A 72,089-nucleotide genomic window follows, 5' to 3' on the forward strand; every position below is an offset into this window, starting at 1 on the left:
AGCTTTTACTCAACAAGGGCAATTCAACTCGTGACCCAGCTTGGACTTGGTCATGACTCGACAATGACTCGACGAGTCAGGGTATACTAATTAAATGTAAAAGAAATTTTATTTGTTTCTACTTTTGTATTCAAGAGGGTCATATCCATTAAAATTGAGTTGTCCAAGGTTAGACCAAAGAAAAAAAGTCCACCAGTTAAAATTAGTGGATGCAAAATTGCATATATTGGTAACCTTCCTTGAGTTGTTAAGGAAGATGATATCAGACAATTCTTCAAGGACTCTATAATAGAGTCAGTAAGTTTAGCATCATATAAAATAGGGCTGTAACACCAAGGAACCAAAACATGACTATATGTTCAAGGAAACAAAAAAGACCACGTTGACTATATGTTCAAGGAACCAAAAGATGACTACAATGAGACTATTACAAGCGAAAAAAATTTAGTCTCATTAAAGAGAATTGGGATGTGTGTTTGAAGACTTAACAAATTTTTCCTAATTTCTTTGAAATCAAAACCTCTTGCAGTGCTCTTAATCATAAATGCCATACGACTTTAACTCGCTGTTAGTTTCATAGTCACTATTACTGAGACCCTCATTTTTATATTGATATAGCAGTCCAAGAACATATTCACCCTTGGTACATTAATTTTCTTAGCACATTTTTTACTGTCTCAATTCCTTTTTTAGTAATGAAATTCCCATAGATAAAAAGCCAACTGGAATCAGGCTTTTCTACAATAGCCTCTATAGCAGCCTTAGCCCCAATTCTAGAGATAGTAGTAGTACTCAAATCAAGCACTCTAAGTTGCTCATGACGTTTTGTAATTTCTTTGCATATCATGATTGTTCCATAGTCCTTGAGTTTGTTTTGTGCTACAATAAACTTTGTCAACAAGCTTTTTTCAGCAAGTCATATAGCCAAAGCTGGAGCCACTTTTAGAGTGATACCATTTCCAGCAATTGTAAGAACTCTTAAAGATGGAGCAGCATCCTTGAGGCTATCCACAATGGCAATTTTTCCTTCATCCTGAAGATTCATATAGTTTAAATGAACTTTTGTGAGACCTATTTGTCCATGGATGACTTGGCTCAGAGAAACACCACCGACTATCCCAAACATGTTATCTAATAAATTGAGTGTTTTCAACCTACTGCCTTGGCTCAAAGCTCCTACTAAAGCTTTAACACCTTAGATATCTATACAACTTCCTGAGAATTCAAAATCCTCTAGAGCAATGCATTTTTTTACAAGCACTGAAAGGGCCTCTACCACATCATCTTCTGAGTAGTTGTGACAAAAATGCAAACCCTTAATCCTTTCAAGAGATGGAAGAATCTCACAAATGAATCTAGCAGCTTCTTCAAAAATGTGGGTATCTACGAATTTCAGATTCTTGAGCATCTTCTGAGATTTCAAGAGTGCTCCAAAAGCTTTAACTCCCTTCTCTCTCAATTCATATAGATCAAAAGTCAAGGATCTGAGCATGCACCTTTCTAAAGTAGATGACAATATTGTAATGACCTCAAGTGCTTTAGACTCAGACCTTTCGATGACAAAATTTAAAAGTTCCACCCCTGTTAAAGTTTTCTAAATACCCATCAAGACTCTGTTTACGACATGGGTTGCCTTTGCTCCAAAATCTATGTTACCAAGGCATAACTTGGTACAAGATTTCTCAAGTTCTTCCAATGACCTAAAGAAGTCTATAGGAGAATGTTCATCAAGAAATCTTTGATCCCCAATTGACATCTCAAATATAGTTTCTTTCACTTCAACTAATTCAGATAATGATTCCATGATCTGCAACAAAACAACCCCAAAAAGGATTTTGAAAACAAACAAATTTGGAAACAAACATATTACAATTAAATTTATAAAATATTAGGAGTCGTAGGCTAACGATGACGAAATGCAGCTGAAGGGTTTATCTTGCAGTGCACATACCTGGGGTTTACAAAATTGGACTAGTATGAATTGGAAATGTTCCAAGAAGCAATCTACGTAGTTTGGCTTGCCCGAAAGGTTTTGGACATGTATTCTCTTCTGATGATGAATCCCTGGAAAATGCCATGAAAAAATATAATGTGAAATTATATGATAGGCCAATCAGGGTTGCTTATCTAGTCAAGAAGTATACTAAACCAAGCAAAGAGAAAAAGAAGGTTCAAGATGTTTAAAAGGTGGGCAGGAGTTCAAAACTATATTTAGATGAGTAGCACTCTTGTGCATTGTGAGGGCTAATAATGATATTAGACAAAGAAATTGGTGCATGATTGCTAGCATCAACCAAGTGTTTGGCAATATCAGGAATTGAAAACATTTGTACAGAATTAAAAGTTTTTTATTGGGGCTGCAAGTCTTTATGGGTGCAAGGGTTTCAAAATAATTTTACCTGAATGATTAGGCTCATGGTACCTGAATGATTTTATTTCCTTATTTATATTGAATAATAACTAGATTCATGTAATGTGTTAAATGGTGGATGTAGTAAGCTTTTTGTGTTGCTTAGGAAATTCCTTTGTGTTGTGAGAGAGGAATTGAAGGAAATGTGACATTTAGTTTCTGTCGCAAGTTTTTTATATTCTGATTTTGGCCATTTAAATCCTTGAAAAGCCCAAACATTTTTCAACTTGAATAGATCTTGTGTCCTTTTGAAATCAAAAGGGAAGTTGTTTCCTTCAACTAACACTTGTTTATTGGTACCAAGAAATAGTATATTATAACTCTTGAAGTGGCAACAATTTATAGCTGTCTAAACTTGCAGGTGCACAAACTAAATAGTTGTATGCAACAAGTTTTGCTACACATGCTTTTAAGGTGCATGTAAATGGAAACATCTAAGGAGAAAACTAAAATGCATTCCTTATGAAGGGGAAACTCATGCAAAGGGAAACGTCCAAACAAAAAACTGGAACACATGCCTTACCAAGGGGTCATTTTGTATTTTTTAAAGGTTGTCTTTAGATGAGGTTCAATAGTATATCTTTATACAAGGTTGAGGTTTAGTTTGTTGCATAGTCACAGGCCATGTGGATGGGATATATTCTTTTGATTAGTACCTTTAAGCTGAGTTCATATAGGGCACTTTCTATTGACTTGTACATTTATGTTGTAGGCAAAGGGTATCTATTCATTTGGGTATAGAAACCAAGACTCTTAGGAACTTCTAATAAAATAAGTTTAAGCTGATCAAATTAAATTCTTTCTTGTAAAAGTATTATCACTGGCCAAAGTTTAGAAGACCATCTAGATGCAACTAAACAAAATTTGGATGTGGGCTGCAGTTATTCCAGATGAGATGGCAAAAAATCTTTTATGTATTTACGAGTCTAACAATAGGTTCTATAGGTGAAGAATTGTTGTAATAATTGTTGTATGTGTTTCAAGCACTTTATGAAAGTATATATAATTTAATGACCAACCATAAGAGAGCACAAGAAGCCAAATACTGTTATTGCATGAGGTGCTGTGGTCTCAACATGGCATATCAGACCAACAAGAAAGTTACATTGTGTGTTTTCTAGGGACAAGACAATACAATGCTATTTCTTGGTCTTTTGAAGTACTTGGAACTGTAATTATGTTTGTCTGAAGGCTTTGAATTAAAATCCTTATAGGTGTTTTTAGGAGTTACAGTTGAGACATTTGGCATATGTAAAATGCTTTACCTATATTTCCAGATCTGCAAATCTCTTTGCACTAGCTTCAATCTAAACTATTTAAGTACAATTCATTCATTATTGGAGACAATGTGAAGATTGCACTAAGAGAGGTTATTCTTTGTATAACCCTGTTACCCAAACTAGAATTGGTATGTCCAATGAAAGTTAGCATTTAAAATGATTACAATGTTTCAACATAATAACTTACAAAGGACATTCTAGTATTTTAGAGTTTTCACTCATTTCAAAAATAATTTTACCAAATTCATCTCAGAACTATAACAATGGATTCCAAATGAAAATCATAAATAGAAAATGTAACTTACGAAGTTGTATTGACAAGATGCATCATGAGCTGCTTGTAAGTATGACATTGTCCAACGAGATCTATAATCGCTCCCTGCTTTAGACCCTGCATATTGTAGCTATTCCAATTACAAATGTAAGCCTTTTAAAATAGCTTGAATACTACTAATGCATGTATGAGCATATTCAATTTTTTAATGTCATTGAAAATCATTATGTTGATATTTAATCATTATAAAACTTGATTGAATACTTTGATTTTTTATAAAATTTGACTAAACTCTATTAAACAAAATCAGATTTCACACAGCTATTAAATATTAAGAACTTTCAGTGATGAAAAACTATTTGAAGAAGGTTACATGTATCAATTTATATATGGTCATTGGAAGATGCACGACTATCACTATAGCGACCCCTTCTTAAGCCTACATTTCTAGTCGAGCAATAGAAGTTAGGGTACAATCTGGGTATGTCAATGCAAGACATAGATTATATATATATATATATATATATATATATATATATATATATATATATATATATGAGGCCTAAAACTTCTATATCCATAAAAAGCTAGAACCATATTAATCTTTTTAAACTATATTAATAAAATACTATGTCATTATTCATATTAAAATCATAATGTAACCTTAAAACAAAATTTAGTGCCATGAATCCTAAGGTTGCATGCAGATGGTAGAATAAAGAGTTTAGCTTGAAGCTTTGAGATGGATATATTGACCAAATATATGGCATATATATAATATACACTCAGGGTCCTTAGTCTTGTCATATTAGGGCCTACACTTGACATACTGGGGATAGGGTCTTTGGTATTAATGAAGCCCTCTAATTCAATAGATTTGCAGAATATTCACAAAAAAATCACAATTTGATCTACTTTGTATTATTCTATAACTTATTGACCTAAATATTACCATAAATTCTTAAACTTTGATAAAGCTATTATCATATTCTGAATAAATACTATTGTTGATGTCAACAGCAATTCAAACACAAGAAGTTCATGATCAACACATTTAACAAATGAGTTAAAACAAACTCTCTACATTGCATCCACAATAGTTTAACATTTTCAACTAGTTATCCAAAATATAACAAAGGGAAACAATCTCACGAGTATGACAATTCTAATCAAAGATTTTAAACAAACCTGGCCTATAAACACAATTCACCTCAACAACTGAGCTAACATTAAAAGGAAAAACAAGAGACATATAGCTATAGAACCTAGCTCACTCACAAGCAAGCATGTGCCCTCGTCAGCAATCCTGTCAACATTCTTCCCCAAAGATGGAGATGAATCTTTGATCAACCATTTCTATTAGAATGATATTGTAGTATTTACCCATAATGGTCATTTAAGTCACCTAATGCATAGTTCAGATTATCATTATTGACAACTATTGCTGAGGGGAAAAAAATGGGTAAATATATAAAGGGAAAAAAAGATCAAATATCAAACATTGTAGGTAGCCACACATAAATCCCATATCACATTTGCATTGTATGTTATGGGCAGCAGTAGTTGTGGATCATTTTCGACCTACGACATGCAAAGTGTCCATTTTATGTTAGTTTGAGCTTCACTTGGTTTCAAGAATACTATAATATTCTCTACTTAACAAGGCCAACCACATGAAGGTGGAAGCTCATCTGGCCTCATCCCCCTCCCCCTAACATCAGTCTAAAGTACCCATTATCATCTAATTACATACTTCATTCATTCATTCATCCATTTATGAACTATAACTTTCAATCAATACAATCACATAACATTCATTAATATGATATAAAATTCATTAATACACAATACTAATCAAGACTTCATTAACACATAACAATATTCATTAACATAAAATAAAAACCTATATTAATATGTATCATTCATACATAATTACTTAAAACAAAGTACTTTCATTATCCAACAAGGTTTATCAAAGAAGATTTTTAAAACATCATTTTAAATTTTTTTTTTTCTGAGCTCTGTTAAGAAAAGTGCTCATAGGAGCATCCATATCTGCATCATTCTCCTCCTCTTCTAGCACGTGTAATGTCAAATTATGATGGCTCCTTCTCTTTGGAGGAGTAGGAGGTTGCTGCACTAAAGGGGGCTCTGTTGCAAGAACAAGTGAATGGGATAAATTGGCATACTCTTTTTCTTTTTCTAACTGTTAAAAGTTTGTAATTAAGTACGAGTACAACATAAAATGCATTTTTCTTACCTAACAATGCCACATCATGTACATTAAAATTTTGATCTGCCACTATGTCAACATGTTGAACACTTGGAACATGGTCCACCCCTTCAACATGATGTTCAACATGCTCTGAAATATTCAAAAAAAGGTTACATGTCAAATTCTAATTGAAGATGTTAAATTGTATTCATAATTGCATAATTAATTTCCAATAGAAAATTAATACCTCCACCACTATAATGCACATCATGACCTTCGTTATGAACAGGTTCTGTGGTAGGATATGAAGGCTGCAGTAAAATGTTATGCACATTGTTATGTAGTCAATTTATGTTTAAAACTAATACCAAAAAAGAATGTTCTCAACTATTTAATTTCATTTACTTTTCATCTGACCAATTTACCTGTCAGATATCATTTGGTGCACTGGATTCTTGGGCAAGGCTTACAAATTCTTCACGTAGACATGCAACCACAATTTTATAGCCTTACTTCAAGGAAATTAATCTATCTTCATCTATGACCTCCACATTGAAATTTGTGCCCTATGTTTTTTTCTTGATAACGTCAATTTTCCATGTATGGTTTCATTAAACAAAACTATTTCCAACATTATATTAAAAATAAATAAATAAATTCATTACTCTACTTACAAGTCGAGACTGCAGATTCATATAGCCACTAGAGCCTAGTTTGTGTTGGCCGACCTTTTCTACTCTCGCTTTTGTAACCATAAATGCATCCTGCAATCTATGAACAATTTCAAACATCTTAGATTATATATTTACAAATATCAATACTTAGTGCATGATTACAATGTACTTAATACTATAATGACATACCTCTTTTTACCCTGTGCTGCTTCATTATCTCTATCTTCACATAACCTTTTCTCCTTTGCATCTTCTATTATTTCATTCCACTCCATCGGCGGAATCATAGGAGGACAGTCGTACTTTGGGTTATCCTTAAGAGCCCTTCTATATTGATCCCTCATAGTCTTTATATGCTTTCTTGCTCTTTTTAGAAGTAGACTAGTGTCAAAAATGTTTTTCCCAAATTTCTCCTCAATAGATGCAATTAGCTGACTTTTTGATTCCACATTTTGTAAATTCCACCTTTTTAAAAACAAATAGATTGTTAGATCAATAACTTTAATATATTACAATAAATAGAAGAAAAGAAAAATTATGCAGTGATGATATGAAACTACATACCTTTTACGTATGGTGGGTCCAAATAGTCTCAATGTCATATGAAAAAGATGTTCAAAGAAAGCATTATTACCTACAAAAAGATAAAGGATTTATTAGTCAAAAATGAGTAATGTAAAAGTAAACTAAATTTACACTTTAAATAATATCAATTTTAAAGCACCTGGAAGCTTTCATTCTTTTAATGGAAACATAGTTTTCTTATTCAGCAACAATGTCCCTTCATACGAACCAGTACTAATCACATGAGTTGCTCTAGGAAATGGATCAGCTTCAGTAGTACTACTCTCTATTGCTCTACCTCCCTACCTATGTCCATGTCTCTCTATGTGTGGGTATATATGTATGTATGTATGTATGTATGTATGTGTGGTGTGTGTATGCATGTGTTTGTGTGTATACAGGATTCTGTAGACATCATTTAAGTACTAATATGCTACTTCATTGTTCATCAACTTGTAGAAAGACATTACAAAATATAGCACATTACGAAATTTAGCAAAACAAGGTTTTACCAGTTCTAGTGGGCATATATGATGATGTTTGCATGGTCCTTATTGCCAACAATGCAGCAGACAATAGTGGACCTCCAATTGAAGGAGGAGTCCACACTTCATCATGAGCTAAAGAATAGAATATTGTTAGCAAAGACATTTGCAATGGATAAAGATCAAATGGGATACTAGTGAGAAACGTCCACAAAAAAAAAGGTAAGTGTTATAACGTTGATCAAAACAAAGTGTTACTTACACGAAGGTACTGCGCAACAACCCTAACCATGTTCACCATGTGATGTCGCAACTGGCACATATGTCTATACAAGAACACATAAAATTAGAGATCATAATTCATAAGATACTATAAAATATTAATATCTATTGAACTTCTATTATTGCTTTAGTCGAATTACTATTTACCTTCAAAGATTGGATTCTACGGTTCAATTCTATTCTCAGTGCCTCTTTCTCCTCACTTCTGTCACCCTTGATGATAATGTTAATAATTTCATCAGTGTATCTTTGCATAATTTTTTGGGTGATGAATATAGGATCAGTACTAAGGCCAATGTCATGTAGATATGATGCCCATATTTCAGATTGCATTTGATCAGCGATCATTGTAGCTTTTTCCTATCATTTGTGACATCAAATGTTCATATACATTCATCAAAATAACTCCAAAGCCATAAAGAAAAGAACATAATAATATGAAATTTGTTTCTATATTAACATTAAAATTTACAATAACTAATGTTTACCTCTATTGAAGGTGTCTGAGATGGTGCATCCATATCGCCCTAGGAAAAAAATTAGTAAGTCTTAGAAATCAACAGCAAAATTAAAGTAATAGACTTACCAAAAAAATATTAATAATAAGGTAGATTGTATATGTAAATCATTTGTCTTAAGTTAAAAATTTAGCATAACTAATGTTTATATCTAAAAAAATATTTGACATGTTCTACTTATTTTTTATATGTGCACATATGGTTTGGAAAGAAATATTTGGTCATACAAGACCCCATCATAGTTGACATTGATCCTACTTGGACATTTCATTGATCATCATGATCTTCATCCATGTCATCATCATCATCATCATTGTCACCACCACCATCTTCATCACCATCATCATCCTCTTGATCACTATCATCACCATGACCATCATCGCAATGATCATCACGATCTTCATCACCACGATCATGATCGTCATTAGCATCATCATCATCATTATCACCATTATCATTAGCATGACCAAAATCATCACTGGGTAACTGTCGTTCCTGATAATCATTTAATTCCTCCTGTGCTTCTTTGATCACATTATACTTTACTGGCCTTCCTCTTAGGTCATGTCTAACAACAAATGACCAACTTGGTTTGTGTGGAACACCAAAGTAAAATACTTGCTCATATTGGCTTGGAAGAACATAGGACTCATCTCTGACTGGCTCAAATGACCTTGTATTAATCATAGTAAATCCATTATCGTGTTCAATAATAGTCCTATCAGGATCATTTTGATTCAGTCGTAACCTAAACCATTTGGTGAAAAATAGAACTATTTTGAATGAATTAAAGTTGCACTCAAGTATATCATCCAAAATGCCATAGTATCAATTTTCAAATTTTTGAGGATGTATGTTAGTTCTAGATGAAATATTGGTGATCGCGAAGACAACACTTATCCCAGAATGACATGTTTTCTTCATTTCATCTAACTTTTTTGTGCAGAATTTATAGCCATGGTAGTACATAGCTTTGTGGTGTTTGACCTACAATTATTCAAACATGTCAAGAATCTTCTCATTGATCTGTGAGTTGATATTAAACTTATGTCTCATGATTAGTAATCTTATGCATACCTTTGTATCTCTTAAGCCATTTATTAGATCAAGTACCATTGGCGTAACATTGTGATCTCAATTATGATGAGATTTTTTAACCAACAAGGCAACACCATCCCATGTTAATGAGCAACCATTTTCTTGAGACTATTCAATCCATACTGTCATTCAATCAAGATTGTTTGCAATAAACAAGTGTAGTGCATCCCACTCATGAACAACTATAAAGAAGACAATTACACCAATTAGAAACAACTTATATATATTGATGATGGATAAGAATTGTTAAATTACAAAAAAAAACTTATAATTACCTCTCACCCTCCTCAATCTACCTTTCCCCATTAGGTACTCCCCTTTGAATTTGTCATTACAGTTGGGATCCCAAATGCGATCTACATGGATACCTACTACAAACTTTGGAAGATATTCAGTGATATACACCATGTTCTGGTATATCATATATCCCTCTATCATAGAACCCTCAGGATGTGTTCTTTGTTGAACCAAGCCCTTCATTAATTTCAAGTGCCTCTCAACCATCCACATTGATCTAGCTTGTATAGGTCAACACAATTCAATCTCCTCAACTTGATGTATGAGTTAGTGTTCTTGAGCATTGAAAAACATTGGAGGTAAACACTTTTTCATTTCACACATAAGCTGTGAAATTTTTCTCTTCCAGTAATTTATATCTTTTTTATCAATTTCTTTAGGTGATAACCACCTAAAAGAGGTTCAACACACAAAAACACATAAAGGAGATTTCAAATAAAATTATACAATAGATTTTAGATAAAAAGCTACAAATCTAAGAAAAAATACTCTTCTAACTTCATGTATTTTACAAGATCATATATAACTTGTTTAATACTATTTTCAAACTATTGTGGAAGGCATAGATGTAGGACAAACTGCAATCATTAAAAAATGATCATTTTAATATATTATTAAATAATGCAATTGGTACTACATTCAATCTTACAAATATACTGTAAATAGAAAACATGACTTACCTTGAAGAAGGTATGCCAATCATGTTTTCAACCTTGGCCCAGAATCACCTTTCTTTGATAGAAGAGTGCTTATATTTGTAGCAAATCTTGATGGTGGTAACAAAAACTCACTAATCAACCTACAACAAAAAATATGCATTGTTAATATAAGGAATAGTAATTGTATGGTAACATTGAAGATGACAAAATTGACATACCTTAGCATACATGACATTGCTACATTGGATATACTATTCATAACTTTTAAGTTCACCAACAACACTATAGCCAATAGTAGAGTTGTTTGGGAGCCTTTGTATAAGGGCTTGTGTGCCTTCTCAAGTAAAGGTATATCAAGACCACCTTCATCATTATTATCAGATTCGCTAGTACCATCATTGTGAGCCTCTTCATCACCTTCCCTAATACCATCTTCTTCAATCATGTCCTCTGGTACATTATCATCTTCTTTCATGGGAGTGTTATCCTAATCTTGGATATTCACACCTCCATGTTCCTCCAGTAGCACATTATAATTTCTAGAAGGCCTAGATGTTTGCAAAATGTGAATTTATAGACAATGTATCTTAGTTATTTGCAAAATGCCTCAAAGAGATGTCACAAGCTGAACGTTACTTAGGTGCTAATAGCAACATGCCATGACTAATCTGATTAATGCATTGACTAATGAAGATGACTAAAAGATTGAAACATATTAATGCAATCTTCAATCAAGAACATGTGAGCTCAAAAGATGGGTAAATCTCAAAAAATCATGAGCCTAAGATCATTACAATTTCAGCCATGAAATAATTGCAAGTGATTTTTTTTCAAAAATAGGCCTAAGTGGGTTAGCCTAAGGGTCAAAAGAAGAATTTAGATTTCACTTAATTACAAATCAATCTAACCTAGTACATTCTAGGACTCCCTTTTCCCATGAAATTTTACTAAATTACATAAATGACCCTTGTCCTTTCATCTTGATGCCAAGAATGGCTAATAACTTGAACTTTAATCATTACAAACATATCAAAAAGGACCTTCACAGGGTCTTATTACATCAAATGTTCTAACATGGTCATGTTGATTATCTTGAGACCTTAATATCTTCTCATGCCTTCAACCTTGACCTTGATGCTCCTACATCATTCTCCCAAGGATCAAAGCAATCCAAGTCCCTTTGGATTGGTAGTCTTCTTCCTTTTCTTCCAGTCTTTAAGTACTCCAATAGCAAACCCTGCAACTAGATTGTACCTTTTGCTCTTTGTCCTCATGTACCTACAAATAAATATATTAGATTTATTCCATGTGTTCCATCCTTCAACTATTATCATGATATGCCCATGGTCTGCACCATCATCACCCACAAAATAACCTTGCAATTCTACAATAAGGCACATAACTTGTTGAAGGTTTTGCAAATGGCATGGCAAGCTAAGAAGGCTTAATCTTGGGGAAAATTTTATGGTCAAGGAAAGTTGGATCATCACAGAATTGAGTAGGCAGACCTTCTAGGAAGTTGCAATACTTCAACCTTGTAAGTGTCACTTCAATGTAATGGGTACTAAACAAACATTTTAAGTTGATGAGAAATGGTTGTTATGAACTCAAATTGTAAGCGTCACCTCAATGCATTGGGTATTAAAAAAAAAATTCAAGCTGATGAGTATGGGTTTTTATGAACCAAAACTCATGAAATATGCATTAAGTCCATACCTGCTGTTTATAGTGACTATGGTTTTTTTTTAAGAACATACTTACTGTTTACAGTCAGTAAGTTTCTATATCCTCTAAGAAATTTGAAGCAATGAGCCAAAGTCACATGGTTGAAGATGATCAAAGTCCCCTCAAAGCACCATCATTTGATAAATTGTTGCATTGAAATATGATCTAGAAAGGGCCTTTCCACATAGTATGTTGGCACTATTTGGAAATCATTGATCATGTGGTTATTGCAAAAAGGCTAAGGACAAAACATGGACTCATGGAGATAGTGCACAGATGTACAATGAAAATGCAAGAAACATCAAAGAGATTGTTGACCGTTCAATGGCCTTAGTAAAGACAAAACTTGGCACTTGAAATGCATAGTGCAATGGGATTAGTAAGATATCAATTTTTTTGATAGAATGCCCAAAATAGAGCTTAGAATGCTGATTGATGGACATGCATATGGGAAAGCATGATACACAATTTTTTATGTCAAAAATGGCTTTGACTCTATCGGCTCAGTGCATGTGATACACCTGCAACTTCTCTACACAATCAACTTGCTATGAAATGTTTTAATCCAGATGGTCAAAACATGTACAAAGAACATGAATTGTTTGATTGAAGGAATTCATGACATTGGTGTCAATGGATCTCTATGAAAGGAAAAGAAAGGATACTAATTCATTTAACAAAGTCCCAAATATCATACTTCCATCACAATTCAATTATGAAATATAACATGCAACACCATGTCTGATTAGATTGCTTCAAGGAGATATTTGATCAAGGATGAAATGAATGATCGCACCTAGTGTGCACATTACAAAATAGAGATAGTCTTGTGAAATATAAAACTAAAAATAAAATATGAAAATCCACTTGGCTTAAATTGGAACTATCAACTTACAACTCCAAAACACATCTTCAAAACATTAAATGAAGATTAGAACTATAGGCTATGGTTGGGTAACTTTTACTACATTGCCAAGTCACAAATAACAAAAAAATACTATTACTTTTGGGCTTTTTGAAAAAGGGGTGGGGTATGAAAGTAAGGGTGCTTAAATTGTCTCATAGAGCATGAATAGGTAAATTTCAGTTGTGGAGACATCAATTCTAAACTGTTTTCTTTATTTTTGACTTAAATATCTAGATTGCTAAAACTCAAAGCTCCTAACCCATTATAAACAGTTACCCATTCCTAAATTAGAGCTTGTAACTCAAAGTTCATCCATACATTCTAATTCTACCAAATGATGTTAAGACACTAATAAGGCCAAATACATTATAGAAAAATTAAGCACTAATTTTTTCTGTGTGAGAAAATACCTAGGATGGATCATGGAAGTAGTTGGACAACCACTGACCCAATACTCATCAAACATAAAGATCCACAAGGTAAGCTGAATTTAAAAACTAGGATGATAGGAAAACCTACCGATCAAGAGAGAGGTAATGATATTAGTTTTTTGCATCAATGATTTACATGTAAGTTTTAGGAAAAGCTTCAGTGAAGCAGATTAGACATTCATAAATTATATTTTGAAGGATGTTTCTTGAATAATTACTATACACAGGAAAGTTAAATTGCTATCAACATAAAAAATGGGTTGTAGATGCTTGATTGATTTCAAATTGTAGGATTCAAATTATAGCCAAGGATAATCATCAATGCATCTCCTATCACTATCACGAATATACACCATTGACTATATTTTACATTCAAGCTTTTCCTTGTGTGAGAAAGCCAATCTACAATATGGATCTACCAATAAAATGTAATAGTAAGAGTTCTAAAGTAACTAACACAATCCCGACCAAACATAAAAATTTTGTTATAGTTGCCATTAATGTTGTTCGGTAACATCAAAATCATTCTACTTCCTTCTAAAGATACATACAGCTATCTGAATTTAAAAATAGCCATAATTAAAAACCTACTAATTAAAACTAACTCGATAAATTTAAGACTCAACTTTTCAACTTATCTACAGTTCATATGAATATCAGGATTTAACTGTGTAATTTTAGATGTAGTCAAAAAGTCCCTAGATCTAGAATCTTTAGAGCCAAGGGAAAAATTCAGTTTTGGAGCACCCCGTTTGAATCAATACAATGTTAATTTTAAAAAGAAGTGTAGAATCTAATGCTATAATAAAAGGGTATGTGAATTTCACTATTGAATTGAGAAGTAAGTCTATTGTGCTTCAATTTTTAGGAGTTATGGGAACCCAGTTATTAAAGCCATATTATATTGAGGCTTCCTATGATGATGAGGCTGAGACAGAAGAGGTAAAGCTCATAAAGAAGAATAGGAACCTAAAATAGTGAGAGGAGGAACTAACTATAGCATCTTGGTTGTACTTTGAAGACCACCCAAGGGACAAGTTCCATACTCTCTTAAAGTTTGTGGAGTCTTGCTGGGATAGGGCATCACTATTCTTATAGACAATGGGGCCACACATAGCTTTCTTTATTAAGGATTGGTGTCTAAGAGGGGCCTTGCATACTTTGTCAGCCCACAATAATTATGTTTCAATACTAAGCTTTTTTCAGAATATGGTGGTAGCTGTCAGTTTTTACATATATGAAATGTGTAACTTTGATTTTACAGATATTACTATTTGAGGGCATCAGGTTGGGGATGTCCTAATCATTTTACAAGCTAGGTACAATGGGAAGGGGAATTTTCATTCTCATCCCCATTATTAAAATAATATTGCAATTTTAGTTATAAATCTATAATGGTCAACTAAGCTATTCCAATAGACTTTAGGAATATTCTTTATGCTTTTAGTTGTAATATTTTCTTAGTTTTCAATCTTATCCTTATTGGAGAACACAGAGTTGATAGAAATGCTTTTATTACAATTTCCTTCCACAAGCATTTTCTAGTAATTTTTAAATTTTCAAATCCTCCATACAATATACTACTGTAGTTATGCATCTCTTGCTTGTGTATTTCTCTATGGAGAGAGATTTAATTTTGAGTGACCATGAATAGTAAAGTGATAACACTTTTACAGAAAATAGAAATAATATCCAAGCCACTTACCTTGGGATTGTACTCAACATTCCTAGCCTGAAGAGCTATAGCCTTGAGATCCAATTTGCAATCCAAATTTATAGTTGACACAATGTTTTTGTGTATTTTTCCATTGAAGGCACGTGCATCCAGCAAGAAAGATACAATTAAAGTTTGAAAGAAACACAAGGAAGGGTATCTTTGAAATTAGAGCATTCCATTGGTTAATGCAGACAACAATATGACCTTATTAAATTAAAAAACATTATCCTCTACATATGTACATAAAATTTTATAATGTAAATTAACATAACATTATCCTCTAAGTGATAGTTATCAAGTTATTAGTTAAGGCATTCATAGTGGCATCAGAGTTGTGATCCCATCAACTAGTGAATAATGCAAAAAAGTTTAAGACGTTTGACAAAACAAAATAGGGTGGATCTTTTTTAGAAGCTGATTGAAATACCAAGGGGCCAACATAAAATGATCAAACTATTTAAAATAATGTTGCAGCTTTAGAGTAATGCAAAATTCAAATCTAGTTAGAACATGATAGAAAGAGGGAAGCTCATCTTCAAACAAAAAACAAATTGTTAGTCCCACGCCAAAACCTAGCAAACCCAGGTTCTCAAAAAAGGATGAAGAAAAAGCCTAAGACAACCATTAGCACGTGAGTTTGTGTATGCAACTTGCAAATTACAACAAGGGTAGGTAAATTTCTAGCATTGCTACAGATTAAATATGCTTCCTGCTTCTCGATAACCCTTTTGATATTCTTTTGTATTTCTACCTACAACAACTAGGTATACACTTATGATATTCTTTTGTATTGCTGCCTACAACAACTAGGTATACAGTAGTAGAGGCAAATAGTAGTGGGTTGGAGAAATCTCAGAATCTACAACAATGGCTATGCTCAACCATTTTGGTTTGTATTTTCCCATTTAGAGAATGTTTATTTCTTTTCTTGAAATGGTTTATAAATGAGTGTGAATCATTCAAATTTCCTCAGTTAAAAAGATGCTAAGTGAGTGTGTAAATTGGCTTTACACTTGCATTCTACCACCATTTTTTATATGCAATCACTAAGAATATGCAACTTCTTTGCAATCGCATCCATGATTCTTGACCTAACCCTGACATTTCTTAAGGAAAAAATTATAGTACTTTCTAATGTTTTGTTTATGAAACCATCTTGTTCGTATCTACTTGCTAACCATGGTAATCTAGATAAACTAAACATTGACAATTTGTGTTACTCCTCTATGTTACCGTATTACTTAATAAACCCATTTCTAGGAAAGATGTCAAATGTATACTTGAAACCAACATATGCAGAATGAAATTTAACCCAAGTGAAATTGATTTTCATGGCTGTAAGCTGCATTCATCTTAAAGAATTGGACTCATTGCATTTCCAATTATGTTCATATATCCTAAAAATATCCATTTGTGTCAATAGGAAAGTGATCTGATGGATGGATCTAGACTAGTTGTAGTATTGAATGCTTAAATAAAATTGAATTAGTGGAAGTCTTAATACATTGAGCAAAAATTATGCATCAAAAATTAAAGTGAGAAAAAAAATTGAGAGAGAGAAGAAGATAGAAAGTGCAAACACAGTTTGATTTTGGAGTTTGCCACAAATGTGACTATGTCTCCAAGTCGGCTCCAATAGAGTACAACTGATCTAATTAATCTCCAAAAATCAATTACAAAGCACCAAGACCATTCCTTCAAGCACTTTGGCAGCAATAAAACTTCGAGATACAAGAATGGTACAAAAATCTCCTTACGAGACCTCTCTGTCACAATGGCTATTTCAATAAATCATCACTTGAAGAGAATAAAATCTGCCTCCAAGAATACTTGGCCAAAATTCTCCTCCAAAAAGACTCTTGAAAATTATGAGTGAAAACCACTCACTCTCTCCCCCTTTTTACACAAAAAATTTACTTAAATTCAGCCAAAACAAAAATATTTTAATAATAGGCCTATTAACAATACATGCTTCGTCATTAACCTCTTTGCCATTTAATAATTTTGGCATTACATGAATTTGAGGTTAAAAACAATTAACAAAATAACCATATATCCCTATTTTAAGGGTGGCTTGGTCGGTAGTCATAGGATAAACATGCTTTAACCCATATAAATTTCAAAATGTGGGCTTGGCACAGTGGCAATTAACTATTTTAGGACCCGGTCGGTCTGGGGTTCAACTCCCACTGATGCACGTTTTCAAATGGCTTTGGCAGCATGCATAATTTAAAAAAGAAATTTGACATTACCATGTGGTTAGGTGTTCGAATCTCACCACTATCTTATTTTTTTACTTTTTTTTAATTTTGGTTTAAAATTGCCACCATGATTTCATGATGACATCATCTGTTGGCATTATGATACATTTTTGTCATTAGTTACAACACTTATTGGATTCTGAATGCTTACCGAGCTCACACCGGAAACCAAGCTTTACCTAGTTCTCAGTGTTTACCGAGTAATCAAGGTGAACAAAGAAGTCAGTGTTTACCGAGTAATCAAGGTGAACAAAGAAGTCAGTGTTTACCGAGTGATCAAGGTGAACAAAGCAATCAGTGTTTACCGAGTGATCAAGGTGAACAAAGCAATCAATGTTTACCGAGTGTTCAAGATAAAGAAAGGAATCAGTTTTGACCGAGTAAAGATGTACTAAGATGTAACCAAGAACTTCATGATAACCGAGCTCCTGAGGTTATCAAGGAAATTAATTTTTACCGAGCTCAGACGGATATCAAGGAAACTAACTATCACCGAGTCACAAGGTTCTATCAAGTATTTCCTTTGATCATCGAGCAACAGTTCAGATAGAAGTATTCACCGAGTGACATCTCTTCTACCAAGTCTCCAGTGGTTACCGAGTTCAGAACTATTCGAAGTGTTTAGTATGAACCGTGCCTTCACTTCTACCGAGTGCATGACGATGCTGAGTAACGCAGTGGACGCCGAGTATCAGAAGGACACCGAGTCAGTTCAGTGAACCAGAGTTTTTACCTTGGGCCGACTTTGTATAGAGATTTGCACTTGTTGTTTTAGCTGACCTTGCATGTATTGTTTAGCCGACCTTGCATGTATTATTTATATGGATAGTATATATATGCAATGTATTGTATCATTCAAACAACAGTTATGGCAATGGTAATGAGTGAAAATGTGAAAGTGTGAATGTGTGAAAGTGCGAAAGAAATACATGCGTGCAAAAATATGTGGGCTGAATTGTGAAGATATTCAGTAGGTCTAGTTTTGAAGCAGAAAAGTTTTATCTATCACATCAAGGTGAATCAGAGCATAGCAGATCTTATCAGCAATCAGTTGTAATCAGATCCACTGTTTCATTCTAACAGGTGAATCAGTTTTTGCAAATCCTTTAACAATGTAGACTTAACAGTCTTTTGTAAATCTCCTAACAGAGTGCATACTTTATTGTATGTTTGGAAATCCTCTAACAAGGTGGATCTAGCAATCATTTGTGCTCCTAACAGGGCAGATCACCAGAAGTGGTCATTGTAAGCCTTAACCGGCCAACTTCATACTGCAGTAACGAAGCTTGTGGGTTTCATCCCCACCCCAGTTTTACTTTCTATTTGGAAGGTTTCTGGGTCACCAAATCTGTGTGTTCAAGTGTTGCAAATGATTTTGTTTCATGCTTACAATAGGTTACTTGGATGAATGATGAATATATCAGTATACAATTTTATTGTTTGAAATTTTAGAAGTTACTAATTCACCCCTCCCCTCTCAGTAACTTGTCATATCTTGAATATTTCCAACAATTGGTATCAGAGCTATAAGGTTCTCAAGATAAAAGCTTCACAACTTGAGCAAAGATCAAGGACAATGGAGATATTCAAACTTGACAAAACTATTGAGAATGAAAAGCTAGATCTGAAAATGGCCATGGCTCAACTCAATGAAGCAAAAGAGCATCTTTTACAATCCTTGAAAAGAAGAAAATAACTTGCAAAGCAAATGAATGACCATCAGTATGTTGAAGAAAAGATTGAAGATCTCTCACCATCAAATAGTTCAGATGAAGCTGACAAAGCAATCAAAGAACTCTTAGAAAAGAATGGATCTCTGCAGGAAGAAGTAAGAAAGCTCAAAAGGGAACAAGGAATCCAGTCCATCAGGCTATGCGAAATCTTGGAGCAAAGGAACAAGGCAGCTGAAGACTTAGAGGTAAGGAATAATCAATCCTCTCAGCTTGAAAATCTTGTAACTCAGTTATCTAATGCAAATGAAGAAATTATGAATCTAAGATCTGAGAATGAGATTTTGAGAAATGACTTAATTACTGAAAGACAAATCAATGCAAGCTTACAAAGTGATCTAATCTCTGAAAAACAAGTCAATGAGAGAATGGTAAAATCTCAAAAAGACATGGATCAATTGAATCTGCAAAATGAAGAAAACTTTCATAAACAAAATGGTAAAGCAGGCCTTGGATACAAGGAAGAAGGTGAATCCTCCAAACAGGGTACTCAAAAGAATCAAAAACCTACTTGCAGCCACTGTGGTAAGTTAGGTCATACATCTAACAGATGTTGATGTCACAAATGCCAAAAGCAAGGTCATAAGGCATCACAATGCAAATTCAAATCTTTTAATCCAGCTGAACAACTTGTCAAAGCAATATTTGGTTGGGACTACAACACTTGGTGCAGATGTCATTATTGTGGAGAATATGGTCATACTAGCATAAACTGTGCAAGGCATCACCTAAGAAAAAGGGATACCACTGTAAGATGTTATACATGTACAAAACTTGGTCATATATCTAAAAACTGCATGAACATAAAGAAAGTTGAGGATGAGAAGAAAATCAAAGTAGACAATATTCGGAAACAAATGAAGTAGCAATGGATTCCAAAGTCTACCGAGCCAGATAATTCAAGTAATGGAATGATCACTCAAGAGGTGAGTGACTCTCCCATTTCCAATTAAGACTCATCAGGATAAGACCAGGACTATATCCACAAGAAATATCCTAAGCAGTCCTAGAATGAAAATATGATCAAATCAGTATTTCAGATACATCAGGATCATGGTCGGTACATGACCTTACCGAGCTCAGTCGGGTGCAATAAGGCTTCTTTCACCAAGTTGCACTTACCGAGCATGGTTGGTTCTTCTCTTACCGAGTTAAGGGCGGATTAACCTATTTTCTTTTGGTCACCGAGTTGCGAAGTTTAAGTCGAGCTAGTGGATGATAGCCTGTCAATCGCAGCTACCTCCGTACTGAACATTAATGACAAATTTTTCATCAAAAGGGTAGATTTCAACCTCATTTTTTCACCGCGAATTCGAGATTTACAAAAGAGGGCTTTCAAGCGAATTCAAGTGAGTTGAAGAAATTTTCCAGCGAAGTATTCTTACGAAATCTTCTTACTCACCGAGCAGCAATGGCTTCCGCAAGCACCAGCAGCAGCAAGGTGAAGAAAGGATCCGAAATGCTTGTGAAGGGAACGGAATGGAAGGCACCGACGTTCAAGCTTGTTCCTGCCATCGCTGAATCACTCGACCTGCATGGAGCTCAATCACAGATTCCTCCAAAGGTACTTCTAATCAATGATATTTGTACTCATTTCAAGTGTACTGTGCAAGAAATAGGGACACTAGATATGGATAGCACCCTAGCCGAGTTATGCATGGATGGAACCCTAAAACCTGAGTTCAAACATTTGGAAACCAAAGGCTTAACCCATATCCCGCATCTGCCAAGAAGTTTCCAAGTGAAATGGGTGAGGCATATCTTGAGCCGAATACATAATGGTCAGTTGTGGTTGGAACAACCAATTTTGATAACCAAGAAGATGATTCACAAAATCACGGGTCTCCCAATGCTCAGCAAAGCCAAAACCACCAAAACCCTAGGACGGGATGAGTTATAGAAGAAAACCCAAGCCGAATGGGATGGCAGAGGTTTAAAACTCAACAATGTTTCAGATATAGAACTGAAATTTGGTATTTATGTTATTGCATACAAACTGTATAGTTCCAGCAGGCTGAATAGTGTACCTTGCGAGGCTGTAGATTTGGCATATAAAATTGTAAAGAAAAATATGGAGTTTGACCTAGCTGATGTATTATTAAAACAATTCAATAAAAACATGGAAAGCATAAGGACTGCAAAGACAAACCCTTGTAAATTTGGTTCTTTGCTAGTTTGTTTATTCTTCTATGTACAAAAATTCTTTCCATCCAAAGGTACAGTTGTATGGAGGAAAGATACTCCAATTTTGTATCAAATAAATGAATTCATAGTAGATATGGGTATGAATTTTGACAAAGTAATGGACAATTATTTTGAAGATTTCAAGGAAAGGATGAACAACAGATTCAGAATACCTCCAAAACTTGTTGAAGAGTATAAGGATGATGTCTGTTTCATGGTTGACTGTGACAAGGTATACATACAGGCAGTTAGACCCCGAGTTGCATGGGTGAAACCTCTTCCATATGAGGTAAATATTGATGAAACCAGGGATATCATTGAAGCACTGGTAAATGAGCCAGTAGACCCAAGGCAACGAATTTTTGGTACTTATGATGAAGCAAAGGCCAGAATTGAACTAGAAATCAAAATTCCACAAGCCATCAGCAAAGGTAAAAGGAAAATGGCCAAACTAAAAACTGAAATGAGTTCTCTTATGGTCACCGAGGGAAAAGGTGAAGATAAATAAAGTGAAGAAGAAAAAGAAGGAGAAAAAGAATCAGAAAAAGAGCAACTGGCAAAGAAGAAAGGCAAGGTAATCATTACCAAGCCCAAGAAGCAGCCTACTGCAGTATTCACTCGAAGAACGAGAAAAGGTATTCAGGAACCTGTATTGGTCAAACCTGCACCTACATTCGAGCAAAGGCTCAAAACATTGGAAGAAGGAGCTGGCATTGCAAATTTCAAGGCATTGAGATTTGAGACAAGGAATGATGCAGAGAAAATGCAAATTGAGGAACTACTACTTAACAAAATGGGAAAATGGAAATACTCCCCGGACCAGATTGCTCCTCATATCTCTAAAGAACTACTGGAGAGAGTACAGCCAAGATGGGAGTTAGCCACCAAGACGGTAAAAGATATATATGAGCAATCCCTGAAGAATCTTTGGCCTAGTCTCACTGGAGCAGAGGTAAAATCTGAATTGAAAACCTATGAAGGTAAAATGATGATCAGATTCCACACTTGTTTAGTTTTGATCAAAGATATAGAGCATGTTGTAAATGATGCTACAAAAATGTGGAAAAACATCTATCATCTACATAAGCCTAGTGTAGACCCAGTAGAAATAAAGGATGATGACAGCAGCAGCAGCAGTGATGAATCAGATAGCACTCCATCCATCACAGTTACACCAGGAGAGTTGCATGCAATGATGGAAGAAAAGGAGGAAGAAGACAAAGAGGAAGAAGCTAAAGAGGAAGATAAGAAGGATGATACGGTAAAAATTGCAGTAGCAGTTATTGCATCCCTTCCTCACTCCCCAGACAAACCTATGACATCATCAAGGTTGGAGTCAGCTTCAACAGGTTCATCTACACCAGTTTTACCATCTACACCTGCCATATCTCAGCTCCAAGTATCATCAGTGGAAGTGACTACCACTTCATCTACCGAGCTGCATCCCTCTTCATCTATCGAGCTGCACCCCTTTTCATCTACCGAGTTAGCCTCCTCGACTCCATCATCATCAGTTGGCATTGCTGTAAGTTCTCAAATTTTGACAACTCAAATTTGTTCTACAATTTTGTTGCCATCTACTTTAGGCACAGTGAGCTTAGATACTATATTACCGAGTGTATCACCATTTTTGGCCAGCACTCAAATTTTTGACCCTGTACATACTTCTATTGGCACTCAAACCTCAAACATCCCAGTTTTTACTGCTAGTCCTTCTATCTCTACTGTTGTGTCTATTCCAAAGGTCAAACCAGTCATCCCAGAAGTCAAACAAAAGCAACCATTAAGACTTATGATCACTGGAAAGGAAATTCCTGAAGATATTGACTTGGACACAGAGATAGTAATTCCAAAGATTGACTTTGATAATGCTACCATTGAAGAAATGAGGTATGCTAGTCAACTTATTGAGAAAAAGGCTACTCAGATGCAGTTAAGATCAGAAAGGGATAAGGAATATAGGATAATTGAGGAAGCCCGGAACATAATTACTGAGGCTATAGGTGTTGATGTTGATACTTCTCAACACATTTTGATTCAACAAGAAGAGGCAGTTAATAAATTCAATGAAGATGCCTCCGGACAAGAAAAGCTAATTGAGCGTGCAGAAAAGAAATTTGATAATAAGGTATTAGGGCACATTGCCCAGAACATTGCAATAAATCAGGTTACATTAACCTCAGTTTTGGCAGATATGGAAAATTCTTTTAATAATGTAACATCTCTTTTTGCTAAACTTTGTGATGTTACCGAATACACTAAAGGAATAAGAGAAAAACTAAATAAAATTGATGAAGATCTGAAGGTAAGCACATAGAACTTGAAGCTTGACCCCAGTTCAAGCTCATCTCATCACCTCAGAATCAAATTTTTGTCAGAGAAGCAGGCAGAGTTGTTGAGGGAAGAGGCAAGGATCCGATCTACATTGAGAGATATCCAAAACATGATCCTTCCCATCATGGATTCAATGCAGAAGCATATTGCACATTCAAAGACATTAATCCATGATAATAACTTCTCCATTGTAGATCATGTGATTGAACTTTTGGCTGAAATTCAAATAGCTCTTTCTACCTGCAAAATTTTGCAAGAGAATTGGGATAAGACTCTCCAGCTTATTCTCCAGGTACATTCAGAGTTCATCTCTCATTTTGGTGTTTCCATATAAGTATATATATTCTTTATTCTTTGGCATTATTGTCAAAAAGGGGGAGATTATTGTTGGATATGTATACTATGGGTGAATAAGTGTTTTCAAAATTTTTACAAAGGAAGAGATATACAGCGCATGTAAATAATGTATGTACATTCTATGAGGGAGTTGTATATAACAAAGCTATTCTATGGGGGAGTTGTATATAACGAAGCTATGTATATTCAGAATCAGTCATCAGCATGTCAGATAAATTTTGTCTCATAAGTGTTTTTGTCACTAATGCCAAAGGGGGAGATTGTTGGCATTATGATACATTTTTGTCATTAGTTACAACACTTATTGGATTCTGAATGCTTACCGAGCTCACACCGGAAACCAAGCTTTACCTAGTTCTCAGTGTTTACCGAGTAATCGAGGTGAACAAAGAAGTCAGTGTTTACTGAGTAATCAAGGTGAACAAAGAAGTCAGTGTTTACCGAGTGATCAAGGTGAACAAAGAAATCAGTGTTTACCGAGTGATCAAGGTGAACAAAGCAATCAGTGTTTACCGAGTGTTCAAGATAAAGAAAGGAATCAGTTTTGACCGAGTAAAGATGTACTAAGATGTAACCGAGAACTTCATGATAACTGAGCTCCTGAGGTTATCAAGGAAATTAATTTTTACCGAGCTCAGATGGATATCAAGGAAACTAACTATCACCGAGTCACAAGGTTCTATCAAGTATTTCCTTTGATCATCGAGCAACAGTTCAGATAGAAGTATTCACCGAGTGACATCTCTTCTACCGAGTCTCCAGTGGTTATCGAGTTCAGAACTATTCGAAGTGTTTAGTATGAACCGTGCCTTCACTTCTACCGAGTGCATGATGATGCCGAGTAACGCAGTGGACGCCGAGTATCAGAAGGACACCGAGTCAGTTCAGTGAACCCGAGTTTTTACCTTGGGCCAACTTTGTATAGAGATTTGCACTTGTTGTTTTAGCCGACCTTGCATGTATTGTTTAGCCGACCTTGCATGTATTATTTATATTGATAGTATATATATGCAATGTATTGTATCATTCAAACAATAGTTATGGAAATGGTAATGGGTGGAAATGTGAAAGTGTGAATGTGTGAAAGTGCGAAAGAAATACATGTGTGTGAAAGTATGTGGGCTGAATTGTGAAGATATTCAGCAGGTCTAGTTTTGAAGCAGAAAAGTTTTATCTATCACATCAAGGTGAATCAAAGCATAGCGAATCTTATCAGCAATCAGTTGTAATCAGATCCACTGTTTCATTCTAATAGGTGAATCAGTTTTTGCAAATCCTTTAACAAGGTAGACTTAACAGTCTTTTTTAAATCTCCTAACAGAGTGCATACTTTATTGTATGTTTGGAAATCCTCTAACAAGGTGGATCTAGAAATATTTTGTGCTCCTAACAGGGCAGATCACCACAAGTGGTCATTGTAAGCCTTAACCGGCCAACTTCATACTGCAGTAACGAAGCTTGTGGGTTTCATCCCCACCCCAGTTTTACTTTCTATTTGGAAGGTTTCTGGGTCACCAAATCTGTGTGTTCAAGTGTTGCAAATGATTTTGTTTCATGCTTACAATAGGTTACTTGGATGAATGATGAATATATCAGTATACAGTTTTATTGTTTGAAATTTTAGAAGTTACTGTTTCACCCCTCCCCTCTCAGTAACTTGTCATATCTTGAATATTTCCAACAATCATCAACTTTCAAATGACATTTTAATCTCCAAAATTCAAATTGCCATAACTTTTACATATGAAGTCTGTTTTTGATGAAATGAACACCGTAGGAAAGCTTGTGGTGAGATCTTTAATTTGAAACCCACTGTTGACCACTTTTGAGATGGTTTTATTTCACCCCTTATCTAGCCCTTGGTCTACCTATTGACCAAAACTTTGACCGAGCATAACTTGCACAAACGGACTCCTTTTTGCGCCATTCAAGTTGCGTTGGAATCAAAACGCTGCGATCTTTTTGATTGTGCAAAAGTTTGGAGATTTGAAGACACTTCAATTTTCACTAAAATTATCCATCGGATTAGGGCTCCCCATTGAAGACCTTTTGGACCTCCAAAAGTGACATTTAGTCTGACATAAAGTGAGGACTTGGCCTGCCCACTTGTCCTGTATCATCTTTACATCTAAATACCTAGTCATAAGCACAATGAAGACTGCAGAAATATTGTTGAACATAAAAATTATTCTATCACTTCCATAAGTATCTACATCAATTGTCATAGCCACTAACCAACAAACGTTGACTAGCATCAAGCTGAACAATAATGCAGAAATGAAAGAGAATAAATCAACAACATATCAATCCTTCACAACAGGAACATTTTTACCCAAGGAACCATCAATGCTTTCAATTATCATTCCCTCATGTTGTATTGCAGGTGCATCCCGCAACATCTGACCCTGGTTAGCTTTTCCAAGTTCAAGTGTAGAACCACCTGTACTGACAGACATAAGAGTTAACTCTTTACTTTAATTAATTACCCTCTTTAACTGTCCTGTGTTTGCAAAAGAACAATTAGTCTTAATCCTATGAGAATGCACAATATACTAAATGCCATCTTTAAACAAGTGATAATGATTCTTCTCCCTGTAGAAAATTTCTTTTTTTTCATAAAGATAAGGGCTACCAAGCACAATCCCACAGATATCCAGTGGAACCACATCGAACTATACTTTATCCACAAACTTACTAGTGATTATGAATCTTAAGGTGCATTGTCTTGTTACTTGCAACTTATCATTTTCACAAATCCAACCTAGTGGATAAGGTTTCTTATGTAATGTGGTTTTCAATCCCAAGTTTCTCACAATACTCTCAGAAATCAAGTTCACTTGAGAACCACTATCTATGAGTGCATCAATTTTAGTGTTCTTAGCAACAACCCTTAAATAAAAAATCTCATTCCTTTTCTTATTTTTAGAGAAATCATTAACTGTAGAAGTAGAAGCACAACTAGCAACAGAAACACTAGAAATAGGAGCTTTACCTTTTAAATCCATAGCTGTTATCTTAGTCTCATCATCTAAATTTGAACCAAGATCCATAACAACATTTGCTACTTTCTCCTTACCTTTCTGTTTCTAATCAAATTTATGAGCCCACTTAGGCTTCAATTTAGGATGCAACTTCCAAAAATGTTTGTCATCATGACCCTTCCTATCACAATGAGTGCAAGAAAGTTTCTCATCCTTCTTAACTGTAGCTGCCTTCTTTCCTGTCTCTGTCTCTGCATTCTTAGAAGATTTCTTTACATCATTATCAAACTTATCAATAAAAGATCCTTTACCCCTTGACTCTAAGTGTGTAGCTTGAATAGACACTTCATCCAAATTACAAGGGTTCAAAACCAAAATAGAATGTCTAAGGTAGGAATGAAGACCTCCTATGTACTTCAACAAAGTATCTTGGGTGTACAAAGGAACATTCAAAGCAATAGCCCTTTTCCTAAATTCATGGGTGTACTCTTGGATAGTTTGATCTTTCCCTTGCCTAAACATTTGCCAGTTCATCATTAACTATTGCATATGTCCTAGGGGATAAAACTACTTCTTAAGATCATTAACAAACTCTACCTAAGTTAAACTGACTCTACCATGCTGTGAAACTTCTACCTTAGTCTTACTCTCCCACCAGGTTAAAGTTGTACCCCCTAATTGAAGAGTAGCTAATTGAATCCTATCAACATCATCTAATAGGTTCTGGACTCTACAGTAGACTTCTACTTGTTGAATCCAATCATCCAATTTTTCAGCATTAAGCTCACCACAATACTTAGGCAAGTCAAATTTTACATCCTGTTTGATCTTAGGCTTATACCCACTCTTGAAAGGATTAAAAGAAGTAGAATGAGGAGAAGATGGAGAAGAAGGAGAAGAGGGAGGAGAAGAAGAAGAGGATAGATCTTGTTGCTTATCACCATCTCCATGGTGTTTCCCTATCTTGCCTTCACGATCTCCTTTCTTCGATGAACCTCCTTCACATTCCTTCCATTCTTGTCTCTCTTGAAAAAAAATGTCCACCTTAGCCTTCATCTCAAGGAATGCTCTTTGAAATTCCTACTCACTAATCTCATCAGGAACATCCATTCCAGAAATAGACATCTTCAAAAATATTCTTCACTTCCCGATCTCAGGATTATATTCTTCAAGCTTGCCTTTGCCCTTCTGAATCCTGGATCTTGTTAGCATTCAAGAAAACAACTGCAATAATAGTCAACTGAGCTCTGATACCACTTGATCTGATGGACAGATCTAGACTAATTGCAGTATTGAATGCTTAAATAAAATTGAATTAGCGGAAGTCTTAATACATTTATACATAAATGAAATTATGCATCAAAACTTAAGGTGAGAAACAAAATTGAGAGAGAGAAGAAGATAGAAAGTGCAAACATAGTTTGATTTTAGAGTTTGCCACAAATGTGACTATGTCTCTGGGTTGGCTCCAATAGAGTATGACCTATCTGATTAATCTCCAAAAATCAATTACAAAGCACCAAGACCATTCCTTTGAGCACTTTAGCAGCAATAAAACTCCGAGATACAAGAATGGTACAAAAATCTCCTTACAAGACCTCTCTGTCACAATGCCTGTTTCAATAAATCATCACTTGAAGAGAATAAAATCTTCCTCCAAGAATACTTGGCCAAAATTCTCCTCCAAAAAGACTCTTGAAAATTATGAGTGAAAACCACTCACTCTCTCCCCCTTTTTATACAAAAAATTTAGTTAAATTAGGCCAAAATTTTTTTTTTTTAATAATAGGCCTATTAACAATACATGCTTCGTCATTAACCTCTTTGCCATTTAATAATTTTGGCATTACATGAATTTGAGGTTAAAGACAAGTAACAAAATAACCATATATCCCTATTTTAAGGGTGGCTCAGTTGGTAGTCACAGGATAAACACGCTTTAACCCATATGAATTTCAAAATGCGTGCTTGGCACAGTGGCAATTAACTATTTTAGGATCCGGTTGGTCGGGGGTTCACTCCCACCGATGCACATTTTAAAATGGCTTTGGCGGCATGCATAATTTAAAAAACAAATTTGACATTACCATGTGGTTAGGGGTTCGAATCTCACCACTATCTTATTTTTTTACTTTTTTTATTTTGGTTTAAAATTGCCACCATGACATCATGATGACATCATCAACTTTCAAATGACATTTTTACCTCCAAAATTCAAATTGCCAGAACTTTTACATATGAAGTTCATTTTTGATGAAACGAATGCCATCGGAAAGCTTGTGGCGAGATCTTTAATTTCAAACCCATTGTTGACCAATTTTGAGATGGTTTGATTTTGCCCCTTATCTAGCCCTCTGGTCTACCTATTGACCAGAACTTTGACCAAGCATAACTTGCACGAATGGACTCCTTTTTGCTCCGTTCAAGTTGCATTGGAATCAGGACGCTGAGATATTTTTGATTGTGCAAAAATTTGGAGATTTGAAGACACTTCAATTTTCACTGAAATTATCCACTGGATCAGCAAGTGTGTTCCAATAGCTTCAAACTTCAATCTATTTGTCTCTATTTAGGTCTTTTTGGGGAATTTTGTGACAAGAACATTTTTGTATCCATTTTGACTGATTTCTAACGAAAAGAAAAAGACATCACTTTCTAAAATGAATGCCTGAGAATTAAGGTATGAGCATTACTATATGAGACAAATGCGCTAATTTTTGTGACATGTGCAGGCTATTGCAGAACAATGAAATATCAAGTCCACTTCTTGAAGAATTTCTGTAAGGCTCTACTCTTTATACATATTTTATTTTCCATTTGGGTTCATCTTATGCTAGGTTTTGTTTTAGTATTTAACTTGTATGCCCCATTTTTAGATATTTGTCCAACAACAATATGGCTAGGTCGGTACCCATGACTCATGCTTGAACCATTGTGTATGAACAATCTTCCCTCTTATGCTATGTGGGAATTATGTTTCACATGTGAATGCATTTTTGCATTAAAATATAACTGATAGTTAGATTGAAGTGTTAATTCTGGGGTTTGGGTGTTTGGAATTTGCCAGTATCAAAGGAAATCCTCTGCTATTTGGAGGTACTATGTAGAATTGTCTTGGGGAGTCTCCAACACCCATGGCTTTTATAGTGAATTCATGAGAAGGTGAGGTTATTTCTACTTCTTCAATCTTTATTTGATTTCCTTAGCTAAATAGCTCTTTTATAGGTACAGTACCAGTTGGAGACTCTAAAAAACATAAAGTGGTAGTCTCATTCAATGTAAGTCTGGGCCTCTTATGTTTAATGGGTTTTGGAGTTTAGATTTTCTTGTGGTGGAGACAAAGACACAATCAATAGGTTTTCTTACTTGGGAAAGATCTTACAGGAGACAAATGCTCACGCCTTAACTTTGGTCCCAATGATTTTTCCTTCAACACTTTGAGGTTATCCTTTCCATTACAATCCACCATGCTAGACTAATCCTTCCCACAACCGAAAGATTTTTGTTTAGGTTTCTCTTTACCTCTCTTGATAGTCTCAAAGCCTAACTGTGGCACTTGAGAATTTCTTGGGGCAAACTTTAATTGTGAAATCCTCTGAATTAGTACTAATGAATCTGTATAGAGGAAATTCCCATATTTTCTTTGATTAATAAATACAGTGTAAACAAACTTTTACAAAATTAAATACTTTCTCTCCTAATGCAATAATGTTTGGATTTTCTCTTGTTAAACATGCTAAACAAAAAGTTGTCATAGAATCAAAATATTGACTACTAATTTTAGAGTTTCTTCATCATGAACCCTTAAATATTATTTGATTTAAAAAATATAGACGCTCAATTAGGTAATTTCACAGGAGCTTAGGAGTTCAAGAGAGGAGCAAGAATAGAAGCTTCATGAGGCTGTGGTGAAAAAGACTAGAGAATGGGACAAATCAAAATGTGAGCTTGATTCTAGAATAGTAGAACTAGAGTAGCTACTAAATGAGGTAGGCACAAGAAGTAATGCAGCATCCACATCTCTTCAAGAAAATTCAAAAGCATTATCTAATTTGTAAGAAGCCAGAAACTAAGTTGAGTCTAAGGCTAAAGTTCTTCAAACTAAACTTGAGATGTTAGAAAGTGAGAATGTTGGCCTCAAATATAAAATTCATGTGCTTAACAAAGAACTAGGTATAATAATTGATGAAAGGGATATTAGTAAGAAATCTACCCAAGCTACTAGCAAGCAACAAATAGAAATTGTTAAGAAAGTTACCAAGTTAGAGGCCGAGTGTCAGAGGCTAAGAGGTCTACTTAAAAAATGATGACCAGGGCCAACTACACTGGCTCAAATGAAACTTGAAGTAGATATTGCTAGAAGGGAGTCTGGGGATATCAAATTGAGGAAGTCACTTAGTAAGGGTGCTGGTTCACCACATTCTTCAATAGAGACATTAAATGATAGACACAAAGAACATTCTCAGAAAGCAACTGAATACCATATAGGAAAAGTGTTGGCAATAGAAGAAGAGAACAAGATGCTAAAAGATGCTCTCTCAAAGAAAAATAGTGAGCTTAAGGCTTCTAGAGTCATGTGTGCTAGAATAGCTACCAAACTCTCCACTGTTAAACAATAGTTGGAATCTTTGAAGCGAAGGCAAGGAAAACCTGCACTTGAGTTGCATTTGGAAGGATCAAGAAATGAAAGTACAAGCAATCCACCAAGCTTGTCTTCCATTTTTGAGGACACGAATGATGGTGACCCTAGTGCAGAGTCATGGGCTTCAGCACTAATTGCAGAGTTGGATCATATAAAAATAGAAAAGGTCATTCGCAAAGCTAAGAAGCTCAGTGATGTGTCCAAGGTAGATTTGATGGATGATTTCCTTGAGATGGAGAGATTGGCTTCCATGGATTCAACTAGATTGGATTAGATAGAAGTAGGAAATTTAGATGAAATAATTGATAAGAATGTTTTAGGAAGTTTTGATATTTCATCTAATCAAGAAGATAGAGCTTTCTTAGAAGAAGCTCTTGCACAAAAATAATCAAAGATTCAAACTATCAATCAGGAATGCTTTGAGTTGTTAAAAAAAATAAACCATTTACAAGAAAATCTAATTGTTCTACAAGCTAGAAACACTAGGAATGAATCTACCCTAGTTAGTCTCAAAGAAAAGCATGATATGATCCTTTTTGTTGATGTTGAGGGTGTAGACTACACAAAATACTAGATGAGGTCAAATATGCCATGGCAATAGATGCTGAAAGTACTAGAGATTCTTAGACACATATCTGGTCTTCTATGAAAGCTAACTTCACTTCTCATTCTGATACTAGGATTAGAATTAGTTCTATTGATGTAGAGTTTACAATTGCTATTGTCAGCATCATTAATTTCTTACAATCTATAGCCCAAGTCCCTAAAAAGACTCAAAAATTTAAATCATCAAATACTGATAAACTAGTTTTTAGAATTTAGGAGTTTTCTCAGTTAGTGGATTACTTTTTGTAGTGCAAAGAAAACATTACAGAGTTAATTGTTGAACTGATATCTTTGTTATCTCAATTTAGGAAAATGTTTGCTCTTGGTTTTAGTGAAATCTTCCAAAATGAAGCCACATATTTTGGCAACCAATTTCCCAACCTGATGCAATCTAGTTTTCTTTGTAATTTGATTAGTACAGATAATTTTACAAGACAAGAAAGTGCTCAGGATCTTTCAGGAGAAGAAAAGGCTAATAGCCTACGCTTTCAACTAGCTGGTGGCAATTTATACATAATTAGGAAGCTTAATAGCATTCAAGTAGAAAAATCATCTTTGGAATCTGAGTTGAAGGCCCAGGTAAGCAGAATCAGAGAGTTAGAAGAGGAGCTTATGTGTTTCAAGAGTGAGAATGCAAATCTAGAAATAGTCTTGGCTACAACCAAAGATGATCTTGGACACACACAATATTAGATTATTGAGTTAAAAGAGGAGCTCATATGTCTCAAGAGTGAGGATGCTAATCTGGAAGGATTCTTCACTATAACAAAAGAGAAGCTTGATCACACCCAACATCAAGTTATAGAGTTGGAGGAAAAACTTATGCATTTTAAGAGTGACAATGTTAATCTAAAAGGTAGTCCTAGCTGCAACTAAAGAGAAACTTGAACACATAGAAAGTCAACTTACTAAATCAGAACAAATGCTAGCAAACTTGAAAATGCAGCTTGAATCTGCTAAGGAATCAAAGCAATTATTAGAGAATGAACTAGAAGCCATGATTTCACATAAACCAAATATTAAATCTCAATTCAAGGCAACAAAAACTGAGATGAAAGGGTTGTCTGAAAAAGTGGATGCTTTGGAGCTAGAGCTTTAGGAAGAGCACATGCAATGCAAAGATGCCATTACCAAGTGCGAGGTTTTAGAGGAGTAGTTACAAAGGTTTGTGAAATGCTTCAATCCTATTTCAAATATACCAGATTTATGTATATTTTAATTTCCTAAGATATGTTGAGTTCTATCTTATTTTTTTTATAACTTCTTCAGCATGCATGTATTCAGTTTCAAACCTAGGGTTTTTGAACTAATGTGAAGATGTTTAATTGGATACCAGGAAGGAACAATTTTTTGAGTATTCCTAAAGTTTTGTATCAGAGGAATAAATTAGAAAGAGACTGGTATTAACCAACCTACTTGGAACCCCTCATATTTAATCTATGTTCTTTTCTTATTTTCTAAATATACAAATCAAAAGTATACATATATTAGTAATTTGTGCTTTCTTTCTATTTATTCTCCATGCTAACCAATGTAAAGTTCATGGTTGAAGTACACTGGCATTTTCTATTTTATCATCACAATGAGATTTAAACTATAAGATTTAGCATGAAGATCTGCTTGGCATGAAGCCATGTTTTCCTATCTTGTTTATGTAGAAACAGATTCCATGATAATAAATGTCCAAGAATGTATCATGAATAATTGACATGACTTAAATACAAGTAAGTCTACCAGATCTTCACAATCCATGTTAAATGCTAATTTGTTTTTGGGATAAATTGTGTGAGATTTTTTAGCATCACCATTTTGGATCATACTACATGATCCATCATCAGGATACAAGAGAGTAATGTTGATAAATCACGTAGGATGATCCAAAACATTGATGCTAAAAACTATCACAAAATCGATCCAAGAAAAAAATTAACATTTGAGTATAGTTTCCTTGAAATGAGGCAAAACTATCCAAAAGGGACTATATAAATTGAGAAAAATATGGTAGTTTTGTGATATGGATATCTAATATAGACAGCTTTCTCTCCTTTTAATATAGAGAGATAGATCTATAAGGGAAACCACACGCTTCAATTGAGCATGAAGGATTCCACTCACTTAAATTAACCTAAAGGATTTGGATGTTGGTGATTTCATCTAGTTCATGGTTATCTTGGAGATTAAAAATTAAAAATCATTTATAGACTAGTGAAGAAATGAGCACGAATATGCATATTGATTTGAATAGAGACCTTTTTGGCTCATGAAGAGGTTCCTAATCCTTCATCCTTATTTTATGCTTAAGAATGTTTTTGGTTAGAGTAAATTAGATGTGCAAATGCATTTTTAATCATAGCTTTTACCAATCACTTATTCTACCAAAATGTTTCCTTGGAACAGTATTTTTTGATGAGCTGCAAGAAAATTTGAGTCACTATATAGCCATTACAAATCAAATTTTTAGGATACAATAAATTCATCCCATATTCATGGATTAAACAAGCATTTTTGAAATGAGTTGTATTAGAATATATGGTAATTCTTGAAACACCTACATTTGGAGAGTGTCTGAAAATGCAGGCAGCTGCATAAAGTTGAAACCCTAGTAAAAGGAGAATGGAGAAATACCAATTTGGCACCAACCAAACAATGTCACAAATTTAGACCTCTTCTCCAATTTTTCATTGTCTGCTTCTTGTGTTATTTGTAGCCAACAATGCAAGCATTATCAGAAAGGGCATTGCAGTGCATGACTCGGCCAAAAAAAATAGAAAGCAATGACTTGTGGCTTGCTGCCTGGCTACAAACCAACGTACACTTCACCTAGGTGCTCACTCATGCGATAAGTAGGTCTGTGGCAAGCCCTTGTTGGCAGTAAATCTCAAGCAATCCCAATAGTTAGCGTAAATAGGTGCATGAGGAAATGCATTACTTGTGAATGAATGAAATTTTTTCTTTTTAACCCGTGAATGAATGAAACTTTTTCTTTTTTGGTTATAACATTGAGTTAGTCAAAATTAAACTTAAGAATACATAGGTTGGTCAAAATTTTGACCAAATCGGCCATAGAATTTTTATTTTCGACCAATGCAGGAACGAAAAGAAAAAAGGAGGAGGAATTATAGCTTTGGTCAAAAATTTTGGTAGAAAAACAAGTGCAAATGTACTAGTGTTTTAGGTCAGTCAAGTGTTGGATACCCTGTTACTCTATGTCCAATTTTCTTGGTGATTTTCATTGGTCCATTATCCAACCATATTGAATCATCATGAATTATACTTAAAACTATCTTAAACCATTCTATCTTGAATACATTTGGAAAATCTAGGGTATGGGTCAACCCTTTTCTCTCTACAATTTTGAATTCATCCTTTAATGATCCATTCTTACATAATTTACCATAGGTTTCCTTAATCTCCATGTCTCTTATAATACCCACCTTTCATGTGTAGCAACATCTTACATCTTGAATCAGCAAAACTCGAGGTGGTATCATTGACAATGCACTAGATGGATCTTTCTTATAAGAAATATTAAGAATGACTCTAAATTTTGGTTGTCAGATCTCATTGCTTACCAGTTGCAAATTCAAAACTTCTTTACCCTCTTTAACCTTTGGAGTTGAAGAACTAGATGCCATTATGTAAAATAGGGTTTGTGGAAATCCAAACTATGTAGCTTAACACACGATAAATACCTTTACAAATCTATTGTTATGGTGTTGAGTGACTATTGAAGTCTTCTTACAAATGCTGGAGTGATCTCTTTCAATTCACCTTTCATTCTTTATGCTCTCCTTCAAATTTGAATGATGTCAAATGAGTAAAAATTGATCATATAGACCTTAAAATATTGCATTTAATGCTTAGTTCTTACACAACTATAAGCTTGAGTTCAATAGAGATTTTGACTCACTCAGCTTCCATGAGGTTTCCTTTTTGACTTGGAAACCACTATGAGCTTGGTCAACACTATCACCTTTAATAGCTCGGCATCGACTAACATTTCACTCGACAACCATAGTGAAACTTTTCATGCTTGATAGTTACATGAAAACTAACAAAACTTAAAGATTTCTTCTAGGTTATAATCAACACCTTGCATCTTTATTCATAAATATGTAATATTTTTAGAACTAAATCCTTGGAACTAATGTATAGTATATCTTTAAAATAATAATAACACATACCTCTTGATTACTTAGTTTGATGAGGTGCGATCACTTGAACCATTGGGTGAAGTGATCACATATATACTTGATGTGCTGCAATCCTCCTTTCTCTTCCATGTCTTGTTCATCTCATTTCTAACATTTTCAATATCTACCTTGTCTTTGCCTTTGTTGAACTCACTACTTGGTGCCTTTGACCTTATTGCATAGTATCTGCTAATGTGACCAGTCTTCAAATAGCGAAAACATGTAGTTTTACTCAACCACCTTTTGTAGCCACTTTTGAAATGTGTTCTAATACAATTCTCAGGAAGATGTCCATACTCTTGATAGTAGTGACAACTATACCTTGTATTGTAATCCCAATTATAAGAGCTACCATTGTTCTTTACTTTTTTCTGCTTGTTTGATGACTAGTTATATTTGGATCTACACTCAAAAGCTCTATGTCCATACTTTTTATAGTTATAACAATATCCTTCAAATCTTTGAGTGTGCATAGTCTTGGCCCTATATTCATGTGCCTGATGACCTTGTCTATTGTACTTGTGGCACTGACCCATGTTGTTTTTCTTAACATTCTAATTTATAGTCTTGCTCCTACACACATTAACAATATGTCCTAACTTACAACAATTATGACAAGTAGGTTTTGAGTTCTTACCTTTGTCACTTCTTTCTTTAGCACTTTTGGATGATTCTCCTTCTTTAGTACTACTGTATCCCAATCTAGATGTATCATTGTTAGATCTAGGGGATCTCATCAATTGTTCAAAGTACTTGATGGCTTCACTAGGTTTATTGAAGCTTTCAAAAAAATCCTTTTCCTTTCTCAAATCATTTCTCCACTATTCATTCTACAACTAGTGTTGTGATCTCAATATCCTTTGCATTCAATTCATGATTTGCAATCATCATTTGACCCAAAGTTCCCAATTGTATGTTAGCAATCCTAGTTACTTCTGATGTTCTTTCTTCCAGTCTACTAGTCAAAATTCTTTTGTCATCTTTAATCATGACTTTGTCTTCCATGCTTTCTTTTTTCTATTCAGTAACCTTTGTTGAACTCACTGCTTGGTGCCTTTGACCTTGTTGGACAATTCCTGCTTATGTGACCATTCTTCAAATAGCTAAAACATGTGGTTTGACTCAACCATCTTTTTTAGTCACTTCTAAAATATGTTCTTATTCACTTCTAAAATATTTTTTTTGCAATTCTCATCAACATGTCCATAATCTTGACAATAGTAACAACTATACCTTGTATTACAATCCCAATCATAAGAGTTGCAATTGTGCTTTACCTTTGTCTGCTTGTTTAATGACCATTTAAGCTTAGATATGCACTCATATGCTCTATATCCATAATTCTAGAAGTTATAATAGTATCCTTCAAATCTTTGTTTTCTCATGGTCTTGGTTCTGCATTCATGTGCCTTATGTCCTTGTTTGTTGCATTTGTGGTAATGACCCATGAACTTCTGCTTAGGATTCTGATTTACAGTCCTACTTTTGTAAACATTAGTAGTATGACCTATTTTACCACAATTATGACAAGTAGGTTTGGAGTTCTTACCTTTTTTACTTCTTTCGTCACCACTTTTGGATGATTCTCCTTCTTTAGTACTAGTGTAACTCAATCCAGAAGTATCATTGTTTGATCTAGGAGATCTTATCAATTGTTCAAAGTACTTGATGGCTTCACTAGGTTTGTTGAAATTGTTAACAAACTTTTTTTCTCTTTTCAGATCATTTCTCAGTTGTTCATTCTACAACTTTAGAGTTGTGATCTCAATATACTTTGCATTCAATTCATGATTTTCAATCATCATTTTACTCAAATTTTCCAATTGCATGTTAGAAATCTTAGTTACCTTCGATGTTTTCTCTTACACTTTATTGGTCAAAACCCTTTTTTCATCTTGAATCATGACTTTTTCCTCTTTAACTTTCTTTTTCTAGCTCAATCACCTCACATAGTAATAATTATTGGACTTCTTGTTCTCTTTTGAGATTTTAGAGCTCTTCAGTTAGGGTTCCATTCTTTTCCATTAGATCTGCAACTGTCACATCAAATTCATTGGTTTTTCCATTTGCAAATAATTTAGTAGTAAATCAATCTCTTGGTATTGTGTGTCATTCTCTTCAATAGAAATTTCCTTCCTTCTTTTCAATGATCTCTTTAACTCATCTCTTGCTTCATTCAACTAATGTAGGGCAAGTTGTATTTCAATTGTCTGGTTCTCATTAGTCTTACCCAACTTATAGACTTCCATCTTCAAGATCTTTTAGAAAATGACGCTTTGATACCAATTGTTGGAAATACAATAGGGAAATAAACTCTAAGAGTGGGGGAGTTGAATCAACCCTTAAAACTTTCATCTCACAATCTATGCGTATAAACTAAAATACCAAATTAAGCATATAGATCCATAGCATGAAAGTAAAATATTCAACACATGTATGACAGAAGAAGTTTGGTTACATATAAACCCTCCAAGGAGAAGGTAAAAATGAGGTAGGGATGACACATACAAATCTTCACTATTTCAGTAATAAAGTGTATCCAATAAAGGTTACTATGTTTAATCATGAAACATGATCTACCCTATGAAAGGTCTGCCCTGTTAAAGGCTTACAAGATTGTTACATCTAGGGTCATTTTTAGAGGTGAACATTAGTATTTTTGTGAATTTTAAAAAAATTTCACTAGTAATTTGGCTAATAATTTAAGATTTAATGCAACGTAAATTGCCATAGTTTTATTAAACTTAGTTCTAAAATATTTAAAATCGCTTAACAATTTATTTTATTAAAAAAATTAAAATCAAAGATTTGCCACAATATTCGATACATGATTAGATTTTATTGACCTAAATATTATATATTATCAAAAAAATTAAAATTAATTCACCAATACTTATCATAATTATTAGTTACTTTAGGGATATATTACCAATATTTTGTTTTCACTATTGATTTAAAATATAATGTAATTATCCTCATAATTTCCATGAGATAAAACATGTTCAATTTTGATGTGCAATATTCCATTATGATTATCAAACTTCCTATTATTATTGAGATTCGCCAAAATTTTCTACTAAAAAATTATGATTCAAAAACAATCACCAATGTAAATAATATTTAAAATAAAAAAATTGAGAGATTCATTGATAAAAATATTTTGGTTTTTCAAAATAATGAAAGATTCGCCAATAAATTATATCTTTTTCTGGAGCGGGCTTTCTTAAAGTTTACCCTAGTTAGATCTTACCCTATTAAAGGATTTAAATACCCTACTAAAAGTGTGCCTAATAAAAGGACTTTAACTTACAACGTGTTGGCACTAAAAATTGTGTGGTCAAATTTGACCATGTTTGAAAATGCATGTGCTTGGTTGTACCCTGTTGTCCAGTTGAGACCCCTAAGGTGTTTAACGCTTCTGGCACCTTCCATTCAGCGTGCCTAAATGTTTTGTGAAGTTAAATTGAGTTTCTGAGTCATTTGGCAAAATTTTTTTTTGAGCTAGTATCAATTTTGCATTTTCACCAGTGTCAAACAGCGACAGGAGGCTCTGTTTGTAAAGGAATATCTCACACCCAGAAATGTTCTGTGATCCACCACTTTGGGAGTGTCTAGTGTCCATACCTGAGAACCTATGTTTCAGATTTCGAGTCATTTTGAGTCCGTTTGAATAGGTTTTGAATCCCTCAAAGTTGGTTAGTTACTGTTTTCAGGCTTTTGCACTTTGCACCTAATTCTGGGAAGCCCTGTTTGACGTGCAATAACTTTTGACCAGTTGACCCAAATGAGAAAGTTCCATTTGCATTGTATTGTAGATGTCAGAGACTTGTTGTGTTCCAAGTTTCAGCTTATGAAGAATCCATTTGGTCAGTTTTCAAGTGTGATTTCGAACGCAATTTATAAGTTTTAATTGGTGTCAGTAAGTGCAGATTGATTGGTAGCCCTGTTCGTGACATTTTATCTCCTAATCCATGATAGGTCAAGTCAAATAGATTGTACCCCTGTATTTTCCTCTGAAATTACTTCAAGTGTGTCAGTTTGTAAGACGTGATGAATCCGAATGCGCACTTTTCAGGGTCATTTCCATTTGCCAAAGTCGCTTTTCAGTCAGTGTTTCTAATTGCAAAATCCAAGTAGCCTACTTTGAGCGTCCACCAAATGCGTCTTGTGATTCATCATGAGCCCAAATTGCATATTCATACTGTCCTCATGAAAAAGTTTTAATGCCCCAGTTTTTGTCTTCCCAAGTTCCCGTTTGCCTAGTTTTCCAAGCCAATTCCAAACCCAATTTGTTGCTTTCTGACGTGTTTTCTTGTAGGTAAATCTAGAAGGGTAACTTTAACAGTTGATATCTTTTGACTGGGAATTTTTCATGAGACAAAATTTGGCAGGGTGCAAGAATGCAGAACCGAGATTCAGTGTGCCAATTTTTAGAGCCTAATCAGGTGATTTAGTCAGTTTTAAAAGCCAATCAACAGACCTCCTGGCACAAAGTTGGCGAGTTACAAAGAGTTGTAAGATGAGTTTCAAATTGATTTTTAGGCAATGGAATTTGTTTTCAGTTAGTATCAGATGTTTTGAAGATCAGTTTGAAGAGTTAGTGTTCTGGAAATGAAAATTTTTTTAGTCAGACCCGCTTTGGGGCCCGGCTAAATCTTCATCAAATGCCAAGAATAGAAAACTATCTTCGTAGTTTCTGTGATTATGGATGAATCAAGTCATGAAGATCAAGAGGCTAAAGAAAATGCCTTAACATATCAAAGTGATGTAGTGTCTAGGCTAGCTATATCAAACATTCATTTGGAGGAGACATAGCACATAGTACAAGACAGTCAATGGGAGCTTCATGACATAGAACAGATCAGACACTGTTTTAAAAATTCCCATGCCTACGGATTTCAAAAAAGAAAAACAATGGGATCTCGTGTGACAGGGAGCCATACTCCATGAATTGGGAAGAAACTTCAAAGGGAAGCTCTCATGCTACGCCAGCTTAGAAGGGGCAACCCACGTTGAGCCAAGGAGTAGATCCTTGCATAAAAGAGGGAGCGGCCCCTTTTGGAGGAAATCAGTGCAAGTAAAAAAAATAACACCATGCCATGTCAATACAATGTTTTACAAGTTGTTGCAGATGCTGTTTGAAACACGTCTTTCACCAACGAGGAGGTGTGTTTTCCCACGTTGAAGTAGGAAGGCAGCAGACTAAATTTTAAAGAGAAATGAAGTTTGCACAAAAGACAGTTCCATAAGAAGATGAGCCACCCAATAATGCAATGAGCTCACGCTATCAGACGAGCTTGCAGTAGATTAGAGATAAATCCTGCATAGAAGGAATGCGTGAGAAGGAGGTGTCTTCAAAACTCTGCCACATAGCCAAACAGGGGAGGCGTCTCATAACAAAGGAAATCACACTTGCTAAAGGAAAACCCTTAGATGAGGAAGAGCAAATGACTTCAAGCAAGGAGCTTTTCTCATGCATGAAAAAGTAACGTATAGCAGTGAATTCATTGGGAGCAACACATGTTTCAAAGTAGCCCTCACGCAATGCGAAACAAACCAAAGCTCCAAACCGTTGATTAAATGAAAGATGAACCCGCAGTTGTCAAAGTCAATAACCTGCCAATGATCATCAAGCAAAAATGAAAATGCCAGAACAGTTTAAAAGGAGCCGAATCAATGCATCGAAGGAGCGATTGGCAGGCTGTTGCGTACAGGGCATGGTTTCTTTTAAAACCAGTTATCCCACATTTGAGACGTGAGAAGAGTTTTCACTTTTTAAATACAATTTTACACATATATGATTGTGTCTTAAAGACACCAAAGGCCGCGGCCACGTGGTGGGCCTCCAAATCTGACTTAAGTGTGGATGATGTCAGCCGCGGTCGACCAACTCAAAATTTTAAACAAATATTCTGCCGCGCTAGTGTGATCCAGGTGACAAGATGATGACATGTGGCGAATCGAGCGGCCCTCATTACCTCGCCACGCGAAGATGCTCACTAGTTAACTATAACGAGATAGCGAGGCTGACGTGGCACGAGTTCTGAGGTGGCAGAGGATGACACGTGTTGTTTCGTCGCCATGTCGCTAATGATGTGGAGGTTGTTGATTTAGATAGCGACATAGCAAGGGAGAATTAGGAAATAACATGTGGCAAATGATCCGGACCATGTGGGCCAATCAAATGCAGCCATGTGGCATGGGTCAACAGAGCTTTGACCTCGAAATTGAAGAGTTGGACAAAATAAAATAATTTTAAAATTATTTTCAAGATATGCACGTTTTCAAAAATTATTTTAAAAGAGATCCATTCTAATGTTCAAACATTAGATATTTTAAATTTTGAAATTTAAAAAATTAAATGTGCAGACATAACTTTCAGTCAGAGGAGTCATTTTCAAAATGATTTTTTCGGGAGTTTCCTGGAGACAAAATAGGCGATGTTGTATATCGCCGAAATTGAGAGAAGACGAACTTTCCAATTCTGGAGTCAGTTTTTGCACAAGTATCAGTCAGTTTGAGCTACACAAGGTTTTCTATCAGGTACCTAAAGTGCAACCATATTCATACCAGGAAGTTCAGATTTGTTTTTTGTCAAGATAATGACCTGGATATCAGTAGAAGGCAATGGAAATGCAGTTAGGGTCAAATTTTTTCTGATTTACTCAGTAAAAACTCATTTTCACTGGCTTTTTCATGGGGCAATCAGATATTTTGACAAGTAAAGGGTTTTCATCATTAGGCAAGGATATTTTGCAAGTTTTTTACAGATTAATGATGAAACAAAATTAGATCAGAAGGGATGAAAGAAGAAAGAGGTTTTTCAGTTACAGAGGATTGGATTTCAAGTGGACACCTGGTAATTGCATATCAGATCCGAGAATTCATTTCTTGCTATATCTTTCTTTCTTTTTTCATTTGTAGAGGTTCCAGTTTTTGTCACTGAGAAACCAAGAGGTTCCAGTTTTTGTCACTGAGAAACCAAGAGGTTCTAGTTTTTGTCACTGAGAAACCAGTTGGTTCCAGTTTCTAGGAAGAAAAAAGTTCATTGCTGTGATACCATTTGGGATCCCAATTTTTGCACTGTGAGACCATTGGTTCCAGTATTTTGACATGTTTCCATGACTGTGACACCATTTTCTTTAGCAGAACTCTCATGTGAATAGCATTGTAGAGATAATATAGATAGTTATGAGATATTAGGTTGTTTCATGTTTTAATCTTATGCATCTGAATGTATAGTTTCAAGGAAATGAATACATATGAGCAACAATCTCACTAGTTTTGTTCTGGTTCTTGTCTCCTGTCTCAACAATCTGTAAGTCTTATGTGGTTTTGGAACAAAGATTTGAGACCCATTTGCATCCCTTTCAGGTTGTATGTTTAATGTATCTTGCTGTTGGACCAAAGGGCCAAGTAAATGCTCGATATGTTTAAACAAGGTTACTGGTTGTTTGAGAAGGATATTTTGTGAGAATGAGACCTGAATGAACATTGATGTCTGAATCACAAGGTGTTTGATAGATATGATGTCTGGGTATATGAGATACGTCCTGATGTCACAGATGTATGTTTTGAATTCATGGAATTTCCCAATGGATTAGGCACTGATCATTTATAGGATCACTGGTTATACTGTTGCATTTTTGAGGTTTTGTTGAATCAACATCTTTAATCAAATGAATTTCCCTTTCATGTTGAAGAGCTATAAACAGAATGCCCTCACTTATCTTACGAATTTCATTTTTTTGCATCTAGCTACTGCAGATATATGTTATTTCATAAGTATTCAGGAGAAATAAGGGTTTTATCTGCTTCATATTAGATTCAGTGTATGCTTTGACAACTGGTACCATATAAAGAATCTACAGGTCTACCCGCCTAGGTTTTGCAGAGCCTGAAGTAGAAGAAGGGTCATGCCTTATAGTTGGCCTGGTGTCTGAATGGATGTGTTGATAATGGGAGTTAGCTGCCCCTAGATGCATTTTGTTCTCATCAGGGTAATTGGAAATGGGTAACATTTTCAAACACCAACACAATGAAGTAAGTGCCCTATTAAAGGATTTACAATAGCTTGTTAAGACTACTCTATTAGGATATTTAACTTCAATTCACCTGTTAGAATGTCTTAGCAATGATCCTTCGATTAGCAGTCTGTTTCATGATGTTAGATCACTTTTATCCTGATGTATACTTGATCCTTTTTTATTAGATGTATCTCTGTTGTCCTCCGATTCCTTTCCTTTGTTCTCCTTTAACTAATTCTACAATGTAACTCAAATCATAACACCTTAGTCACCATGAATGCTCTATTTGTGCATGTAAAATCTTTTCAACTCTCCTTAAGCATTCATAAAAAGTTTAGGGTTTGTCTTTCTTAAGAAGAACTAGGTGACTCAGGGTTAGGTATGAATCAATAGTTGTGATCCACCCATATTGCCTCTTAACCTTCCCCTTTTCAGATTGGGTATGTGTAATGCATAGGGATTCACAATTAAGATTCATCCTTATCATCAAAGATTGTAAAACAACCCTTAAGTTAGCCCAAAAATGGTTTACATAAAAGTTTGTTCCATTACAAACATTTATGTCAAAATTGTGTAACTCGGTACTTGAAGTCCCTAATGCTTGGCATCAACTAAAAATTCAATGTTGTAACTCAGCCTTTGAGTGACTTGGCATCCACTAATGAATCGACATCTGAATAGCTTGATACTTACCATCTCCTTAACACTTTAGTGACTCGGCACTTACTAGTTACTTGACTCATACTAAATATCTATTGCTAGGGATATACTATCTGACGACTTTATGCTCGACATGTATTACTTATTTGGAATAAACTAATTAAATGAATTAACTCTATTGTCACTCATATGTCAAAACCAATATGAGATTAACAATATAAACAAAGAAGACAAGTTGCAGAGGAAAGCGATTCATTTTTGAATGCTTGCAGAAGGTGGTCTCATAATTTTTAAGATGGAGGGGTACAAATAATAGAGGGTAATTTGAACCTTCTACATAGCATCCAAAATGATATTGACAAATCAGCTATTGTGGCAAACCATGATTTTGGGCCAATGGATGAAGTACATACCTAGGCTAATGATTTGGAAGCATTGAAGACTATCAAAGGGAAAAGTTATTAGATGTTGATGGAGGTATATATGAAAGAGGAATTAGATAAAATATATCATTGGATAGAAAAGGTATCAATAGGAAACAAAGTTATGGTACAGTTATATGAGGATATCCAAGAAATAAAGAATAAATCTTAGAGGTAATTTTTGGAAGCATACAAGTACTATAATGCTATTAGCCTAGAAATTTATGGGGATGAGTCAAGAACTCATCTTTCTTTAGTGGAAATAACTTGGTGCAAAAATTCAAATAATTATTTGAGGTAGCTTCATTCGAAGATGATATTAGATACATCCTCAAAACAAAAGAAGCGCTACTGAAGTTGGATTCATGGTTGGAAGATTTTGCAGATACTAGATTAAAGATTAGTAATTAATGCTAGGTGGTGCTAGAAAGTGAGATTTGACATTTAGGAAAATTTTGATAATTTTGGTTTTGTCACCCAAAGGTGTGCTTTTCTGAAAGGTGTTCTTTTTCCAAGGTGCACTTTTCTAGAAGTGCACTTTTTACAAGGTACACCAAATTAAGAGGCATGCCAAAAAATTTGGAGATGAAGTAGTGTACCAATAGTTATCTATTAGTTACTATTTGTTAGCATTCCATGCACTAGAAACATGTTTTGATGGTAGTTCCACTCCCAAAACACCTAGAAACAACCAAGCTCCCATTTTTGGAACTGTTGATGGCTCTCAAATCAACTAATGACTTCTCTCTTGTTATCTTCTACTTCTATTATTTTTTTAAGTAATGTAAAGGCTCATTCATCCATTAAACAAGGGTGAGGACCTACTTAGCACGATTTGGAGAGTCAATTTGATATAAACAAGGGTGAAGACCTACTTAGCACCATTTAGAGAGTCATTTTGTATATAATTAGCTTTATTTTATTATTTTTAGCATAAGTTTGCATTAGAAGAGGTCTCACTCCTAACACAAAAAGAGGAGAGGGTTTCTTATAAATACATGGATGTAATATGTACTTTAGGATGATATTTTGATGCAATAATAAATGATATTGGTGCTCTCATTCTAAGTGTAGCAAATATTTTTGGAGTGTGCTATGTCATGAATAATAATAGAGCTAATAGTTTTATTGCATTGTGATAATTGTGCAATCTTTTAATTCTGGTGTTTACCTTATGTTTACAAATTTTTCTATTGTGACGAATCAGAGAAAGGATCACTAATGTTCTTGCATAGAGTTTTATCTTGTGTGTGCACACTTTTCATGGATGTACAATTTGATGAATCATGAAATATCTTTTAGTTGAAAGCATCAGTGGAGTTGAGGAAGTGTTGCTCCTAATTTCATTGGTTTCCTACTAGGTCCTTTTGATAATTTAATTTGAAGATGTGTTATTACTTTGGCTTGTGTCCATTAGGAATTTCCTTTTTAGAAATTTTCTTAAAATCTCTCTCATCTTCCTATGTATGTTATTTTATTTTCAAACATTTGGTTAAAATAGGAATTCACATAGTTGCATCGATAAGAAATTGCATTCATCATAAAATAGAAAATACAAAAATATATTGATATTGTAGTTACATTTGAACAAAGTTGTGTAGAATTGGAAGATATTAGAAAAGGCCTCCTTGTGAACATTCATATTTATCTTTGATTTACTTACCTAGTGGATTGAAAAAAAACCATCTAAAACCTTGGAGTTTGGTCATTGATAAGCTTTTCAAGAGAGAAATTCATGAGAATTTCTGCCCTAGCATCGTGCAAAATGACCTCTCAATGGGGCATCAGAAAGGGTGTTTCTCCTTGACCCTGTCATGAGGGCATTACCCTAAACCCTCAAAGAAAAATATGGGGGGAAACCATGCTAAATGAAGTAGAGAAAAAATTAACTTCGAGTTTGATTAGGCTCCACATCACAACACCTATGACCACTTTGGATCCATCACACAATAACATATGTTCCTAGGGTTATAAGGACCCCTAAGGATATATATCTTGTGTTATAATGTGTAGAAATTTATTATAGGGTATTGTATGACCCCTTTCAACCTATTACACAATAACATATGTTCCTAGGGGTCTTAGGATCCTTTGGGACTTACATGTTGTTTTCCAATGGGTTGAAAGAGGTTATAAGATACCCTATGAGCCCTTTCAAACCACTACATGATAACATATGTTATGATGGGTCCTAAGATCCTTAAGGCCATACATTTTTTCTCTAATGGGTCAAAAGGGGTCATTGGATGCCCTATGATCCCTTTCAACCCATTACATGACAACATATGTTCCTAGGGGTTGGAAGATATATTGTCATATAAAGGATTGAAGGGGTCATATTATAATATATGGCCCCTTTCAAAGCATTGAAACAGAACATGTACATGTGCTTAGGATTACTAGGACCCCTGGGAATATAAGTTGCCATGTAATGGATTAAAGGGGGTCATAGAATACTCTAAGACCCATTTCTACCCATTGGAACACAAGATGCATGTCCCTAGGAACAAATGTTGTCATGTAATAGATTGAAAGGGGTCATAGAGTATCCCATGACACCTTTTGACCCATTAGAACAACACATGTATGTCCTTAGGGGGACCCCTAGGAACATTCATCATCATTTAATTTATTAACTTTGGTTACTATTATATTTAATATATAATTATATAATAATATATAATAAGTACTAACTAAATATAAAATAGTTATATAATAATCAATCTATAACTTCAATAATAAATAGTATATAATTATATAATACTATATAATAGATCTTAGTAACTATATATAATAACTGGTGTCCCCCTTAATTATACTATAGCTATATTATACTAGGACTATATAACTTAAAAATTGGTCCCTACTCCCATTGCATTTGAATTTGGTGCCATGATTTTGGTGCATAAATCGGGTACCCGATATGGAAAGGTATTACTTTTTTGGTTTGGTATTAGGATGAGTCAAAAAAATTCAAAGAAGATTTTGAAACACTTTTAGACATTTCAAAACTACATATTTTTTATATCGCCACTTTTTGGTGCACCATGATCCTACACATACCCTTTCTTTCTCGCCCTCTTTCTTTCCTCCCATTTGTATGTCTTTATTTACATATGTGCAATTGATGTTTGTATATATACAAAATTTGATAATATTATTATAAAATTACCTTGTAGTAAAGTATCAGATATTTAATTCTTCTCATACTTTAATTGGAACTTCTATAGTTAGTGAGTGACACGATGAATGAAAAATAGTTATTCGATGTATGAGTGTTGGAGCTTTTGAGTGCAAGATAAAGAGGGAGATATTCTTCCTTATGCTAACAGATTCTCAATTTGAGAGAAACTAATACTTTTTCACCTTGGAGAAATATGTGGAAATTACATCGACATAAAGCTTTTTAATTAGAAAAATGAGATTATTATTTCATTATCTATCAATCTTGTTTGGTTTCTAAAAGAGTTATGAGGTGAATTTAAGTTTGTGACTTATCATTATAAGAAGATTTTGCATATAATTTTATGGTGATGGTAATAATGGTTACTTCCAAAAAAATTGTCAGGATAATATGACTGAACCTTATGATGCTTTATTGGTTTTTTATTTATGCATTTTTGGAAGATGCTAAATGGGATCAAATCTTTCATAAGGATAGGCTTGGAGAAAAAAATTAGAGAGTCTTTTTTTGGGCTTTATTCTCTTTGCTTTCTTTTTTATGGAAGAGTTGTGCATAAAGGAAGTTTCTAAATAAGTTTTAAATAAATCAAATGTAGATACTTTAGAAATGTTTTCCTTTTGTATGAAAACTCTATAAATACAATGAGTTGTTGAATAGATGTAAGAGAGATATAAAAAGTTTTTTGCACAGGGTTATGCTGACAAATTTTCTCTAGAATGGAGCAAAACACAAATCTAGATGTGAAGGCTGAAAATATTTTATAACTAGTTGTTGAATATTACATTAGTTTTATTGTTTGGAGTGTGGGGTTTTTACCTAGAAATTTTTTTCCCACGTATATTTTTGTTTTCTATTATGTCTCATTTTTATGTCGTAATGCTATTAAAATTTATTTAGATCGGTAAATTGTAATCACTTTCCCTTAAGGTTTAAACTATGGGAAATCAACTATATTTGTTTTTGCTTAAATGATGGCATAGTAGTATGTACTTTCATTTTCTTATTAGAAGTTATTCAAGAAATATTTAGCTACTAGATGTGCATATTGATCTCATATAGCTTTTTGGGATGTTCTCATTTCCCTTCAATTGGTATCAGAGCTCAATTTTGTGAATTGCATGTTGCTTGCACATGAGAATTCTCTAAATTACTAGCTCTAGGTATTTCTTTTGTTAAGATTTATTAGCTTGAACATTTTTGAAGAACTTGGCAAATATTAATCCTTTGATGAGTGAAAGTCTTGTAGTCTAGTTTCATGATTGTAGAATATTAATTTTTATGTCATAATGCTATTGAAATTTATTTAGATTAGTAAATTGCAATCACTTTCCCTTAAGGTTTTAACTATGGGAAATAAACTTTAAAAGAAATAAAAAAATGATGACATAGCAAAATGTACTTGCATTTTCTCAATAGAAGTTATTGAAGAAATCTTTAGCTACTGGATGTGCATGCTGATCTTAAATGGCTTTCTAGGATGTTCTCATTTCCCTTCAATTGGTATAAGAGCTCAACTTTTTGAATTTCATGTGGCTTGCACAGGAGGATTGTCAATATTTATGGCTCTAGATATTTCTCCTGTTAAAGTTTCTTAGCTTGTAGAGTTTGAATATTTTTGAAGAAATTGGCTAGTATTAATCCTTTGATGAGTGAAAGTCTTGCAGTAGATTTAGTGTTTTAGAAGACATTAGGAATTTCTTGAAGGATTGTGAAGATAGAGAAAATAGAGTTGGTCATTTTGAAATGACTTTTATTTGGAGCTCTTGGTTGACAACGAAATAATTCCTAATGCATGGGTATTAGAAGATGTCACTTTTTTTTACTTGGAATGTATAGAGGCTATAGAGTTGATCATTAGATGATCTAGAGGTTGGAAATATATGAGGAGTAACTAAGAGGGGAGGGGTGAATCAATGACCACTAAAATAAATCCCAAATCCCTTAAATTTCAATACAAATTAAAACTAATCTTTGTTGTAACTCGGTATACACACATGAAAAATGATGTACCTTGATAAATGATTATCATGAAAATCTTATGATATTATTTGTGATTTATGTTACTTTAACTTAGTTGCAAACACATAAAAGAAATAACATGAACACAATTGACACCAAGTTTTTAATGTGGAAACCCAATTTGGTAAAAACCACCAATTGCAGCTAGTTATTGATTTTCACTATTTTGAAGTAAGCCCTATTGGGAGACAACCCTATTAAAGGTTACAAAAAAAACTATTAGGTGTGACACTATTAGAGGATTTAATCACCCTATTAGGAGTGGCCTTATTAGAGGTCTTTAGACAATTCAATAGAAATTCCACCTAGTTAGAGGATTTATAGATAGTTGTTAAGTCAATTGTGTTAAGAGATTTAGATCACTACTACAATGGTTAGAGAGTAACAATGCAATGACTTGATTTTTGATGCAACTTAATTTTTGATTACAAATCTCAATTCTATTTTGTATACTTGATCCTTCCTGATCAAATGTATTCTTGCATATCATCAAGGATATTCTTCTTATCCTTCTAATTTGCTTCCTCTAAGCATCATCAATTCTTCAATTATGTTCCACACATTCAATCCTCAACTTGACCTTATATATATCTATATCTTACTCATTATCAAGTTAGCTTGAATACAAGTTAGAATAATTAATATTAATCTTCTCATTTGAATAGAACCAACAAAAAATTCAATTGAACTCAATATGTTGAAACAAGAAAATTCTTTGTTAGTTGACCCTACTCAGTAGATACTAACTCAAAGAGATTTTCCTATGTTAACCAAGTTAAGTCAGTTAACATTGCATATTAAAAAGGTTCTTTTGGTAACTGAGTGAGCTTGATTAACACTAGTTCCATCCAACATTTCCTTCATAAACTGAGTGAGCTCAGTTAACACTCAACTTTTGCAAACTTTTGTTTGTTGCCCGAGTTATCTTGGTAGACACAGTCTTTTAAACTAGGCAAACTTTGGAATGCTCGACAAACATAGGAAACTATCTTCAATGCTTGAGTGAGCTCGACATACACTGAGTATCAATGGTATGACATTTTGTGTAACATCAAAGATAATACATAATTAATCATTTGTTTTCAACACTAGAATCTTATTGATAGTTTATCTCTCTCAAATACATGTGCTAGTAGTGGTTGTGGAGTTGGTCTACAAATGGACATGGAGTTAGCTGCGTGCAATAAGATGGTGTACAATTTAGTGGACACCACAAAAAAAAATTCAATAACCCAATTTGGTTATTTTAAATTTCAAAAAGAGGCTAGGCTTGGTTTTCAAGCATGGCCAAAATACATTAAAAAAATTTGATCAAGTTTTGAAGAAATAAAAAATTGGCTCTACTCTAGAAGCCATAATTTTCGCATCTTGAGACTGATTGACTCCATTCAAAATGCATTGGAATGATATTGAATATATCTACAACATAATGCAACTAAAATAGTTCTAGGAAATTAGTATTTTATTTTCCATACATTTAAATCAAACATAGTCTAAAATAAGTAGTCATTATTTTCCAAACATGGAGCGAATAGGTAGATAAGAACATTATGATTTTTATCTCTCTCCCTCTTAAGCACACATACACACAAATCACTCACTAAATCCCAATCTCTCTCTCTCTCTCTCTCTCTCTCTCTCTCTCTCTCTCTCTCTCTCTTTCACACACACACACACACACACACACATTAGGATTAACCTTAGACAAAAATAATAGTTACATGCAAATATAACCAATATCAAAAAAAAAATAGATTGCACATAAAAGAACACAAGACACCAAGATTTAATGTGGTTCACCCAATCCCTAGGCTATGTCCACCAATAAAAAGTTCAATATTATTATTATCTAGTTATTAAAACCTGATTACAATCCGTAATCCCTTATAACTCAATACTACCACAAGAAGCTACAATATCACCATTATATTATGAAATCCCCAAGCCTAAGCCATTTTATACAAGCTTTTTGCCACTTACAAATTTAGGTCTAGAAAAATAGAAAAATAGTAGCTGACACATTTTATAATATAAGAGCATTTTGGACTTTGGGAACACTACCCCTAAAAACCACTATGAGGGCATTGCCCCTCAACCCCACCCTATACTACGACATGGAGCACACCTATGGCGCTGCCCCTTGATCCCATCTTAGGGTCATTTCCCCCAAAACCCTGTAGAAATAATATGGAGAGAAAAATACACCGTATAAACCTTTGAGTCTGATTAGGGTTCATATCACAACAATCTCCCACTTGGAGACTGATCAGGATCCCCAACAATAACCTCCCACTTGGAGAATGATCATAGCACTGCTAAACCTATAGCTCCTACTAGAATATATCAAACCACCCTAGACTCTATTGTTCTTTTATTCTATTTAGTTGAGAATACCAATCCAAGCTAAAGAGGAATTTAGCTTCTCACTTTTCACTACCTTTGTAAACATATTTGCTAGATTGTCATCTGTATGTATCTTGTCCAACTTTAACTATTCATCATCCAAAAATGACCAAATGAAATGGTATCACAACTGAATGTGTTTTATCTTTGAGTGTAGAGTTGAATTCTTTGCAAGATGAATGGAACTCTAACTATTTGTAAATAAATAATTATACTTTTGAGGGTGTTTCAACTCTTTTAGGAAGAACTAAAGCCATATCATCTCCTTGGCTACCTCTATAGTAGCAACACACTCCATCTCTATAGTGGACAAAGCATTAACCTTCTATAACCTAGAAACCCAAATCATGTCTGCCCCACCAATGGTAAATACATAACATGTAGTACTCTACCTGGTATCAATATCCCTTGCAAAATTTTAGTCAACATAGCCTTGTAAATTAGTAGTAGAGCCCCCAAAGTGTAAACACTTACTAGATATTCCTCTCAGATATTTGAAAATCCATTTTATTACATTCCAATGCTCAATTCCTAGATGACTCATATACCTGCTAACAACTCCCATTGCATATGTAATATTTGGCCTTGTACATACCATATCATACATCAAACTTCCTATAGCTGAAGCATAAGGTATATTAGACATCTTATCCTCCTCTTCTTATGTCTTTGGACATATCTCCTTAGTCAACTTCAAATGACCAAGTAAAGGTGTGCTGACAACTTTAGCATTCTCCATAGAGAAATGTTGCAACACCTCAATATAATTAGCCTGAGATAATGTCAATTTCCTATTCTTCCTATCTTTGCAAATCTTCATACCAAATATTTTTTTTGCTACTTCCAAATCCTTCATAGCAAATACATGTGCTAACGATCATTTCAACCCCTTAATGCAATCCATGTTAGACCTAGCTACAAGCATATCATCAACATATAAATATAAAATAATATAGCTACTATCATCCAACCTCATAAAATAAACACAATGATCTAAATGAAACCTACTATATCCATGCTCATGTATAAACCTATTAAATTTTAGATACCATTGCTGAGGTGCTTTCTTAAAGCCATATAAACTTTTCTTCAATTTCCACACTAAGTTCTCCTTACCTTTGACCTCAAATCCCTGTGGCTAAGCTCTCTCTCTCTCTCTCTCTCTCTCTCTCTCTCTCTCTCTCTCTCTCTCTCTATATATATATATATATATATATATATATATATATATCTTTATCCAAATGACCATGAAGGAAAGTTTTTTTTAACATCAAGCTGCTCCAAATGAAAATATTTAGTAGCCACAATACTTAAAACAATGCGAATAGAAGTCATCTTAACAACAAGAGAGAATATCTCATCATAATCAATGCCTTTTTTTTGTACAAATCCTTTTACCACTAACCTCACTTTAAATTGTTTCTTACCTCTATCCTCTTCTTTCAACCTACAAACCCATTTATTTTGTAAAGCCTTTTTACCTTCAAGAAACTTGCATAAATCCTATGTCTTATTGTTTAGCAAAGAGTCCATTTCAGTTTTCATTGTAGACTCCCACTGAGTCTTTGTATCCACCTACATAGTTTCATCATAACATTTAAGTTCACCAACATCAATAAGTAAAATAGAATACAAAGAAGGAGAAAATATTTATAGAGGTCTACTTATCCTTGTTGACCATCTAACATTCATTGGGTTGTGTGGTATTTATTGTTGTAGTTTTTGTAGATCATGAGGAATTGTTGGAACATCAAATTTTAAAGTATCATCTAGCACTACATAATCATTTTCTATCTTCTCATCTTACTGCAATATATCTTTGTACAATACTTTCTCATTGAATAAGACGTCTATGCTTCTTATAATTTTATGATTTTAAAAAATCCAAAAGCCTATAACTAAATTCATTAATGCCATATCCAAAAAATACACATTTCTTTGACTTAGCTTCCATCTTGGTTCTATTTTCAGAATAATTCTTCACAATTGAAGGTTTTGAGAAAATAATAACTCACCTTCTTACTAGTTCATGCTTCCTCTAGAATACCACAACCTAAAGGAGTAAAGGGACCTTTATTAATTAAATATAAAATAGTATTAACAATCTCTTCCCACATGTTTAAAGGCAACCTTGCATGCAACCTCATGCTTCTTGCACACTCCATTATAGTCCTGTTCATTTGTTCAGCCACTCCATTTTCCTGTGGAGTCCTTGGAATATTTTTTTCATCTATGAATGCCATTAGCAAAACAATAATATTCAAATTTATGACTACAATAATCACCACTATTATTAGATCTGAGACATTTTAATTTCTTTCCAGTCTCAATTTCAACCAAGCATTTTTGTTTTTTAAAGGTTGATATACATTAGATTTCTATCTAAGGAAATAAACCCATAATTTTATATTTTCATCATCAATAAATGCAACATAATAATGAGAGCCACCAAGGGAAGATACCTGATCTGGTCCCCCTACATATGTATGCACAAGCTCTAATTTTTCACTTTTACTTTCCTTCCTAGTCTTCACAAAATTCACTCTCTTTTGTTTTCATATACAGAAATTTCATAGAAATCCATATTGAGACCTAGTATAACTTTCTTTGAATGAAGTAATTTCATACCTTTTTCACTCATGTGCCCAAGTCTCTTGTGCCATAGTGTTGTACCATAATTTACAACAACTATTTTTTCTCCCCACTCAACTGCATCAATTGTTCTTGAACATTCATTTTTCTCTGAAAAAATCAAAGTAGAAGGAATAATATGACCTATACAAAGATATAAGGTGCCTACTTTCACACCTTTTTCTACTACAAGGGAACCTTTTGAAACCTTCCAATTTTTATCATTAAAAGTAATTACACAACCCTCATCCCCAAGTTGTCCCTACTGAAATTAAATTCCTACTCAGCCTTGGAACATATCTTCCCTCATGTAATAGCCAATGATTCCCATTCTGCAACTTAATCTTAACTTTTGCCTTTCCAAAAATTTGACAGGGTTCATTATCCCCCAATTAACAAGCCCAAAATCCCCTTAGACATAATCAATAAAATAATCTCTATGAGGTGTAGCATGAAATGAAGCACCAAAATCTAAAACTCATGAATCATCAATACTTTCTAAAGAAAGAAGAAAAGCATGCTCTTTAGATTTGTTACTTACCATATTTGCCTCTTTGTTCCTATTGGTCAAATGAATAGTCTTGACAAATGAGTGTCAACACACTTAACCATTTTCACTAAGTATGTCGAGTACACAATGTATGCCAAGCTAGAATTTTAGTTAGTGCTATGCAACAGTTAGTATTGAGAAGGTCAGTGTGTAGTATGTGCCGAGCAATACAAGAAATGTTCATGTGTCGAGTGATCCATAATTTTTCATGTGCTGAGTAATCTAGAATCATTCAAATGCCAAGAAATTCAGAAATAACATGTGCTAAGCTATACAGGATATAACAGGTGCTGAGAAAATTAGGAAATGTAGTTGATGCTAAGCAATCTAGAAGCAGTATGTGTCGAGCATCAGTAAGACTACATGTTTCAAGAAACATAGGATCAGCATAAGAGTTTGTGCCATCAAAAACTAAGATATAAAATGGTTATGCATGACTCAAGAAAAGATAAGGAAATAAGATTGAATCCTTCCATTTACCTATGAATTCAACATGCAACCAATAGGTGAAAACAAAGGATTTGAGCGAGAACATTCTAATTGAGGGTTTATAATGAACCAAAAGTCTTTATAAGGAGATCATGAAACCATTACTAATGTTGTTAAAGGAAGAAGAAGAAACAAAGGCCATTACTAAGGTTGTTGCATAACAGAGGTGTCAAAGATTTAGTGGAAAGGACAACATTTACACATCTAGTTGATCAAAATAGATCAAGGAATAAATTCAAAGATTAGATCTAGCCAAGATCAGAAGAAGAAGAGCAGATCAAGTGCCTGAATCAAGAAATTTGAGATTGCATTCAATTAGGTTAAATGTTCTAATACTCTCTCACAATTGTATTAGAGGTTAAAATCCTATGATGATAGGTTAGCTTAACAGCTAAGTAGGAGAACCTTTGGATAAGGTTAAGAAAGTCCTATTAAGTTAGGTGAGTTTAATAGCCTATATATAAATCCTTTGATAGGGTGAAACTTCATGTAAATAGTTTGTAAATACTTTTAACATGCCACATTTGATAGTGTGTTGTAGCCTTTAACAGGGAAAATCATTAGAAGTGGTTGAACTCATTGTTGTAATAATTTTTGTGGGTGTCATCCCCACCCTAGTTTTACCTTCTTATTTTTGAAGGGTTTTTGGGTCACCAAAATCTCTTGTGTTATGTGGTGATGCATGCTTTCATTTCATGATTGTTAAATGTTTACTTGCATGCATGATAATTTCAATTATATGTTATTAAGAATTTGAAAAGGTTAAAAGGCTATTACTGCTAATTCACCCCCCCCCCCCTCAAAAGCACACTTCCCATTAAGACATTCCAACAATTAGTATCAGAGCCAAGTTCTTTTAAGGAGAAGTCTAACAGCTTGGAGAAAAAGATCAAAAGATGGAAGTCTTCAAACTTGGGAAGATTATTGACAATCAAGTGATTGATGTGCACCTTGCTCTACACAAGGTAGAGGAAGCCAAAGAGGAACTAAAAAAATCCTTAAAAAGAAGGAAGGACATAGCTATAGCTAAAAATGACATACATTACAATGAGATTGAAACCACACAAGTATTTGTCAATGGAGATTCCAAAGAGTTTGATGTAGCAATAGCAAAACTAATGTAGAAAAATAGAGCACAAGCAAAAGAGATAAGATCTCTCAAGATGGAACAAGAATCACAAGCCATGATGCTATGTGAAATCATTGAACAAAGGAAAAGAGTAGTTGAGGATAGAACCATGCTTGAAGATGACAAGAGAAACCTTGCAAATAGACTTGAGGAGAAATCCACTTGATGAGAAATACATCTTTATATGAGTCAAGTTGCTGAAATCGCCAAGATTAAACCATGATAAATCAGACCTTGGATTCACCACTACTGAAGAAGGTAAAAAATCAAAGAGTGTTGAGCAAAGGAGTGAAAAAGGTAAGAATTTAAAACCCACTTGTCATTACTATAATAAGAAGGGGCAAATTGTTAATGTTTGCAGGAGTAGAAAGATCAATTAGCAAAAAACACCCAAAAGTAAAGGGTATTGTCACAAGTGCAATATGCAAGGACATCTAACACAAAATTGTAGGAAAAAGGTCATGAGGACACAAAGATTTTATGGTCACCACTATAATTGTAAGAAGTATGGACATAGAGCCTTTGAGTGTAGATCAAGGCCTATGTAGACACCAAATCAACATACAAGGAGAAACAACTATGCCTACCATTGAGACTATAATGTAAGGAAAAGTTGTCACTATTGTCAAGAGTATGGTCATATACCTTAGAACTACATAAGGACACACTTCAAGGGGAACTACAATAGATGGTTAAATTATACTAGTTGTTTTAGTTGCTTGAAAACTAGACATGTTAGTAGGAACTATCCAACAAAGGTCAAGGCACCCAAGACTGAAATTAATAAGGGCAAAGAAAAGGTTGATGTTGAACACATCAGGGCAGATATGAAGAAGACATGGTAGAAAATAAATGGACCAAGCACATCAAATGGAGGTGTCACTTCACCCAAGAGGTCAAGTGATCATACCTCATTCAATTAAGCATAAGATATGCACATAGGGCTGATACATATAAAGATGTATCATACATCAACCCAAAAGAACATAGAAGCATAGTAAAGAGGAAATTTGCATGAGTTAAGATGTCACAATCAAAGTTGAAAGATGATGCCAAGTTACCTTTGGTTGCTGAGTAAAACCTCAATACATGCCAAGTTGAATAGTCTAGTAGCTGCCAAGTAAGATATGATAGTGGTTGCTAAACGATTGACAAGATTAGTAGATGCCAAGTGATAGTAGCTGCCGAGTGAGTGAAATAGATGGATGCCAAGTTGGAAAATCTTTTGGAGCTGAGTGACAACTATATGCACAAAATGCAATAAATGGTAGGTTTCAAGCCTAATAAAAGTGAAAACCTTTCATTTTTTGATCATTCGAACAAAGAGTGAACATGAGTAGAGTGACCAAGCAATTCTATAGTGATCAAAAGGCAATTTGCAGCAATCTAACAGCTACCCAACTCAATTCCATCAATTTGCCAGGTATTCCATTCAAGTGCTAAGCTATGTAGTTTTAAATTTTTTTTTTAAATAGTAAACCCTAGTTCGATTAGAAATGGCATCTAGTTCCAAGTTAGCTAAGGGAAAGGAAGGATTGAAAATTCAATCAGTTAACAATGAAGTTAAAAAATTGAAATTGAAACCTATCCCAAAGGTCGCATACAAAAATGATCTTGCTGGTGCCCTATCCATGATCCCTGAAAAAGTAGTGATGGCTCAAGATGCACGCAAGTGCTATAACTGTAAGATAGGGGCAATGGGAGATTTAGAGATAGCAAATGCATATGAAAAGTTGTGTAATAATGGAAAACTAAAGGATGAATATGAAATAGTTGAGAAGAAGGGATTGAAAAAATCCCTAGCTTTTCCTAAAGTATTCAAAATTGAGTGGATTAGGATTGTTCTGAGTAGAATCCATGATGGAGCCTTCTAGCTAGAGACTAGCCCAGTAAAATTTACCAAGAAAATTGTCAATAGGGTGACTAGTTTCCAAACTCTAGATTAGCCAAAGACCCTAAGGAGTGATAAGAGGGAGACTATTGAGAAAAACATTGGTGCCAAGTGGAACAACATGGGTATGACAATAAATACAATCAAAGACCCCCTAATTGACTTTGCTGTGAGGATGATATCCCATAAATTCTATCAATCTAGAAGGTTGAATAGTGTACCCTACATAGTAGTGGATGTAGCATATAAACTTGTGAAAAAAGGATCATACCTAGATCTTGTCGAGCTAATGATGTAACAAATTAGTGAAAACTTGGGAGCCATAAGGAAATCAAAAGGGGCTCAATGCAAGTTTGGTGCAGTATTGGTTTGTATGTTCTTTTATGTGATGAGAGAATTTCCTTCTCTTGGTAAGGTGAATTGGAATCAAGGCAAGACAATAATTGAGCAAATAAATGGTCTCATTACACAAATGGGTGAAAATTTTGATGCTCAAATGACCAGCTACTTTGAGGACTTCAAAGAGTCCATGAAACAAAGAATGAGAATCCCAATCTCATTGGTGGAGCAACATGTAAAAGACATTTTCTTTCTAGTGAACATTGATTACACATCTATTCAAGCAGTCATCCCTAGAGTTAGATGGCTAAGACCATTGGGTTATGAGTTTGATGTGGATCAAGCTTCAATAGCTATAACAACATTGCTTGTAGAGGAAACTAACAAAATTGCAAAGCATTTTGGTACCTATGATGTTGTTAAATCAAGAGTGGTCATAGATCTCAAAACAACTAGTGTAATCAAGAGGAAAGACAAGCTTGTGAAGAAGCCCAAAAAGAAATCTGTAGCAGATATAGGTGAAATACTGTAGCAGATATAGGTGAAATAGGGACTGCAGAGGAAGCAGCGGAAATTAGTGATGCTGAGGAAGAGGATGAAAAAGATGAAGATGAGCTAGAGCAAGGGCCACTACAATTGACTCAAGGCCTAGGAGAAGATAAGGATGAGAGTACTGAGGAAGAACAAGCCAAGAAAGCACCCATCAAGGCCAAGATCATCAAAAGGAAAGCAAAAGAACCTCCTACTCCTTAGCCCAAGCCAAAGAAAGTGGCATAGCCTGCACCTCAGAAGTTGACCACTAGAGCTACTACAAGATCCACCACACAAAAGGCAAAAGAAGAAGCTACTAAGAGAAAGAAACCCACTAAGAAGACTAAAGTTAAGCCAAAGAAAAAAAGAAAATTTGTAGCTCAACCTAATTCTAATGAAAAGAAGATAGAATCAGAAGACACCAGTCAATTCAAAGTGGTAAGTTGTCCTTCTAAGTCTTCAATTGACAAATTATGTGCTAAGATTAGGAATGGAGACTTGAATGATCTAAAAGATGTAGATTTTAATAAGCTCACAAAGGATGAGCAAAAAAAAATAGAGGAATCTATCTATAATATGATGGTAGAGTATAAACATACACCTCTTGACTTGGATGGGTCATTACCCAAGGAATTATATAAGATTGTAGAGGATAAATGGCATTTTTGTTTGCAAATTGAAAAGGAAATAAGGGAGTCTACTTTAGCTAGAATGTTTCTTGATTTGACCAAGAGTCAAATAACAAATGTAGTCAAGAGGCACAATAGTAGATTCACTCCCAAATATAGAGCATTCTCCATTTTGCAAAACAAAATTGAAGAAGTGGTGAGAAAATCCACTAAATTGTGGAAGATCATTTACAAGAAAATTGATGATGTATTTGATGAAGAGTATAAGGTAGAAGCAAGTTCCAAAACAAAGAAGGCTAAAGAAGAAAGAAGAAAGAAAGTAGAGGAGAAGAAGGTAGAGGAGAAGAAAGTGGACAAAGAGAAGCAGAATGAAGAAGAAAAGGAGGAGGAAATGAGTAAAGAAGAGGAAAAGGACATAGATGGGTAGCAAGACCAAAGTGTGCAGGACACACAATTGCCAACTCCTAGACCTCCTCATTCTACCATCACACCTGTAGAGACAATAAAGATAAAGGATGTTGTTGACACTTCTTGTCAAAACATTAACCCTTCGACCATAGAGGATCTCACAAAGATCCTTGAACAATCAGTACAAGCAACGAGATTATACACAAGTCCACTATTGGTCAGTGTTGATGAACTCCAAAAGTCAATAGAAAAACTAAAGGATGTCAAGGTGAAAACACAAGAATCACCTATGACCACACAATCTACTAGACTTCTACTCCTTCCACCTCCATCTCCACCTAAAGAAATTACTCAAGCACTTCAAGAGCCAAGTGCAATAGCAAGGGATGGCAAAGGCAAATCAAGACAACCAATAGGTACACCTCCAACCAGGATGACAAAAAAAGAGAAATAAAATAAAGAGAAGGAAGAGAAAAAAGATAAGGAGGAATCTATGATTCAAACTTTTTTTGAACTACTAAAAATAGGTACTCCCACCAAAATTCTGAATAGCAACCGAGTACTGACATGCTAGCCTTGCAAGTCAGAACACTAGGCTTGAGCTCCACTAGGGTAGCCAGGACAATTCATTATGGAATTCCTAAGCTTGACAAAGAAACCCTATTATGAATCCAACACTCTCACAAAAGAAAAGATGAATGAGATTCAAAGTGCATTGGATAAAAGAAGGAGACAAGTGTAATACCCCAAAATTGGCTCATTGCCATGATACCAATTCTAGTCTATTTCTGATTAATCCTAAGTCCTATTTCACTAGGAAAATTCTTATTCTACTACTCGCTACTTGACTTAAATTTCAGATGCAGAAAAACCCTAATCTGCATTCATCATGCTTATTATTTAATTCCTATAGTATTTACTCATATTAGTTACATTAACCCTATTGATTAATATTTAATTTAATTAATAAGTATTTATACTTTAATTAAATTAAATTATATCCTAAGGCTAATGTACTATGGGATTAAATTTATTTAATTTAATAAATATGCCTATTTTAATTAATTAAATGAAATTATTTAATTAAATGGAGAACTTACTTCTAATTAATTAAATAAATTTATTTAATTAAATGGGAAGTCATTCCTAATTAATTAAATGAAGTTATTTAATTAAATAAGAAAAGTGCCTCTAACTAATTAAATAGAATTATTTAATTAAATAAAAAATGTAATTATGAGAACATATCTCATTTTATTAAATTAAATTATATCCTAAGACTAATGTACTATGGGATTAAATTTATTTAATTTAATAAATATGCCTATTTTAATTAATTAAATGAAATTATTTAATTAAATGGAGAACTTACTTCTAATTAATTAAACAAAGTTATTTAACTAAATGGGAAGTCATTCCTAATTAATTAAATGAAGTTATTTAATTAAATAAGAAAAGTGCCTCTAATTAATTAAATAGAATTATCTAATTAAATGAAGAAGGTAATTATGAGAACATATCTCATTTTATTAAATTAAATATATCACCAAAATCTCTCTTCAGTTGAAAAAAGGGAAATTTCCAGTTCACTGTTGATCAAAAAGGAATTAAATCAGTTAACTCCTTATTCTACTCAAATTAAATCAGTTAACTCCCTTTAATTTGGAAATCTTCTTTTATAACTAAACTTCACCTTTAATCCTGACAGTTGATTGAAATCGATCTCAACCGTTGATGGATTCTAGGAAAGTCTATTTAAGAGACCCTCATCGCTTCATTTTGAGGGAGGTTGAATGAGAATTTGCATCGAATTGCTGCTGGATTGTGCATTCATTTGAGCTCCTTACTTTCATAAGATATTCATTTTCTAGCTTAATTTCATTTAGCATAATATGCATATGATTAATCTAGTTTCCTTTACTTGTTCTTAGATTAGAATGCATTTCTCATTCTAGATTAATCTGCATAATCATATAGATTAATTTCATTTCTTAAATCCTTCATTCTTAGAGGGTATGGTTGCTTAACACCTCAAATCTGAGGATATCTAACAAGCAAAATCCCTTTAGATAGAAGGCAACAAGTCGCCTTGCCAGCTGATTTTCGGATGAACAATCCAATATTCATTCTGGGATGAATCCACATACAATGACCATGTTGAAGTGTATGTGTTAGAAGAGGCCACATATTCATGCATACAACAAGAGACACTAAGAAAAGAGTATAAATACAGGCAAGTATTGAATGAAATCAAGGATATATTCATGGATGCCTTTAGCCTACAATCTTCAGATGAAACAAGACCAATCATAGAGAAACTATTAGATATAGTTGATCAAGTAACAAATGAGGACCATGATATCAATGTCACACTTATGGAATGATCAAAGAAGAACTTCCAAGGAAAGGTCAACCAAAAGATATCAAATGACAACATTTTGTGACAAGTAGACCTAGCTAAGAAATTAGACAGATTCAAATTTGTACTTGGGAATATATTCTCCCTTTACAACAAATTGTATGATTTTTCCAACTTCACACAAGAAACTAGCCAAAAGATATTGAGCTTGGAGAGAAATCTTAATAGTTCTAGCCTACAACTACCCTCAAATCTAGCTCAAAGTGCGAAGCATTTTTCTTAAACACTTCACACTCAAAGGGAGTTAGCTGTATTCATAGCAGAGGAGGCTAATATAAAAGCTAAGCTAATGCAAATCCAGTCCTCTATCACCCCTCACTTGGAAGTACTTCACAAGGAGTAGATGTATGCAGAGATAGCCCTAAAGAAATACCCCAATCTTTCTACCCATGAAGGACTTGTAGATTTATCAGTAGAGCTTGCAATCCAATACAAGTCACTAGACATTGCACTAAACAACTAGGATGCAACTCTAAAGATACTCCTTGAAGTAAATAGTGCATTTTTGGCCAAGCATGGTATTACTCCATAGAACCCTTTGACATAAGTGTCAAAAAGGGGGAGATATATTCTAAAAGGGGGAGATATGTTATAGGGGGAGTAATAAGCATCAAAGGAGATATGCAGATAATATGGGTAATTACCAAATTTTGACAAATTTTGATCACTTTAATTACATTCTTTCACTCCATTTTTTTGTTGATTTTGAGAATAAAGTAGAATGATTTTAAATAACCAAAAAGGGGAGATAAGTAATAAATGAGTGAAGGGGAGACGCAAAATTTTGGAAATCACATAGAAAATAGGGACATCACATAGATCAGATATAGCATACAGGCTCAAAATGTAGATATAGGTCAGAAACAAGACAAAGGACAGAGAGAATTAGGCACATTGGCACATAATTTAAATTTCAAGACTTGACAAGGCATAAACAACTTAGGGGGAGTCATAAGGTACTTGCAATATTTTTGAAATTTTGCATGTAAGCCGAGCAAGTAAAGAATGTACTCAATAAGGTTAGGATCACAAATGCTTAGTTAAGTGTTTTTGACACTCATGTCAAAGGGGGAGATTATTGGTCAAATGAATAGTCTTGACAAATGAGTGTCAACATAGTTAACCATTTTCACTATGTATATCGAGTACACAATGTATGTTCAGCCAAAATTTTAGTTGGTGTCGAGTCATAGTTGGTGCTGAGCAGATCATAGTGTAGTATGTGCCAAGAAATACAATAAATGTTCATGTGCTAAGTGATCTAGAATTGTTCATGTGCTGAGTAATTCAGAATCATTCAAATGCCGAGCAATTTAGAAATAACATTTTCTGAGCTATGCAGGATATAACAGGTGTTGACTAAACTAGGAAACATAGTTGATGTTGAGAAATCCAAAAAAATTATGTGTTGAGCATCAGTAACACTACATGTTTTGAGCAACACAGGACCAACATAAGAGTTTGTTCTATCACAAACTAAGATGTAAAATGGTTATGCATGACTCAAGAAAGGATAAGGAGATAAGATCAAATCCTACCATTTACTTATGAATTCAACATGCAACCAATTAGAAAATTGGAAACAACATGCAGCCAATAGGTGAAAACAAAGGATTTGAGTAGGAACATTCTAATCGAGGATACATAATGAACCAAAATTCTTTATAAGGAGATCATGACACCATTACTAAGGTTGTTGAAAGAAGAAGAAGAAACTGATCCCATTACTAAGGTTGTTGCAAAATAGAGGCATCAAAGACTTAGTGGATAGGACAACATTTACACATCTAGTTGACCAAAATAGATCAAGGAATAAATTTAGAGATTAGATCTAGCAAAGATCAAAAGAAGAAGAGCAAATCAAGTACCTAAATCAAGCAATTTGAGATTGCATTCAATTAGGTTAAATGTTCTAATACTCTCACAATTGTATTAGAGGTTGAAATCCTATGGTGATAGGTTAGCTTAACAGCTAGGTAGGAGAACCTTTGGAGAAGGTCAAGAAAGTCCTATTAAGCTAGGTGGGTTTAATAGCCTATATATAAATCCTTTAATAGGGTGACACTTCATGTAAAGTGTTTGTAAATCCTTTCAACAAGTCACATTTGACAGTGTGTTGTAGCCTTTAACAGGATATGCCTTTAACAGGGCAAACCATCAGAAGTGGTTGAACTCATCACTGCAGTAATTTTTGTAGGTGTCATCCCCACCCTAGTTTTACCTTCTTATTCCTGGAGGTTTTCTGGGTCACCAAAATCTGTTTTGTTATGTGGTGATGCATGCTTTCATTTCATGATTATTTAAATGTGAAGCACACTTCCCATTAAGACATTCCAACAGTTCCATTCTGGTTTATCTCCTTCATTGTTCTTTTGAGTCCACAATCTTTCTTCTTATGCCCTGATTTATCACAGTACTATCAATCTCTTGGTCCTTTGAATTGAGACCTCTTCTCCTTTGACTTCCCTCTTGATTTCCCATGATTTCCAAAATTATTTCCTCTCTTAGTCATTCTACCTCTACTTTGTGCATTCAAAGAACTTCCTGATGTAGATCAACCTAAGGATTTTCTACAAGTTTCCTCACTCAAAATAACATTGATCACATCATCATATTTTAGAGTATTAGATCTAGAAATAGAATTAGTCATAGCCATTAGCAAGCCATTCCAGCTTTAATTTTCTCATCAAAATTGACACCCATAGAAGATAACTGACTAGTAATAGTATTAAACTCATTTAATGATCCACAACAAATCCCTTCTATCATTTTCATATTAAATAAATGCTTCATGAGAAATACCTTGTTTGAAGTGGAGGGATTTTCATACAATTTTTCTAGGGTTTACATCAACTCTTTTATTTTCTTCTCTTTTGTAATATTAAATGCCACCGATGGTGCCAAACATAATCAAATGCTTCCAAGTGCCTTTCTATCTAAAAGATCCTAGTTGTCATTTGTCATAGATACTTGATTCTTGGTTTTTCCTTCCAACGACTTCCATAAATCCTTCTGATAAAGCTAATCCTCCAATTGCATTTTCCATAACTAAAATTTATGCCCATTAAACTTGTCAACCATTAGCTTACTCTCATTTGCCATTGCTCTCACTCAACCATGAGACCTTCGTGCAAAAGATCACTAAAAATAAAATGATGACGACTTGGCTAAAAAAATGATGACAACCTAGCTTGGATACCACTAGTTAGGATTAACCTTAGATAGAAATAACAATTACATGTAAATATAACCAATATCAAAAAATAATAGATTGGACATTAAAGAACACAAGACACCAAGATTTAACATGGTTCACCCAATCCCTAGGCTATTTCCACCAACAACAAGTCCAATATTATTAGTATTCAGTGATTACAACTTGATTACAATCTGTAATCCCTTATAGCTCAATATTATCATAAGAAGCTACAATATCACTATTACATTATGCAATCCCTAACCTTAAGCCTTTTTATACAATATTTTTTTCTCTTACAAAATTAGGGCTAGAATAATAGAAAAATAGTAGCCAATGCATTTTACAATATAAGGTCATTTTTGGCTCAATCCCATAGAGGCGTTGCCCCTTGACCCTATCTTGGGAGCATTGCTCCCAAACCCTCATAGAAACAATATGGAGAGAAAGCCACACCAAATAAAACTCTAAATTTGATTAGGCTCCATATCACAATCTCTCTCTCTCTCTCTCTCTCACACACACACACACACACACACACACACACACACACACACTTAACCTCTCTCATTCTTGAACTAACTCCTAACCTCTCTCTATCAAACTCATAATCCATAACATCTCTCTAACCCCTACCCCCTCTCTAACTAACCCCTAAACTCTCTCTCTCTCTCTCTCTCACACACACACACACACACACACACACAATCATAAGCTCTCTCTCTCTTACTAATTATAAAACCCTCTCTCTCTTTCATACACCCACATACTCATTGAATTCTAATATTTATCTCTCACTATCTCTTACTAATTATTAACCTCTCTAATTATATTAATGACTCATAATCCTCTCTCTATCTCTCTTATTTATATATAGATATAGAGAAGTAAGTGTTACAAGTTAGAGAGATGTGTTATTAGTTCATAAGAGAATGCGAGAGATTAGGTGTTAGTAAGAGCTAGAGTCTAGGAGTTACTGAATGAAAGAGTGTGTGTGAGAGAGGGTTTATGGGGGGCAAGGTGCTTAGATAGTTAGAGAGAGAAGTTATTATTTAGTGAGAGAGTGAGAAGGTTAGGAATTTGTGTGTGTGTGTGTGTGTGAGAGAGAGAGAGAGAGAGAGTGAGAGAGAGTGAGAGAGGGGGGGGGAGGTGGGTTAAGGTTTAGTGTGAGAGGGGGTTTATAGGTCAGTTAGAGAGGAAAAGGTGAAAGATTAAGAGTTATGAGTTAGAGGGATGTTAAATTAGTTAGTAAGACTGTGTGTGTGTGTGTGTGTGTGTGTGAGAGAGAGAGAGAGAGAGAGAGAGAGAGAGAGAGAGAGAGAGAGAGAGAGAGAGAGAGAGAGAGAGTCTTCCATACGGACATACTCAACCTTATGATGTTTTATTACTTTTTTATTTATGTACTTTTGGAAGATGCTAAATGAGACCAAATCTTCCATGGAGAAAGAATTGGAGGAAATTTTATTTTTATTTTTGGGCTTTATTCTCTGTGCTTTTTTTAATGCAAGAGTTCTCCATAAAAGTAGTTTCTAAATAAGTTACAAATATATTGAATGTAGACATTTTAGAATTTTTTTCCTTTTATATGAAAAACTCTATAAATAGAATGAGTTTCTAAAGAGATGTAAGAGAGAGATGACAAGTTTTTTGTAGAACGTTATGTTGTCAGATTTTCTCTAGAATGAAGCAAGATGTAAATCTCCATGTGAAAGCTGAAAATGTATTGTAACTAGTTGTTGAATAATACATTATCTTGATAGTTTAGAGTGTGGAGTTTTTTACCTAGGAAGGTTTTCCCCACGTTTATTTGTGTTGTCTAATCTATCTCATTCTTCTAGTTTCATAATTGTAGAATATTATATCTATATTTTATAATGTTGATAATTTTTTTTTGAATTGATAAATTGCAATCAATTTCCTTTAAGGCTTTAATTATGGAAAACCAACTGTCTGTTCCCTCTTTTATGACATAGTAGTATGTACTCGCATGTTGTTATTAGAAGCTATTCAAGAAATCTTTGGATACTATATGTGCATACTTGTCTTATATGACTTTCTGGGATGTTCTCATTTTCCTTAAAATTTGAGAGGAAAAATGGTTATGAAGCACACATTATAAGCACTTGATATTAGATAATAACTAGGAGCTAAAACTCTTCTGAAGGATATTGAAAATGCTTACACTATTTAATAGTAAAGTAGAGTTCATCGGTGAATTGGATACTTCTAAATAACTTAAAGGAAGATGGAAAGTTAAAGTCTTACAATTTGAATGGGCATGAATCTTTGTATAATGACACATACATTTCTACTCGTTCTTAATAAATTTTCTTGAGGTGAAGAATTTTTCTTCACAAGATGATGGAGAAAAAAGATTGAATATGAAAATCTTGGGCTCTATTAATGAGTAATAGCTGATTCAAGATTTATTATTATTATTAATATATGACTTATTGGTCAATTCAATTTAACTTAATTTACAATAGAAATAATTGTGATATTGTCATAAGGATTCAATTGTGTAGTTTTTTGGGTCAAACTCATTGATCCATGAGTAGTGGTTCACAAGAACTCATCTCTAACCTATGACCCACCAAGCCTTTAGCGCCCACTGAAGAGACACTAGACCCTATGACCTGGAAGATTTTGATAACAATTGTTGAAATTATTTATCTTTGCACCAAAAAATGTATTTGTTAATGCCAATAAAAATGCCAGATTGAACATGACCCATAGGAGGTGGTTAAGACAATATGTCATGAATCTCCAAAGAGGTGCTAACCACCAAGTCAACAATGTTAAAGAGCTGAAGCATTGGGACTTTTAAGGAGATAACCCATCTACACACTAGTCCATATTTGGAGCTTCCCCCATTGTTAAACTCACTTTGCTTGTAAAATAGAATCAATTGATATAAATATAAATAAGAGCTCTAAAGAAATAAAAGTTTGTCAAGTTTTCCAAATCTTCCCAAGAGTTTTAACAAAATCAAGCTTATGAAAATAGCCAATGATCAAATTTATAATAAAATGTACCAAATCTAAAACTTTAAAATTATGAGTTGCTTAAATTTATTATTTGTAATTTTTATTTTATTTCAACAATTATTTATTTTCTAAATAGATTAAAGAAATAATTTTTATTAAATATTGATTATGAATAGATTATTTTTTTAATCTAGATTTTAAAATAATGATAAGAGAAAGCTTTTTAAAAAAGAAGTGTTAAATATAAGGAATAGTTTCTAAATAAAACAAGTGCTATTTGGTAACATGTACTTGTCATCATATTTTTTTCATTAATTAGAAATTATAAATAGTAAAGTTAATACTTTTATTATAATATTATATCTTAATTTTATAGAAATTTGGAACAAGAAAATAAATTTATGGATTCTAATACATCAAATAAATATTTAGTTAATTTGAAAATAAGTATCTTACAAAATAGTTTAATTTTTTTTATTAGAATAAATAAATTTTTGATAAAGATCATATTAGAAATGTTTCCCAAATTTATTTATGATATGGTTGAATTTTTTTTAATGTTGAGTTCATCTAAGATCAAATCAAATCAATCATGAGAAAACCAATTTATATAATATAAAATTTATGCTAAATAATTGTTTTTAAATGATGCAAAAATAGGAAATTAATTAACTACTCATAAATAGTATATTGTCTAGGACAAACTATATTATTATAAACAAGTGTCATGTAGTGGCATGCACTTGCCTTTAGCATGTATTGTTATAGAAAAGTTTATTGATAGATAAAAAGATAGATGAATAGTCAAATTATTAGTTATGTATCATAAAATATAAATGTATTATTAAATAACATAATATAAGTTAACATAGAAAAATATGGCAAGCAAAACAAAAAGCGAAAAAGTGAAATATGCGAAGGCATTTTATTCGAAAGTAGATTTACAACACAATTGCAAGCATATTCACCCTAAAAAGATAAGTTTTTTGAAGACTTTCTCCAAGTCTCTACCAGCTAACAAACTAGTTAAAAACACCATTTTCAAAATCAAATATGCTTTGGGACCATCACTTGATAATCTACAAACGAATCTAAACTTTGCAGTAAATACTTCGAACTATTTTACCACTCTAGATGGCTTGCATGATCCATAGGCACTTGATATTCAAAGAAAAATCTCCAAATTGGTAGCTAATGTGGAAATAAACCAATCCAATAGCTCAAGGAGTTTGAGGATTTCATCCCCAAAGAATACTTACGACAACCATTTTGACCCCCTCTGTCATCAACACTTAGGTAGAGTTTGACCTCTTATCCATTCCACTCTTAGTTTAGATAAGCAAATATTTTT

At 34.0% G+C, this 72,089-nt stretch overlaps 1 pseudogene; it reads left to right on the forward strand.

The window, feature by feature from the left end:
• Nucleotides 1-14,692: 14,692 nt before the first annotated feature.
• On the forward strand, nt 14,693-42,009 carry LOC149566200 (uncharacterized; annotated as a pseudogene).
• Nucleotides 42,010-72,089: the final 30,080 nt, after the last annotated feature.

The sequence above is a fragment of the Cupressus sempervirens genome, chromosome 3, assembly GCF_028749045.1.
Source record: "Cupressus sempervirens isolate cs-2001-9-10 chromosome 3, ASM2874904v1, whole genome shotgun sequence".
Classification (NCBI taxonomy): domain Eukaryota; kingdom Viridiplantae; phylum Streptophyta; class Pinopsida; order Cupressales; family Cupressaceae; genus Cupressus; species Cupressus sempervirens.